The 64,940-nt window shown below is 62.6% G+C and overlaps 3 protein-coding genes across 3 annotated transcripts; all 3 read right to left on the bottom strand.

Moving 5' to 3' along the window:
• Positions 1–20,000: 20,000 nt before the first annotated feature.
• FOXA3 (forkhead box A3) lies at positions 20,001–45,287 on the bottom strand. The gene is made up of 2 exons (XM_075915556.2): positions 44,842–45,287; positions 20,001–21,573 (listed from the first exon to the last, which is right to left on the bottom strand). The coding sequence occupies exons 1-2, from the start codon at positions 44,911–44,913 to the stop codon at positions 20,392–20,394; spliced, it is 1,254 nt and encodes a 417-aa protein (XP_075771671.2). The 5' UTR covers positions 44,914–45,287; the 3' UTR covers positions 20,001–20,391.
• A 4,400-nt stretch (positions 45,288–49,687) lies between these two features.
• IRF2BP1 (interferon regulatory factor 2 binding protein 1) lies at positions 49,688–54,588 on the bottom strand. The gene has a single exon (XM_089769921.1). It carries the CDS (start codon positions 54,455–54,457, stop codon positions 52,667–52,669), a length of 1,791 nt encoding a protein of 596 aa, XP_089626047.1. The 5' UTR covers positions 54,458–54,588; the 3' UTR covers positions 49,688–52,666.
• Positions 54,589–56,790: 2,202 nt separating this feature from the next.
• Positions 56,791–62,200, bottom strand: MYPOP (Myb related transcription factor, partner of profilin). Its single transcript, XM_075915352.2, has 2 exons — positions 61,076–62,200; positions 56,791–59,551 (listed from the first exon to the last, which is right to left on the bottom strand). Exons 1-2 carry the CDS (start codon positions 61,506–61,508, stop codon positions 58,854–58,856), a joined length of 1,131 nt encoding a protein of 376 aa, XP_075771467.2. The 5' UTR covers positions 61,509–62,200; the 3' UTR covers positions 56,791–58,853.
• Between the last annotated feature and the right edge of the window lie 2,740 nt (positions 62,201–64,940).

Below are 64,940 nucleotides of genomic sequence, written 5' to 3'. Positions count from 1 at the left end.
CGGAGTTGACTGGGTTTCCCAGAACCCAAGGGCCTGCTCGTGAACCGAGAACTGAGGGGCTTGAATTGACTAACGGCCGCCCCACGAGCCAGGGCGCTGGCGGGGCGTCTCCCCCGCCCTCCAGCGCCAAAGCCCTGGGCTGTCTGACCAGGCTCTGCAAGAGGGGGGAGGTGTGGGGTTACGGAGGCTCCCCGGGGCTGTCTCCCGCCCCGGTTCGTTCCTGTGCCCGTCATCCTCGGGTCCCCGTCCCCAGCCTGCGTGGGGCGACGGCGGGGGCGCTCCGAGCTGGGGCTTGCTAGAGGCAAACAGCTGCTCCTCTCCCATCACCCTTGCAGGGCGAGGCTGCTGCAGCCCGACTCCCGTTCTGGCTGCCGGTTAACTATTAACCCCGCTGCGGTTAGCTCTGGCTGGGGGCACTGCCAGCACGGCAGGTCCCAAGCTGCTGGGAGGCGCCTACTTCCCTCCCTGCAGGGCCTCACTTCGTCTCCCCCCTCGGCCTTGGGGAGTTCCCGGCACAGCAGCTTGGGGGGAATGATGGACAATACCTCAGATGGACATAGGGGGGCAGCTTCTCCCCTCTTCGGCAGCGGGGAGGCACTGGACGCTCTCAGACAGAGCCCGGTCCCTCTCCCCAGCCCCTTCTGGTGACCACAACGTGGCCCGGCACCACCCCCCGGCGCCCGGTGCTGTACAAACCCCCAGCGGCGGCTCCCTGCCTCGAAGAGCCACGAGCCGCAGGAGGACGGGAGGCTGCGCCAGGCGGCAGGCTGAGAGCTGGCCAAGACGTCCAGCCTTCCTCCCGACTTTTTCCTGCCCCCGGGGGCTGTCCCCGAACCCTGCTTCGTGTAGCTGGGTCCCCCTTAGGGGCTCGGCCAAACCGAAGGGGCTAATTGCATTGAAAGGTGCATTGAATGGAAACACGGCCAATTTAGCTCCCCCCCGGCCCTCGGGCTTGGAAACCCACCTCCCTGGACTGAACCGCGGCCGCCTTCTCCCCGCTTCCCTCCCCCGGCCCCTGCCTGTCTCAGTGTCCCGCTGTCTCACACCTTGGAAAGAAACTGGCAGCGCTGACAGGAGCATCTTTATACTCGCTGCCGTACCCGCACCCATCCCACCTTGCCGGAGACAAAGGCCCGTGTGTTCGGAGCCGGCCTGCCCGCCTCGCCCAGCTCTGCCTGCCTGGAAAACACACAGGCCCCGTGTTGATGTAAGAATGTATGGATATATATAACACTGCGCCCTGCAGCCGGGCCGGGGGACGGATGTTTTCAGGGAAGCCGCCCGAGGATGTGAGGAAGGCGAGATCCGCGGCGTCCCAGTGCGTCGCCCGGCAGAAGGGCTTCACAGCGGCTTCTCCACACCCGCCCGGGGCCCCGTCAGGTGGCATGTCCAGGGGCGGCCAAGGCCTGGCCTCACGCAGGGCCCTCGGCTGATGAGCCCAGCGTGACGGCCGCTTCCTGGAAGGATGGAGCGGAGGAGACCGGAAAGATTTAGTAGTTTAGTTTTCGTAGTGGGGGTGTAATAAACGCAGCAGCTTCCCGGCAGGCGGCGAGGAGGGGCAGAGCGCCTTCGCCCATCCACACCCCTGGGTGTCAGTGCACACGGCAGCAGGGAGGGGGCTCTGAGCTCCCCATACACCAATGCCCCATTTGTGCCCATAGCAGGGACTAGGGGGCACTGTGCTCCCTACACACCCGTAGCGCCCGGCCCAATGGGGCCCTGACCTCGGTCACCGTGCGTCTGGGCAGCGCCCAGCCCCGATCTCGGTCAATTGTGTCTGGGCGGCACCTGGCCCGACGGGCCCTGATCTCGGTCGCTATGTGTCTGGGCGGCACCCGGCCCGATGGGCCCTGATCTCGGTCACTGTGTGTCTGGGCGGCGCCCGGCCCGACAGGGCCCTGATCTCGGTCACTGTGTGTCTGGGCGGCGCCCGGCCCGACGGGCCCTGATCTCGGTCGCTGTGTGTCTGGGCGGCGCCCGGCCCGACGGGCCCTGATCTCGGTCACTGTGTGTCTGGGCGGCGCCCGGCCCGACGGGCCCTGATCTCGGTCGCTGTGTGTCTGGGCGGCACCCGGCCCGACGGGCCCTGATCTCGGTCGCTGTGTGTCTGGGCGGCACCCGGCCCGACGGGCTCTGATCTCGGTCACTGTGTGTCTGGGCGGCGCCCGGCCCGACGGGCTCTGATCTCGGTCACTGTGTGTCTGGGCGGCGCCCGGCCCGACGGGGCCCTGATCTCGGTCACTGTGTGTCTGGGCGGCACCCGGCCCGACGGGCCCTGATCTCGGTCACTGTGTGTCTGGGCGGCGCCCGGCCCGACGGGCTCTGATCTCGGTCACTGTGTGTCTGGGCGGCACCCGGCCCGACGGGGCCCTGATCTCGGTCACTGTGTGTCTGGGCGGCACCCGGCCCGACGGGCCCTGATCTCGGTCACTGTGTGTCTGGGCGGCGCCCGGCCCGACGGGGCCCTGATCTCGGTCACTGTGTGTCTGGGCGGCGCCCGGCCCGACGGGCCCTGATCTCGGTCACTGTGTGTCTGGGCAGCGCCCGGCCCGACGGGCCCTGATCTCGGTCACTGTGAGTCTGGGCAGCGCCCGGCCCGACGGGCCCTGATCTCGGTCACTGTGTGTCTGGGCGCCCGGCCCGACGGGCCCTGATCTCGGTCACTGTGTGTCTGGGCGCCCGGCCCGACGGGCCCTGATCTCGGTCACTGTGTGTCTGGGCGGCGCCCGGCCCGACGGGCCCTGATCTCGGTCACTGTGTGTCTGGGCGCCCGGCCCGACGGGCCCTGATCTCGGTCGCTGTGTGTCTGGGCGGCGCCCGGCCCGACGGGCCCCGATCTCGGTCACTGTGTGTCTGGGCGGCACCCGGCCCGACGGGGCCCTGATCTCGGTCACTGTGTGTCTGGGCGGCGCCCGGCCCGACGGGCCCTGATCTCGGTCACCGTGTGTCTGGGCGGCGCCCGGCCCGACGGGCCCTGATCTCGGTCACTGTGTGTCTGGGCGGCGCCCGGCCCGACGGGCCCTGATCTCGGTCACTGTGTGTCTGGGCGGCACCCGGCCCGACGGGCCCTGATCTCGGTCACCGTGTGTCTGTGCCAGGTGCTGCACACACACATTAATCGCTTTGTGTGGGGGCCTCGGCTTGCCGGGACCTGGGGTGCTAACGGCACAGAGAGAAGGTGGCCAGTGAGGCCTAGAAGGACTCCCGCTCTGCCTAGCAGTCAAGCCCCCCTTGACCCCCATCAGGAACGGGTCCCACTCACAGAAAGGGGGCCCAGCAGGAGGGGAGAAGCATGTTCCTATGTTTCTGGATGGGGCACTGGCTCAGGCCAGTCGGAGAGGAAGTCTGGAGGCAGTGTGGAGGCTGGAGGGGGGAGGTAGAGGGGCAGGACAGAGGGTGGGGGGAGCCATTTGTGGCCTGCCCTGGAGGCCTTTGAGCCAGCTGCCTTTGGGGGAGGTGTGGGCTGGGCAGTGATGGGACTGCGGGGGGGAAAGGGCCATGACGGAGGCCCTGGGCTGGGCGCCTCAAAGGAGCCATTGTAGTGCGGGCTGCCGTGTGCGCCTGCCTGTTATTTATAACCACGGCGGGTATTCCACGTCACCGCTGCCCGCACCCGCCGGGAAACTCACCGGGCCCAAGACAGCCGCTTGGAGAGGGGGGACCCGGCGGGCTGCTGCTGTGCCACCCTCCTCCCCGCACGGCCGGCCCTGGGGGCACAATCCATCTCCCCCGGGCTGCATGACAGCTAGGCAGTGCCAGTCTGGGGACCTAGCCCTTGGCACATCATGTGTGAGCACGAGCGTGTGCCCGTGGGTGCATGTGCGTACCCGTCCGTCGGTCCGTGTTTGCACGGCAGCGTGCGTATGTCTGAGACAGCGTCTGTGTCTCATACGTGTGTGTGTCTGTGTGTTTATGTCCCCGTCTCTATACACGTGTGCACGTCTGTTATTCTGCCTGTGTGTGTATATGACTCCATGCACACGTGTGTCTGTGACCCAGCGTATGTACATCTCTCTTGCTGTATGCATGTGTGCGCCTGGGATCCTGTGTGTGATTGTATGTGACTTTGTGTGTGGGCCTTTGTGTTTCAGGGTGTCTCTGAGTGCATCTGTCTGTGTGTTTTGGACACATGTGTGCATCTGTGTGTGTTCTGGAGGTGTGTTGGTGAGCCTACATGTCATCCTGTGTGTGCCTTGCATGTACGTGTCTCTGTTGGTGCGCTTGTCTCTGGACCTATGTCTCTGAGCATGCATCTCAGTGTCTGTGCATGACTGCATGTGTCCCTGTGTACTTGTACCTGTCTCTGCATACGTGTATTTTGTACTCATCTCTGCGTGTGTCCATGTACATTTGTGTGTCTGTGTGCTTTGTATGTGTGTCCCTGTACATGTGAGTCTGTGTTTTGTGCATGTGTCTCTGTACATGTGCATGTCTGTGTGTTTTGTATGTGTGTCTGAATGTGCGTTTCTATACGTGTGTGTCTGCCCGGTTTGTACATGTGTGTCTGTGTGTCTCTGCATATTTTGTATACGCGTCTCTGAACAGGCATGTGACTGCATGGTTTGTACATATATCTGTACATGTGTGAGTCTGTGTCTCTGCATGTTTTGTATGTGCCTCTGTACATGTGAGTTTCAGTGTGTCGGTGTGGTTTGTACATGTGTGTGTTGGCGTGTCTGCATGGTCTGTATCTGAGTCTCTGTACATGTGTCTCTGGCTGTCCCTGAGCTGCAAACCCTCCAGCACCCCAGACCCGGCTGGGCGTGGAGCTGGGGGAGCTCCCTGCGCTCCGGAGCTGCAAACCGAGGGGCGAAAGGTCAGCGCCCCGCAGGGATTCCTGCCCTGCCCTGCAGTGCTGGCCTGGGTGGGTCTGTTTTCACACGGGCAGTCCCCGAGGGCCGGGCTGACGCAGGTGCGTCCGGGTAGCCGGGCGTTCCCCAGGATCCCTGCTGTTTGCACTCACGCAGGCATGGGAGGAAATCTTTGCAGCAAAGCAAACAGAGCTGATGGGAAAGCCCCGGGGCCCCGGCCCTCACGGCCCTGTGAGCCCCAGAGCAGGCAGCCGGATGTGGGGCATCCTGGTGGCTGGGTGGGGGCACGGCTGGGAAGGGGCATTTTCACAGCCGGGATTGCTCGCTGGAAGCTGGGGCCGGGGTCACGACCCCAGCCCCCCCCCCCCCCCGGCTTCCTTTTGGGGAGAGGTGGGGAGGGGGCCCAACTCAGTCGTCATTGGGTCAGCTGGTGGGGCTGGGGGCAGATTGGAGGGCACCTCTGGGGACTGCTGACACCAGAATTTGAACCTGGGGTCTAAGACACTAAATGCCTGTTCCTGGTTCCCCCCAGCCGTTCCGTTCTATCCCCTCCCTTCCCTTCCCCCTCCCTCCCCCTTTCCACCCCCATAACCGTCCTGTCCCCTCCCCCTTTCCACCCCCATAACCGTCCTGTCCCCTCCCCCTTTCTCCCCATGGCCGTCCTGTCTCCTCCCCCTTTCGACCCCCCAGCTGTTCTGTCCCCTCCCCCTTTTCACCTCCATAGCCACCCCACCCCTCCCCTTTCCTGCCCTGCTAGGCAGTCTGTTCCCGTGACCCCCAGAGGAACCAGTGAGAGCTTCTTTCTGCGGAGATAAGCTGCAGGCTGTGCGTGTGCGTGTGCATGTGCGTGTGTGTGCATGCACACACGTGTGCCCATGTGCGTGCCCATTCGCCCCACTCTCAGGGTATGTCTACACTAGCCACCCTAGTTCGAACTAGGGTGGCTAGTGTAGACATACCCTCACACGCCCATCGCTCTGGCTCGCACACGTGCATATGCCACTCACCCCTCCCAGACACAATGGCACTAGTGCACGCACAGCTTTGCACCGCGTACACCCACAGGATCATCTGCCCAGTGGGCGTGTGCGTGCACAAGTGTGCGCACACGTGGGTGTGGGCCATGGGGTGCTTAGAAGACGAACACCTCTGGGCCGAGAGGAGTATCCACTCGGGATCGCCTGGGGGGGGGTTGTGCGGGGACGTGCCAGTCCCTGTGTTTGCTTCCCTGAGGGGGAAGCCTGCACCTCCCAGCTGGGCCCAACTCGCCCCGGTACTTTTCCACTCCCGGCCGTAGCTTGTTTTCCTTTCCACCCGCTCCCCGGCCGGGTGTCCCCCCTTCCCTCTGCCCTGCCCCAGCCGGGACAGCTGCCTCTGTTTGCAGGGGGCAGCGTGGCCTAAGCCTGAAGCCGATGGGGGGTTATTTGTGGCCGGGGGCAGGGCTGTGGTGAGCCCCGGCGGGCTGGGAATAAACGCTGCTTTGCTGAGGGGGCTAATCAGACGGACGGGGAGTGTTTCTCGGTTTGGATGGAATCGGGGGGTGAAGTCAGGTCGTGGCTCCGGCAGATAAATTTAGAAGTAGTTGGCCAGGCAGGGCTGTTTTCTATGGTCTGAGAGGAAAAAAAAGGGGGGAGGGTGACCCAGAGCCGGTCCGATGGCGCAGTTCAGATTCACTTGCGTGCACCACAGAGGGGCTAAAAACTGTACTGAGCACTCTAGTGGAGCCTGCAGGCCCCAGGAGAGACCAGGGCCCCGTCGGGCCAGGCGCCGCCCAGACACACAGTGACCGAGATCAGGGCCCGTCGGGCCAGGCGCCGCCCAGACACACAGTGACCGAGATCAGGGCCCATCGGGCCGGGCGCCGCCCAGACACACAGTGACCGAGATCAGGGCCCATCGGGCCGGGCGCCGCCCAGACACACAGTGACCGAGATCAGGACCCGTCGGGCCGGGCGCCGCCCAGACACACAGTGACCGAGATCAGGGCCCCGTCGGGCCAGGCGCCGCCCAGACACACAGTGACCGAGATCAGGGCCCATCGGGCCGGGCGCCGCCCAGACACACAGTGACCGAGATCAGGGCCCGTCGGGCCGGGCGCCGCCCAGACACACAGTGACCGAGATCAGGGCCCGTCGGGCCGGGCGCCGCCCAGACACACAGTGACCGAGATCAGGCCCCGTCGGGCCGGGCGCCCAGACACACAGTGACCGAGATCAGGGCCCCGTCGGGCCGGGCGCCGCCCAGACACACAGTGACCGAGATCAGGGCCCTGTGGGGCCGGGCGCCCAGACACACAGTGACCGAGATCAGGGCCCCGTCGGGCCGGGTGCCGCCCAGACACACAGTGACCGAGATCAGGGCCCTGTGGGGCCGGGCGCCCAGACACACAGTGACCGAGATCAGGGCCCTGTGGGGCCGGGCGCCCAGACACACAGTGACCGAGATCAGGGCCCCGTCGGGCCGGGTGCCGCCCAGACACACAGTGACCGAGATCAGGGCCCCGTCGGGCCGGGCGCCGCCCAGACACACAGTGACCGAGATCAGGGCCCGTCGGGCCGGGCGCCGCCCAGACACACAGTGACCGAGATCGGGGCCCGTTCGGCTGGGCGCCACCCAAACACACAGTGACCGAGATCAGGGCCCGTCGGGCCGGGCGCCCAGACACACAGTGACCGAGATCAGGGCCCGTCGGGCCGGGCGCCGCCCAGACACACAGTGACCGAGATCAGGGCCCGTCGGGCCGGGCGCCGCCCAGACACACAGTGACCGAGATCAGGGCCCCGTCGGGCCGGGCGCCGCCCAGACACACAGTGACCGAGATCAGGGCCCGTCGGGCCGGGCGCCCAGACACACAGTGACCGAGATCAGGGCCCCGTCGGGCCGGGCGCCGCCCAGACACACAGCGACCGAGATCAGGGCCCCGTCGGGCCGGGCGCTGCCCAGACACACAGTGACCGAGATCGGGGCCCCGTCAGGCCGGGCGCCGCCCAGACACACAGTGACCGAGATCAGGGCCCGTCGGGCCGGGCGCCGCCCAGACACACAGTGACCGAGATCAGGGCCCCGTCGGGCCGGGCGCCGCCCAGACACACAGCGACCGAGATCAGGGCCCCGTCGGGCCGGGCGCCGCCCAGACACACAGTGACCGAGATCAGGGCCCGTCGGGCCGGGCGCCGCCCAGACACACAGTGACCGAGATCAGGGCCCGTCGGGCCGGGCGCCGCCCAGACACACAGTGACCGAGATCAGGGCCCCGTCGGGCCAGGCGCTGCACAGAGTGAGAGATGGTCTCTTCCCCAAAGAGCTTCCAGTCTAACTCGCCAAAGGGCAGGAAGAGAAACCGAGGCACAAAGGGCTGGGGTTCATGCAGCTGGTCAGTGGCCTAGAACAGAAGCCAGGTGTCCTGAAACCTTGTCCAATGTTCTCCCCACAAGACTGCGCTGTCCCGGCTTGGTATAGAGTCGGGATAACGCACCCCTCTCTCTGCGAAAGCGCCCATGGGCGCGTGCACATTGGCGTACTCAGGGCCGACTTATCCATGAGGCACAGTGCCTAGGGCCCACGACACTTTTAGGGGCCCACGCAAATGTTTTCATTTCTTTTAAAGTCAGAAGACAAAAAATGAACTTTTAGGGTCGAAGAAAATGTTTTAATTTTTTTCTCACATCAGAAAAAAAGGAAACTTTTAGGGCCCACAAAAATCTATGACATTTTGCCTCAAACAGAGAAAAAAAATAAAATGTTGAACTATTTTTTTTTTAAATGGAGGAAGGGGCCCACGAACGCAAAAGTGCCTAGGGCCCACGAAGGTCATAATGCGGCCCTGGGTGTACTAGGGTGGGGGCAGAGCATCTCTGGGCAAGGAGTCGCCAGCATGCACTGTGCTCCCACAATCCCTAATTGGCCCTCATCCCCGTCCCTGTCCCCGAACCCAGGCCCCCAGCCACAGCCCTGATGACCTATGCGCCACCCCACTGCCCCAACTCTGGCCCCTGCATCCCCAGCCCTGCCCAGAGCCTGCACCCCCAGCCGGAGCCCTGCCCCCCCCCTCCCCCCACACCACCTTTCTGTCCCAGCCTTGCCCCACTCCCGCCATCCATCACCCATCAACCATGTCGGCACCTAAAAACCCTCATTCCGCGCCCGGATGTGAAACCCGAGAGGGAACGTTGCCCAGGGGGGCCCGGTGGGTACAGGCCTGGCACGGGGCCTGGGGCCCAGGCAGCGCGAGGAGCAACTGGCCGGGTGACCCACAACCCTGGGGGCCAGGGAGCCATTTTGCCCTGCGTGGCCAGGCCACAGAGAACCGGGCCCCCCTGTTTAGCCCCACGCGTTGGAGAAAGGACGGAGCCAGACCCAGCCATGCCCTGCCCCCTCTGCCAACGCCCCCCAGGCCCGAGGATTCCCCAGGGCCATGCCCCGGCTGTGGGGCCCCCAGCTGGCATCGAGCGGCTTTAGGGGAGCAGAGTCACTGCAGGACAGGAGGGGGCGCTGGGCTGGGGCCCCCTCTCCCGGCCCCAGCCCCCTCTCCCGGCCCCAACCCCCTCTCCTGCTTCATGGCAGGTGCCTGCTGCTCTCTGGCCATAAAGCGGGCGGGGTCCTTTCGCTTCCAGGATGCCACTTCCTGCTTGGGGATTTACTGCAGAGCCATCGGCTTCCCCCGGTCTCGCCTACCCCCCAGGGCTGGGGCGCCTGAGACACGCCCTGCTCCCTCCCTGCGGGCGCCAGGCGCACGCCGTCTGCTCTTAGGCGTATTACGGTGGCAGCCGAGCCCGTGAGGGAGATCAGGGCCCCGGCGTGCCCGGCGCTGTGCGGACCAGAGCCCTGACGAACTCAGTCTCGAGGGACAGAGCTTCCGCAGGGAAACTGAGGCCCAGGGAGGGGATGTGACTGGGTCAAGGTTCACTCGGGGGGTCTGCCACAGAGCCAGGAACTGAGCCTGGGTCTCCTGGAGCTAAGGCCGGTGCCGTAACCCCCTCGCCTCCATGCCACATCGTCAGGGAGCCAGCGCTGGGTTTGGGGGCTCTGGGAGATCGCCCAGCGGGAGGGCCCGGAGCGGAGCCCTGCGGGCGGGTCTCCATGCAGGAAGTGCCACTGCAGTGACAGCTGGCAGCCCGGCCGAGGGCTCTCTTGTTGGGCACGCAGCTAAACACAGCTCTGGGGAGGGAGAGACGGAGCCACCTCCCATCCCCGTCCCTCCCAGAACCCGTGGGAAGCCCCGGCCCGCCGGACTGGGGGTGCAGGGCTGGACCGGGCTCAAGGTGCCGGAGAGTGGAGGGTCCGTCTCTCCAGAAACCTCCTTCCATCTGCCGAGCCAGGCAACGGGGAGAGAGAACAGAGCACCAGAAATCTCCTCCCGCCTGACAGGGCCTCTCTGTCTGTCTGCCGATGCCCCCTCAGCACGTCTGCCTGTCTGTCTGTCTGCAGACGCCCCGTCAGTGAGTCTGTCTGCCTGCAAACACCCCGTCAGTGCATCTGCCCATCTGTCTTTCTCCAGACACCCTGGCTACGTCTAGACTGGCATGATTTTCCGCAAATGCTTTTAACGGAAAAACTTTTCCGTTAAAAGCATTTTCGGAAAAGCGCATCTAAATTGGCACAAACGCTTTTCCGCAAAAGCACTTTCTGCGGAAAAGCGTCCGTGCCAATCTAGACGCGCTTTTGCGCAAAAGCCCCGATCGCCATTTTTGCCATCGGGGCTTTTTTTGCGGAAAACAGATCTCAGCTGTCTACACTGGCCCTTTTGCCCGAACGGGAGCAGCATCGTATTTCCGCAAGAAGCACTGATTTCTTACAGTAGGAAGTCAGTGCTTTTGCGGAAATTCAAGCGGCCAGTGTAGACAGCTGGCAAGTTTTTCTGGAAAAGCGGCTGATTTTCCGGAAAAACTGGCCAGTCTAGACACAGCCCCTGTCAGTGCGTCTGCCCGTCTGTCTGCCTGTCTCCAGACACCCCATCAGTGCATCTGCCCATCTGTCTGCCCGTCTGCAGACTTCCTGCCAGTGCGTCTGTCCGTCTGCCCGCAGACACCCGGTCAGTCTGTCCGTCTGCCCATCTGTCTCCAGACACCCGGTCAGTGTGCCTGCCCATCTCCAAACACCCCATTTGGGTGTCTGTCTGTCTGTATCCCTCCATACACCCTATCAGTGTGTCCATCTGTCTGTCTCCATACACCCCATTTATCTGTCACGTAGCTGAGCCGCTCTCTGACTCACCATCTGCCTCCTCTCTTTCAGCCGGGGGAATGTCTTCCTTGTGGCCAGTGTCACTGAAGGCAGCTCCATCCCGAGGACAAAGGAACAGGCTGGTGCACCCAAGAACAGAACTTTGCCCCTCACTGATCAGCTGAGGCGGCTCAGATCCAGGCCAGAGCAGTAAGAAGAGGCTCAAAGCCAGATCCCAGCTGGGGTCAATGGGCCGTAACATCATGCCAGTCAATGGAACAGATCCCAGCCGAGGTCAATGGGCCCAGCCAGACCACAGCTGGGGTCAATGGGCTGTAGCTCCACTGAAGTCAATTGGCTGAATCCTAGTTGGGGTGAATGGGCTGTAGCTCCACTGGAGTCAATGGGACAGATCCCAGCTGGGGTCAATGGGCTGTAGCTCCACTGAAGTCAATTGGCTGGATCCTAGTTGGGGAGAATGGGCTGTAGCTGTATTGGAATCAATGGGACAGATCCCAGCTGGTGTGAATGGGCTGTAGCTCTATTGGAGTCAATGGGACAGATCCCAGCTGGTGTGAATGGGCTGTAGCTCTATTGGAGTCAATGGGACAGATCCCAGCTGGTGTGAATGGGCTGTAGCTCTATTGGAGTCAATGGGACAGATCCCAAGTGGTATCAATGGGCTGTAGCTCCATTGCAGTCAATGGGCCAGATCCCAAGTGGTATCAATGGGCAGTAGCTCTATTGGAGTCAATGGGCCAGATCCCAAGTGGTATCAATGGGCAGTAGCTCTATTGGAGTCAATGGGCCAGATCCCAGCTGGCGTCAGGGGTTATAATTCTGTCAGAGTCAATGGACCAGTGTTTCCCAACCCAGCTCATGGGAGCACTCCCTGGAGACCTCCACAGAACCCCCCACTGCCCTGCCTCAGAGGTGCCCTTTCTGTACCCACCCAACCCTCCCGCCGGGCATGGAGCCAGGGACCAACCCCCTCCAGAACTAAACACCACCCCAGACCTTCCCCCTTCCACTCCCAGAGCTGGGAGCGCTGCTGGCCAGCCTGCTCTGTCAGGGACACAGGACAGCCCAGACACCAAAAGCCAACCCTACCAAAACAAACCGCCCCCCAGCACGCACGGGAGAGAGAATGGGCAAAGGACAGATGCCACTTAGTGCAGGCCTGAGACCGGCTCAGGTCCTGTGCCAGGATGATGGTGAACTAGGAGAATCGGTCAGAAAACCTTATGTCTGTTCTGCAGAGACTTGATTTCCAATCCAAAGCTGACATTTTAAACCCTTGAATCCTTTTGACGGTGGGGCACTATTGCTTGTCTTTGTTCTAGTTAGGTGCTTTGCTTTGTTTTGAGAATGTCGACCAATGTTTCCTCCAATGTTTTTCACCCCCTGTGCGGAATAAAATTCTCTGCACCAAGGCATGTGCAGGTGTGCACCACCCCTACACACACATGCTGCCAGCTCAGGTCACTCTGCGAATCAGCTGGGTAGCACCTGAATCTCTCCTGGGCAGTGGCCCAAGAGCTCAGCTTACCAGGAACACCAACTAAAAGACCACTGAGTCCAGTCGGTACTGTGCCATTAAATACCAGTGAGCAGGCTATTCCGACTTCTCTGTTCATGGCATGCAGAAGACGAAGGGGGAGGAAGCGGACGGATCGCATGACTGAACATTTTTACCGGCCTGAGAAAGGGCAAACGATCCAATTCGACTTTTGGCTGTTGGGAGATTTTGTGGGAAAGGAGGCAGGCCCGTCACATGCTCTGATTCCAGCGAAACAGCCGTTTCCGACAATAAACGGCTCTAAAGAGATCACACTACCCAGAGACATTTCATTCGAATTTTGGGCTTCGTCTGCTGTCTGCGCCTGCCTGGGGTCTTCTCCGTCAGCTCTCCCGGGCCAGGGCTGTCTCCTCGTGTTGTGTCTGTGCACGTGGGAACCCCCTCTGAGGCACCTCTGAGGCAGGGGGGGTTCTGTGGAGGTCTCCAGGGAGTGCTCCCATGAGCCAGGACCAATGTTCCATGGAAGCGGTGCGTGTGTGTGGTCACTAGAGATTCAATGCCACCCAGCTGATTAGCAGAGTGCCCCCAGCTCGGTTTGTGTGTCTCCTGGTGGTGCACATTCACACATGCCTCGGTGCACATAGACAAAAAATTATTCCACACGTGGATGGAAAAAAATCCACATGTGGATGGGGACAATTAGAGGGAACATTGCTCAGAGCCCCCGAAGGAGTATGGCAATAGAACACAATTAAATCTTCACCCAAGATGGAGATCTGCCCTTCCAAACGCCATCACAATATTTTATTCCAGTTGCTGTTGCTAGTACCCAGCTCGGTCTGATAACACTCGGGCGTGACATTTCTCTATCGCCAAAGCAACATGTGTCTTAGGATCTGTCCGTGGTGACGGGGCTCATGCAAGGAGGCTAGAAAGTTAGCGAGTCCCTCCCCAAACTAAGGTTCCCAGAGCAGGCCGTGTGTGTAGGGATCGCTCCCCCGCTTACTGGCATGCAGCCACCTCTGGGGAGGGGTGGGGTAGCTGCGCAGCAGTGCAGCTGCTTGGGACAGGAGGTGAATGGAAGCAAGTTAGGGAGGCCAAACCAAGTGTGTGAGTCGGAGCATAGGCAGTGTAAATCCCTGATCCCTCTCCCCTCGCTCCAAGCCGGCAGATCCCTGATCCCAGGACTCCCAGATCCGCAGCCCTGCAGATCCCAGGCCCGCTGGCCGGCAATGAATGACCCTTTCAAGCGAGGCAGCCCCAGGAAATCCACTCTCCCGGCGGAATGTTTAGACTCTTGGCCGGAGCGAGGCGCTGAGAGCCGGGAGGAAAGCGCGTGAATGAAGGGGCCCGGCTGGGTTCACACGCTTGGAACATCAGAAACCGCAGCTTTCCGGCTCCTACTCCAGCGCCAGAGGAGCCAGGGCTGAGCCGCGAGCTGGCCCGCTGCCCGGCACAGGCTGCCCTGGATGGCAGCGAGGCTGGGACACAGAACCCAGCTGTTCAGGCGATGGCCCAAAAGCGCCTGGCTCATTCTAGCAGACAGGCTTCTCCGACGCCTATCTGGGCAGGAGAATTCCCTTCCTCTGCCCATCCTGTCTGGACAGCGCTCGGCCCGCGGGCACCGGCACAGCCTGGAGAGAGAGGCCAGCTCTGAGAAATCCGTCAGTCACTGGGGGAAACTGAGGCATGCCAGGACAGTGGGAGCTGCTGCAAGGTCATACGGCAACACCGTGTGGCCAGCTGGGGCGCGAACCCTGGAATCTGTCCCCTCCCTCCCCGGTCCCATGTTCTAACCACTAGACCCCACTCCCTGCCCCAGTGTCAGGGGGTGGAACCCACGATCCTTCTCTCTGACCACAAGGCCCTGCTGTCTGCCTAAGGGAAGTTCTTCCACGTCCCGGATTCACAGCACCTGGCGGGCTCAGCAGCAACGCCCCAAAGGCCAGGAGGCCCCATTCCAGCACAGGGGGTCTTTGAGCGTGACGTGCTTCCCTCTGCTCCGTGCTCGCAGCACGGCCGGGTCTAAGTGCTCCTCCTTCCTAGGCTGTGGGGCCTGCCCGTGGGGTGGGGGCTGCCCGGGGCACCTCCGGGCTGCTGCAATAAAGGCTTCATCCCATGGGCCCTGGGGGGCAGGAATAGCCTCAGTGCAGTGTGTGCTGCCCCACACTCCCGATCTGCCCCCATGGGCCCTGGGGGGCAGGAATAGCCTCAGTGCAGTGTTCCCCGGCCACACCCCCTATCTGCCCCCTATGGGCCTTGGGGGGCAGGAATAGCCTCAGTGCAGTGTGTGCTGCCCCACACTGCCGATCTGCCCCCATGGGCCCTGGAGGGCAGGAATAGCCTCAGTGCAGTGTTCCCCGGCCACACCCCCTATCTGCCCCCTATGGGCCCTGGGGGGCAGGAATAGCCTCAGTGCAGTGTGTGCTGCCCCACACCCCCTATCTGCCCCCTATGGGCCCGGGGGGCAGGGAACAGCCACAGTGCAGTGTTCCCTGGCCACACCCCCTATCTGCCCCCTATGGGCCCAGGGGGCAGGGAACAGCCACAGTGCAGTGTTCCCTGGCCACACCCCCTATCTGCCCCCTATGGGCCCAGGGGGCAGGGAACAGCCACAGTGCAGTGTTCCCCGGCCACACCCCCTATCTGCCCCCTATGGGCCCGGGGGGCAGGGAATAGCCTCAGTGCAGTGTTCCCTGGCCCGCACCCCCTATCTGCCCCCTATGGGCCCGGGGGGGCAGAGAATAGCCTCAGTGTAGTGTGTGCTGCCCCACACTCCCGATCTGCCCCCTATGGGCCCTGGGGGGAACAGCCACAGTGCAGTGTTCCCCAGCCACACCCCCTATCTGCCCCCTATGGGCCCTGGGGGGCAGAGAATAGCCTCAGTGCAGTGTGTGCTGCCCCACACTCCCGATCTGCCCCCTATGGGCCCTGGGGGGCAGGGAACAGCCACAGTGCAGTGTTCCCCAGCCACACCCCCTATCTGCCCCCTATGGGCCCTGGGGGGCAGGGAACAGCCACAGTGCAGTGTTCCCCAGCCACACCCCCTATCTGCCCCCTATGGGCCCTGGGGGGCAGAGAATAGCCTCAGTGCAGTGTGACCTGCCCACCCCCTGATCTGCCCCCTACGTTCGGGGCGTGAGCAGGACCTTTATACCGTCTGGGCACTGACGGGGGAATGGCGTCGGTTTCCACCCCGTCCAGGCCTCTCGCGGTGCCAGCCGACGGGGGGGAGGGATGGGGTGCCGATGGGGAGGGAGCCCGAGGTGCCTGGGGGCTCCCGTCTCAGCGGGGCGGGGCGAGGAGGGGCGGGCAGCCGCACACAGGAGCTTTCTGCTGCCATGTTGTTTTTTCCAGCACCGCGTGGACTTGCAGAACGGCCCGGCACCCGCTCACACAGGCTCCATTCAGCCGCCCCGGCTGCAGCAGCCACCGCTGGCAGCCCCCAGCCTGGCTGTCCCCATGGCACGGGGCAGCCAGCACGGATCGGCTGGGGGGAGTGACTCAGAGACCAAGCACTTGGGCGGGGGGAGGTGTGTGGGGAGAGATTCATTCATAGCTTCCAGGGCCAGAAGGGGCCACAGTGATCAGCCAGGCCAGGCAGCTGCCCTGAATTAGTCCCTCTGTGCACTGCGGCAGACAGACAGATGGGGAGAGAGGGTGTGTATGTGGGTCTGTGTGGGATAAATAGACAGACAGACAGATCGGGGTGTGTATGGGGATAGATAGAAAGATAAGATAGATGAGGATGTGTATGGTATTGAGCGAGAGAGAGAAAGAGCGTATGGGGATATCTGGACCAGTCAGCGTATGGGGACTGCTGCACCGGACAGCATATGGGGATAGATGGACCGGTCAGTGTATGGGGACTGCTGGACCGGTCAACGTATGGGGATAGATGGACCGGTCAGCGTATGGGAATATCTGGACTGGTCAGCGTATGGGGATAGATGGACCGGTCAGTGTACGGGGATAGATGGACCGGTCAGCGTATGAGGATATCTGGACCGGTCAGCGTATGGGGATATCTGGACTGGTCAGCGTATGGGGATAGATGGACCGGTCAGCGTTTGGGGATAGATGGACTGGTCAGTGTATGGGGATAGATGGACCGGTCAGCATATGGGGATAGATGGACCGGTCAGTGTATGGGGATATCTGGACTGGTCAGCGTATGGGGATAGATGGACCGGTCAGTGTATGGGGATAGATGGACTGGTCAGCGTATGGGGACTGCTGGACTGGTCAGTGTATGGGGATAGATGGACCGGTCAGCGTATGGGGATAGATGGACCGGTCAGTGTATGGGGATAGCTGGACCAGTCAGCATATGGGGATATCTGGACCGGTCAGTGTATGGGGATAGATGGACTGGTTAGTGTATGGGGATATCTGGACTGGTCAGCGTATGGGGATAGATGGACTGGTCAGCGTATGGGGATATCTGGACCGGTCAGTGTATGGGGATAGATGGACAGGTCAGCGTATGGGGATATCTGGACCGGTCAGTGTATGGGGATAGATGGACTGGTCAGCGTATGGGGATATCTGGACTGGTCAGCGTATGGGGATAGATGGACTGGTCAGTGTATGGGGATAGATGGACTGGTCAGCGTATGGGGATATCTGGACTGGTCAGTGTATGGGGATAGATGGACTGGTCAGTGTATGGGGATATCTGGACTGGTCAGTGTATGGGGATAGATGGATTGGTCAGCGTATGGGGATATCTGGACCGGTCAGTGTATGGGGATAGATGGACTGGTCAGCGTATGGGGATATCTGGACCGGTCAGCGTATGGGGATATCTGGACCGGTCAGCGTATGGGGATAGATGGACTGGTCAGCGTATGGGGATAGATGGACTGGTCAGCGTATGGGGATAGATGGACTGGTCAGCGTATGGGGATATCTGGACCGGTCAGCGTATGGGGATAGATGGACTGGTCAGTGTATGGGGATAGATGGACTGGTCAGCGTATGGGGATATCTGGACTGGTCAGCGTATGGGGATAGATGGACTGGTCAGCGTATGGGGATAGATGGACTGGTCAGCGTATGGGGATATCTGGACCGGTCAGCGTATGGGGATAGATGGACTGGTCAGCGTATGGGGATATCTGGACTGGTCAGCGTATGGGGATATCTGGACCGGTCAGTGTATGGGGACTGCTGGACCGGTCAGTAGCTCTCATTACTCTGGGCTGGGGGGTCAGTCACAGCAGATTGAGGCTCTGGTGAGATGTCCAAACAGCAAGGGCAGGGGCTCCGTCTCTCCCACCCCATGCCCACAGGTGACCCCCATTGGAGGCCCTGGGGGTCCAGCTCAGCCAATCCCCACCCCCTCCCTGTCTCCTCTCCTCCCTGCTCGGCTGGGCCGTGTCCCCACCGCCGGGATGTCCCGGTGGGAGTGGGGGGGGGGGGCGATTAGTGATTAATCCGTGCAGGGCGGGCGGGTCCCCCAGGGGCTGCCTGTCGGCCGGGGCTGCGTGGGCGCCGTGTTTGCCAAGCAAACTGTCCCTGCGGTCGTGACCCGGGCCCGGAGGGAGCTGGGGACAAAGGTCCCGCGGCGGCGAGAGGCGACGTGGAGGGCTCGGGATGGAGGGGGCTGTTCCCCCCGTCTGGAGGGGAGATGCCCAGGGCTTTGGGGGCAGTGGGGAGAGCCCGGCTCCCCCCCACCCCTGCCTGGGGCTGCAAGACAATCACAGGCAAAGGACTTGGAGGCTGGCAGCGGCAGGGGCGGGCCGGGGGCCTGGAGCCCCTGGTGGGGCTGGGAAGGGGGGGCTGCTAGGGCTCCGGCCCTGTCGAGGTGCTGGGAGTGGGGGGGTTGGGAGCAGGGCCCACGGCGGGCCGGGGCGGGGTGGGGAACTGGGCTGGGGGAGGGGGCTTGTCCTTCCAGCTCCAGCTGTTCTCCACCCCGGAACTGGGCCCAGGGAGTGCCAGGGGACAGGCGGGGTCTGCAATAATCCAGTTTGAGCTGTAGAGGGTACCCCCCTTGGGGGGTCAGGTCACACCCCCTTTCCCCCAATGGGTGGGGGGAGACATTACTGACCCCCCCATTGGGGTGTTGGGTCACCCCCATCTCCCCCGCTGGGCAGGGGGACCCCAGTAACCCCCCACCGGGTCACCCCCATCTCCCCCGCTGGACAGGGGGACACCAGTAACCCCCCACTGGGGACCTGGGTCACATCCGTCTCCCCCGCTGAAGGCAGAACGTTCCCCGGGGCGGGGGATCAGGCCCTGCCTCGTCGGTCACTGTGTGTCTGGGCGGCGCCCGGCCCGACGGGCCCCTGATCTCGGTCACTGTGTGTCTGGGCGGCGCCCGGCCCGACGGGCCCTGATCTCGGTCACTGTGTGTCTGGGCGGCGCCCGGCCCGACGGGGCCCTGATCTCGGTCACTGTGTGTCTGGGCAGCGCCCGGCCCGACGGGCCCTGATCTCGGTCACTGTGTGTCTGGGCGGCGCCCGGCCCGACGGGCCCTGATCTCGGTCACTGTGTGTCTGGGCGGCGCCCGGCCCGACGGGCCCTGATCTCGGTCACTGTGTGTCTGGGCGGCGCCCGGCCCGACGGGCCCTGATCTCGGTCACTGTGTGTCTGGGCGGCGCCCGGCCCAACGGGGCCCTGATCTCGGTCACTGTGTGTCTGGGCATTTCTCTCTTTTTTTTTTAGAAAAATCAAATGCCAGACTATTGGGCTACGTCTAGACTGGCATGATTTTCCGGAAATGCTTTTAACGGAAAAGTTTTCCGTTAAAAGCATTTTCGGAAAAGTGCGTCTAGATTGGCAGGACGCTTTTCCGCAAAAGCACTTTTTGCAGAAAAGCGTCCGTGGCCAATCTAGACGCGGTTTTCCACAAAAAAGCCCCGATTGCCATTTTCGCGATCGGGGCTTTTTTGCGGAAAACAAATCTGAGCTGTCTACACTGGCCCTTTTGCGTAAAAGTTTTGCGCAAAAGGACTTTTGCCTGAACGGGAGCAGCATCGTATTTCCGCAAGAAGCACTGATTTCTTACAGTAGGAAGTCAGTGCTTTTGCGGAAATTCAAGCGGCCAGTATAGACAGCTGGCAAGTTTTTCCGGAAAAGCAGCTGGTTTTCCAGAAAAACTGGCCAGTCTAGACACAGCCTTGGAGTTTCCTGCAGGACAGAAACTCCAATTTTCGCTCTACTCTTCCAGAGTGTTGTTTTTAATCATCGCGCACACCCCTCCCGAAAAAGGAAAGACACTCTTAAAACCAGCCATCCACAAACACATCTCTCTCTAAAGTACGATATATTAAAACCGACTCTATCAATCCCTTTTCCAAAGCAAATATTTAAATATAAAGCCATTTACAAACAACGAAAACATCGTAGAACAAATTCCCCACCCACAGCTTCACACTCGGGGGGCCCGTTTTGACCCCGTCCCAACGAAACCCCTTGACTGTAACAGTGGAATCCTGCCGTGTGTGGCTCTCCAAGCTCCGGGGGTCCCCGAAAAGCCCTGGGGGTCCCCAAAAAGCTGTGGGGGACTGTAACATTTCGGCAGAGACTTTCCACGCGCCCTAGGCTGCTCCCAGATTCGGAGTTTGAGCCGGGGCTGGACGTACCCCCAGGAAGTGGCCAGGACGAGGGGGGCTGTAGAATGTGTGTACCTCCCCCCCCCCAGCTGTTGCTTTGGGGAGAAACTTTGCCCTGCTACCTTGGAAGTTTTGGTGAGGGGGCGGTGCGGAGGGGAGATGGGTGAGGGCCTTTTCCACACCGACACAAGGAACTCCTGGCCCTCCCGTTTCTTCCCTCCCGTTTCTTCCCTCCCGTGGCACACGGCGGATGACAGAAGGGAACATCTTATCATCAGGGAGGGGGGAGTAGGTGGGGAAACGGCATCCGCCTCTCGTCCCTGGTCTCCCCAGGTGGCCGTTACGAGGCGTTGAGCAGAGAGCGGCTGTACAGGCTCTGGTAGTAGGAGCCGGTTTCGCTGAGCGAAGTGGCCGTCTCGTAGGCGTGTTTGCCGTCCGGCGCAGGCGGGGAGCCGTAGCCGCTGTAGGCCACGGCCTGCTCGTAGGCCTTCAGGTCAATCTTGTGGCTCTGCTCTGAGGACATCAGGTTGGTGATGGAGAAGGGGTGATTGAAATTGTACTGAGGGTCCATTTTGAGGTCGTTCGGGAGGTCCAGGCTGGCGATGGAGGGGGGGAAGTAGTGGCTATTCATGGGCTGGGCGAGGGGGGAGGCCTTGGGGGCCGGGGAGGAGCCTTGCACGCCAGAGCAGTCCAACTGGACAAGGCCCCTGTGCTCCTCAGAGCCGTGGGAGGCGTCGGAGTGGCCCGACTCGGCCCCTTCCGAAGCTGGGTTGGGGCTCTGGCCTTCCTGGAGCCGCTCAGGGTGTTTGGGAGCCGGCTCCTGGGCGCCGGACGGCTTGGCGTTGGGCTTCTTGGCCTTGTCTTCCAGCTTGAAGCGCTTCTGGCGCCGCAGGTAGCAGCCGTTCTCGAACATGTTGCCGGAGTTGGGGTGCAGGGCCCAGTAGGAGCCCTTGCCCGGCTTGTCCGGGGAGCGGGCCACCTTGACGAAGCAGTCGTTGAAGGAGAGCGAGTGGCGGATGCTGTTCTGCCAACGTTGCTGGTTCTCCCGGTAATACGGGAAGAGGTCCATGATCCACTGGTAGATCTCGTTGAGGGTCAGCATCTTGCTGGGGGCCTGCTGGATGGCCATGGTGATGAGGGAGATGTAGGAGTAGGGGGGCTTGGCGTGGGTCAGCGTGCGCCGGTACGATTTGTTGACCTCCTTGGGCCGGCTGATGCCTGAGGCGGGGTACCCCAGGGGGGCCAAGGACTGGCTCATGTTCGGGTAGGGCGCCAGGGAGCTGAGGGTGGGCGCCTGAGCCCCCAGCGGCGTCAGCACCGGGCTGACAGGCGACGTCACGGTGGGCAGGCCCATGGAGCTGGTGGGGCTGCTCAGCCCGGGGAGGGAAGGGCTGTTGAGGCCTCCGCTGGGGTAGCTCATGTTGATGGAGCTGGGGGAACTGAGCGAGTTGAGCGTCATGTAGGAGTTGATGGTGTTCATCGGCCCCAGGGTGGAGGTCATGGTGCTCACGGACGGATAGACCTAGGGGGAGCCAAGGGACAGGGTTAGCCACGCACAGGGGGGTCTTGCTTCAGCCTAGCCCCGGAGTGACCTACTCCCGGGGGTTGGTTATGTGAGGCGATAACTCACACCCCAAGGGCTGGCTTCTGCTCTCAGCCACACGAGGGGCAGTGTGGACACAAAGGAGTCACTCCTAATTTGCACCAGTGTAATCAAGGGCTGGATTTGCCCCCAAAGGGAGGCGTTGTACCAGGGAGGGTGTGCAGATAGAGGGCTGTTTTCTGATCTTCTCTAAACTGGAGCGAATCTGGATTCAGTCCAGTTACACCAGGCCAAAATCTGGTTCTAATACTACGGACGTCAGTGGAGTCATTCCAGAGTTACGCCCGTGGAAGCTGCAATCAGAACCCGGGCCTTCTTCCCTTGACGTCAGGAGTGACTCCAGATTTACACCAGGGTCCCCGCCGGCCCAAGAAGCTGAATCCAGCCCCTCCGCTCCCAAGACTGCCAGTTCTCATGTGAAAAAGCGCCTTCTTTTACATCCTGAGCCAACCGGCTCCTTCTCCTTCTCCACGGCCGGAGGAACAGGAAGGCCACATGCCCAGTGTTTTGTCCCCTTCTCGGGTCACCTTTAAAGCCGAGCGTATTAAACAAACAGCTTAAGACCAGACCAACTAGAATCAGGTGTAAGAAGGACGCCTGCTATTTACTCTAGATAGGGTGTAATGGAAAGGCCTGCTGAGCCTCCTTTACGAGCGCTGCCCGGCTGCCACGCAATGCGGTTGGTGCCACCTCGCTCGCTCACGCCGCGTGTTTGCTGCCTGGGTTGTTGAGCGTTGCTAAGTTCTGCTCTCCCGGGGCCTGGCTGCAAGCCTGGAAAAGCTGCCATCGATCCCGATAGGGGTTCGATTAGGCTCCCAACCCAGGAAGAAAGCTCAGCCTGCCACAGCCAGCCCTGTGATCTCCCAGTCGCTCCTGAACTGAGCCCGACCACGTATGTTTGCCTGAAATGTCTTCCAGGAAAGCCTGCAGGCTGCTCTCCGAGACACCAAGCCCGGAAAACCCACCTCTTCCCAGTCAGTGTGTCCCCACAGTCGGTCACCAATACAAGGACCCGATTTCCAGTTGGTTCTGCCTTTCTTACAGGGTTTCAGGGCCTGGTGTTTTCTCTCCAGGATGATACTTAGACACTGATCAAGTCACAGAACCATAGACTCCTAGGTCTGTTGAGAAAAGGTCAAGTCCAGCCTCCCAGGTCACCTCCCCAGCCCGGACTCTTCCCATCTGTCGCCTTTTCCCCAGCCCCTGCTTTGTTTTGTGGCTTTTCTTGCGCCCTCACCAATTTGCCAGCCTCCCTTTGAAAACGCACCCCCCAGAGCTGGACGCAGGCACTGGGTCAGTCTCGCGAGTGCTGGATACGGAGGAGAAATCCCTCTCTGCCGCTCTGAGACCCTCTGCTGGAAAGCTCGGGGTAGCCAAGGCATTGTCTGGGGGTGAACAGCTCAGGGGCATGTGGAAAGCCAGCTGCTGACTTGGCGGGGGCAGGAATCAGCCTCGAAGGTTTTGGAGAAAGCAAATGCAGCCAGGAAATAGCCCGGGAGGGGCTCTCTGCTCTGTAAAGGTTGTGGGGCCCTGTCACCTGACAGCAGCCTTATAGCAATGAGAGAGACACGGGAGGGGGGATATGGGGACAGACAGACAGATAGATAGATGAGAGTGTGTATGGGGATAGACAGACAGACAGTTTGGCTGTGTCTAGACCGGCAAGTTTTTCCGGAAAATCATCTGCTTTTCCGGAAAAACTTGCCAGCTGTCTGCACTGGCCGCTTGAATTTCCGGAAAAGCACTGACCATCTTATGTAAGATTGTCAGTGCTTTTCTGGAAATACTATGCTGCTCCCGTTTGGGCAAAAGTCTTTTTCCGAAAGACTTTTGCGCAAAAGGGCCAGTGTAGACAGCATAGTACTGTTTTCCGCAAAAAAGCCCTGATCGCGAAAAAGGCGATCGGGGCTTTTTTGCGGAAAACCGCGTCTAGATTGGCCACGAACGCTTTTCTACAAAAAGTGCTTTTGCGGAAAAGCATCCTACCAATCTAGACGCACTTTTCCAAAAATGCTTTTAACGGAAAACTTTAAAAGGATGTGTATGGGGATAGATAGACAGACAGACAGATAGATGAGTGTGTGTATGGGGATAAACAGACAGACAGATAGATAGATAGAGAGATAGATAAGACTATGGATGGGGATAGATCGATGGATAGACAGACAGATAGATGTGTGTACGGGGAAAGATAGACAGACAGATAGATGAGGGTGTGTATGGGGATAAACAGACAGACAGATAGATAGAGAGATAGATAAGACTATGGATGGGGATAGATCGATGGATAGACAGACAGATAGATGTGTGTACGGGGAAAGATAGACAGACAGAGAGATGTGTGTACGGGGAAAGATAGACAGACAGAGAGATGTGTGTACGGGGAAAGATAGACAGACAGATAGATGAGGGTGTGTATGGGGATAGATAGATAGACAGACAGATAGATGAGGGTGTGTATGGGGATAGATAGACAGACAGACAGATAGATGTGGGTGTGTATGGGGATAGATAGACAGACAGATAGATAGAGAGGATAGAGAGATAGATAAGACTATGGATGGGGATAGATCGATGGATAGACAGACAGATAGATGTGTGTACGGGGAAAGATAGACAGACAGATAGATGTGTGTACGGGGAAAGATAGACAGAAAGATAGATGTGGGTGTGTATGGGGATAGATAGACAGACAGACAGATAGATGTGTGTACGGGGAAAGATAGACAGACAGATAGATGAGGGTGTGTATGGGGATAGATAGACAGACAGACAGATAGATGTGTGTACGGGGAAAGATAGACAGACAGATAGATGTGGGTGTGTATGGGGATAGATAGACAGACAGATAGATGTGGGTGTGTATGGGGAAAGATAGACAGACAGACAGATGAGGGTGTGTATGGGGATAGATAGACAGACAGACAGATAGATAGAGAGATAGATAAGACTATGGATGGGGATAGATCGATGGATAGACAGACAGATAGATGTGTGTACGGGGAAAGATAGACAGACAGACAGATAGATGAGGGTGTGTACGGGGAAAGATAGACAGACAGACAGATAGATGTGGGTGTGTACGGGGAAAGATAGACAGACAGACAGATAGATGTGGGTGTGTATGGGGAAAGATAGACAGACAGACAGATGAGCTGAGAGGAAGAAGCCCTTGTTCAAACAGAGCTATTTGACATTGACACGTCACCAGGAATCCAGAGCAGGGCTCCGGGAACGTGGAGGTCTGAAGGGACTGAGGTGAGGCAGCTGCAGCTGCCTGCGTGGCCGAAGGGGTGGCCGGGCCCTGTGTGTGAGCCCTTGGGATGGCGCCGGTTTAGACACAGAGCAGTGAAAGCAGCACAGCCCCTCGTGTGGCCGCGGCCCCTTCGCCTTCCTGGCAGTGTTGCTTTTCCCTGGGAGCCTCGTTCTAGCAGAATCCAACGTGCCTTTCCGCCCGACACAAGCCAGAGCCCTGAAACTTCCCAAATCGACGCCCCACCCCTGTGCCCCCAAACGCTCTCACACCTTTGAAACTGTCATCCAAAATTCCCAGGGCTCTTCCAGCCCTCCTGTGCTATCTAATTAGCCCTCCTTGTGAAGCGGGAGTCACTAGTCCCATTTCCAGGGTAGGGAAACTGAGGCACGGAGTGGGCTGGTGGGAAATATTCACGGAAGCATCCAAGGAAGCAGGTGGGTCACAACAGACCCCCGTCTTATGCTTTAACCAGGAGGGCTTGCTCCAGGGCACCCTGTTCTCTCACTGGCCTGGGTGCAAAGTGGCGTGAAAAGCTACCAGATTGGAGCAGCCCATGTTTGGAACCCGCTTGGCCCTGGTAAAAGACGTCGTGTCAGTGGGATGGAGCTAAGAGCAAAACTGGGTTGCTTCTCCATCACAAAGAGATGGCCCTGGAGCAAAGAGTAAATCTAGGAGGCAACTGGGACAAGTTAGAGGGGGATATTCTACAGGAAACAGCTGCTCAACCTGTGCTCACTTTAAGGGCGGGTGGAGTCAAGCAGAACAGTTTTTTCAGCTGCAAACTTGATTTGGAAATGTGACTTGTGAGCCACATGGGAGTTGTAGTTCAGATGCTTTATGCTCCCCATTCTCCTCTATAGGCAAGACTCTCTAGTCAGACTACATCTCCCATGATGCACTATGGCCACCCATCAGGATGAGGGACCATGTCTGCATCATGGGACTTACTGGCTGTGTTGCACCATGGGAGGTGTAGTCCAGCTGAGGTGATTTCCCCTAAATGGAGATTAGGACTGGAAGAAACTAACTACAGCTCCCAGGAAGCAAGAATCGGAGCTGGGTTACAACAGGTTGGGGGCATGTTGGTTTTGCGATGACAAGTTGAACCTTTCGGCTCCTTGTCACACCAAACATCCATTAGCACAGTGGTTCCCAAACTTTTCAGCATCACGCCCCCATTTTGATTTTTGGGAAACCCTCATGCCTCCCCCCCCCAAAAAATAGCAGCAATACTTGTTGGGGGGGAAAAAAAGGAACTGACCAGGGACGAGAAACAAAAATAGCAGCAAAACTTGGGGGAGGAGGGGAGATTAATGGGGCGGCTGGGTCGCCTCGCGCCCCCCCTGGAATTTCTTCACGCCCCTCCAGGGGGGCATGCCCCCCAGTTTGGGAACTCATGCATTAGCGTACCCCCCCTTTTTCTATCCAAATTCAACATCTTCCACGCCGCAGGCTCCGTCACCACAGATCCCCGTGCCAAGGTCTCCTGCGGCCACCTCTGGGGTGCAACGTGGCAGCCATGAATGCTCCCTCACTAAGTTCCACGAGTGGGAGAACACAGCATTCAAAACTCATCTGGACGGTCACCCCCCAAAATCACTCTCCCGCTGGACCAGACGGAATCCAGATATTTACGTTGTTGAACCAAAGCTGAAAGCCTCGCTCAATACCCCTGACTCTGGGGGCTGGGATTTTTAGAAAACCAGAGACCGTTGCGAGACTCGGAGTAAAACGGTCTGCGTGCGCATTGCTGGGAATAACGTCTCCTTCTGATCTCCATTTGGATTTCCAGACACATGCTAGCATGTGACCTCAGAGGAGAGGCTGAAAGAATTGGGCTTGTTTAGTTTGGAAAAGAGAAAACGGAGAGGGGACAGGATAGACATTTCCAAGCATCTAAAAGGGTGTCACAAGGAGGAGGGAGAAAAATGGTTCTCTTTGGATAGGACAAGAAGCAATGGGCTTAAACTGCAGCAAGGGAGGCTGAGGTTGGACATTAGGAAAAACTTCCTACCTGTCAGGGTGGTGAAACACTGGACTAAATTTTCTAGGGGGGGTTGTGGAATCTCCATTCACCGGAGATACCTAAGAGCAGGTTGGACAGACACCTGTCAGGGATGAACTACATCATGGGTTCCCAAACTGGGGGGCGTGCCCCACTGGGGGCTGTGAAGAAATTCCGGGGGGGGGCATGAAGCAAGCTAGCCTCCCCCCATCAAGATTTGCTGCTTTTTTTTTGACGAGGGGGGCGTGAGAGTTTGTTCAAAAATCAAGAAGGGGGGCGTGATGCCGAAAAGCTTGGGAACCCCTGATCTAGACAGTGCTTGGTCCTGCCGTGAGGGCAGGGGACTGGATTCGATGACCTCTCGCGGTCTCTGCCAGTTGTAGGATTCTAGGACGGTAGGAATGGAAGTCGGTAGGCAGGCTGTGTCGTTGTTGCAGGGGAGCGTGAACGTACTGAGCTGCGTACATGGCTTTGTTAGGGTGGCTTTGGGCATTAGCCAAGTCCTGGAACTGATTTTCAGAGGTGTTTTGCCCTTTAAAAGACTCACCAATTCGGACTTTAAAGCCAGAAGGGACCCCTGCATGTCGCAGACTGCCAAATCTCCCACACCCGTTCCTGCACTAGACCCCTACCCATCCTCCAGTCATAGTTTAAAGAGTTCAAGTTACAGCACATCCACCATTTGCTCTAGTTTAAGCCTACAAGGGACCCCACGCCCCATGCTGCAAAACAAGGTGTCACCCCGCCCCCATCTCCAATGTTCCTTGTAAGCTTGTGCAGCTGCTCAGGAGAGATTCCAATGCTGCCCAGCTGATGAGCAGCGCACCCACAGCTCGGTTTGTTTCTACTGGTGGTGCACATCCACACAGGCCTTGGTGCACAGAACAAAATTTATTCCGCACGCGGATGGAAAAAAAATCGGCATGTGGATGGAAAAAGGTTAGAGGGAGCGTTGCCCGCTGCCCCGGGACTCTGCCAATCTGACCTGGGGAAAATCTCCATCCTGACCCCCAATCTGTTAAACCAGCAACTTGTGAGTGTGACCCACCTGCCAGACCCCTGGGAAATAACTCAGCGCCCCACCACCAGCCGATGGGGATATCTGCTGTACCAAATCGCAGATCGGCCACGTGGCGTCCCGCCCTCCCCCACCCTGCAGCTAATCCCGCTGATGTGTTTACAGAGAAGAATCAGACATCTCACCAGCAAGACAAGTAGCTTCTCCATTCGGTGGATCATTGGTGGCGGGTGAAGACACAGCCAGGGAAGGCAAGTCCCAGCCCCGCCCCTTCCATCTGAGGCCCGCCCCTGGTGCCAAGCCCCGCCCATCCCCGGAGCCAGGCTCCACCCACCCCCAGCCCAATCCTTCCTGGCCACCTGCTTGTGGCCGGGGAAGCCGGGCAGCTGCGCTAAGGTCCCAGCACTCCCCAACGTGTAGGCACTTTTGGGAAGGCTCTGCCTTCCCTTGCCTGCATTACCGGCCTCCCATGCATTTGACCTTCTTAAACGTGGGACACGTAGGTGGCTCACAGGATTCCAGACGAGTGGAGCCCTGCAAATCCGCAGGTCTCTGCATCCACGCACGGCAGTGAGGGTATCTGCGGCTCAAATTTTGTATCCACGCTGGGGCACTGGTTCAGATTTTGATGGGGGGGTATGACCTGTGCATGCTGTGATGGGGCACAGGGAGGGGAGTGAGGACAGTGGCTTCAGCAGTGTTACTGAGCATGCTCAGTGCAAGCCAAGCACCAAATGTGGGGGGCAACCAGTTCCTTCCGCCCCCCCTCCCCTCCCCCACATCATCTCCATCCCAGGGCTACTAAGGCATTGGAAACGCTGCTTTTTTGGCAGACAACTTAGCAGCCAGCAGGAGCACTGTATTTAATTCCTATATCAAAGAAAGCAAATGAAATAAATACCCACTCAGCTCTAACACTGACGTATTCTGACATCACGTGGCAAGTTACTCAAGGGACACTGGTTGGCCTTAAAATGTTAATGTCTATTCTTAGTTTGTTACTAACTCTGGGGAGAGAGAGAGACCCAGCCAGGACTCCAGGGCGCTTTCAGCTCGGGAAGGGAAGGGGAGCTAGTGGGTTACAGCAGGGGAAAGATACAGTTCAGCCGGATATAAGAAAATCAGAATGGCCAGACCGGGTCAGACCAAAGGTCCTTCTACCTCAGTATCCTGTCGACCGACAGTGGCCAGTGCCTGGTGCATCAGGAGGACGAAATAGAAGACAAAGACACACGGTGACCGAGATCAGGGCCCCGTTGGGCCGGGTGCTGCCCAGACACACAGTGACCGAGATCAGGGCCCGTCGGGCCGGGCGCGGCCCAGACACACAGTGACCGAGATCAGGGCCCCGTCGGGCCGGGCGCCGCCCAGACACACAGTGACCGAGATCAGGGCCCCGTCGGGCCGGGCGCCGCCCAGACACACAGTGACCGAGATCAGGGCCCCGTCGGGCCGGGCGCCGCCCAGACACACAGTGACCGAGATCAGGGCCCGTCGGGCCGGGCGCCGCCCAGACACACAGTGACCGAGATCAGGGCCCGTCGGGCCGGGCGCCGCCCAGACTCACAGTGACCGAGATCAGGGCCCCGTCGGGCCGGGCGCCGCCCAGACACACAGTGACCGAGATCAGGGCCCCGTCGGGCCGGGCGCCGCCCAGACACACAGTGACCGAGATCAGGGCCCGTCGGGCCGGGCGCCGCCCAGACACACAGTGACCGAGATCAGGGCCCGTCGGGCTGGGCGCCGCCCAGACACACAGTGACCGAGATCAGGGCCCGTCGGGCCGGGCGCCGCCCAGACACACAGTGACCGAGATCAGGGCCCCGTTGGGCCGGGTGCCACCCAGACACACAGTGACCGAGATCAGGGCCCCGTTGGGCCGGGTGCCACCCAGACACACAGTGACCGAGATCAGGGCCCCGTTGGGCTGGGCGCTGCCCAGACACACAGTGACCGAGATCAGGGCCCCGTCGGGCCGGGCGCCGCCCAGACACACAGCGACTGAGATCAGGGCCCGTCGGGCCGGGCGCCGCCCAGACACACAGTGACCGAGATCAGGGCCCGTGGGGCCGGGCGCTGCCCAGACACACAGTGACCGAGATCAGGGCCCGTCGGGCCGGGCGCCCAGACACACAGTGACCGAGATCAGGGCCCCGTCGGGCCGGGCGCTGCCCAGACACACAGTGACTGAGATCAGGGCCCGTCGGGCCGGGCGCCGCCCAGACACACAGTGACCGAGATCAGGGCCCCGTCGGGCCGGGCGCCGCCCAGACACACAGTGACCGAGATCAGGGCCCCGTCGGGCTGGGCGCTGCCCACACACACAATACGGGCTGTCCTGCTCATTGACAGACATGGAGATGGTCTCTCCCCAAAGACCCCAGTGTCTGAGCAGACGAAAGCAGGATCCTTGTCTGAATGGAGGGAGGGAGCCAAGGCCCAGGCAGTTTCAGGGCCTGGCCCAAGGTCGCACAAGGCGATAGCAACAGGGCTGGGAAGCCAGCGGGGTCTTGCGTGTGAGGTTTGTGCGTGAAGCCAGACTGAGAGCTCTGCAAATATTAACCGAGTCACCCTTCCGATGCCCTCTGGCTAACGTAATTAGCTCCCTTCTACAGAAGGGAAACTGAGGCACGTTGTGAGTGGCAGGGCTGCGAGGAGACTTAAAGAGCCTATGGAGCCAGATGGCATTTTATTTGCTGCCAGGATCTTCAATGTAAATACTGACCCCTCCCCCTCCCCCCCGGTTTCCTTTCTGCTGATTGCTATTCAGCGCTTATCTCTCCGGCCTTGCGTCAGCCCCGAATCATTCAGCCGGGCCCGTGTCATTCCCAGGGGGCAGACGAGTGGACCGGAGCAGGGAGCCCTGGTGGTCTTTGTATGCCTGGGAAAAGTCGGCGCAGAGGCGTTTTCAGCTAGGTTCTCCAGTCTATGCTACTAGAACCCTTCTGCCAGCTGCAGCCAGCAGCCACCTGGGCCGGGTTCAGTATCCAGGGGTCCCTCTCCCTCCGGCCAGCACAGAACCGGCTCGAGCCCCCGCCCAGTAACGGGGAAATTCACCCACCACCCCTTGCGCTGCCGCTCAGGCACTCGCTCGCCGCCCCTCTCTGCTGGCATTTCACACAACGAGGAGGCTTCGCGTGAGGCTATTTTCTGAACGCAGAGGGTAGAGGGTGGGGTGGCGGAGAAACATGTAGCTCACTCTAGGGAGGACCTCTGGGAAGGGTTTGCTGCCTCCCGGTTGAGATACCTGCCCGCACCAGTGTTCCCTGTAAGCTGGGTGCTTGTGCGGGTGTCCAGGAGAGATTCCAGTGCCGCCCAGCTGATCAGCAGGGTGCCCACAGTGCCCAGAGCCAGTGCCGTGTGTTTCTACTGGTGACGCACACACCTTGGTGCACGTGACAAAATTTATTCCGCACATGGATGGAAAAGCGTAGAGGGAACATTGGCCCCCACTTCTCTTCCCTTCACAGGGCTCCCCCCTCCGAGCCTCTGGATGAATGAGGTTCTTTAAACGGAGGCAGCCCCCGTTTGGGACAGATTAAGCACCAGTTCTGCTTCTCTGTATTCCCATCATGATTACACCACGTTTCCCTACCCCTGCAGTCAGCGCTACTGTAATTCGGACCTCGCAGCAGCCAAAGGTGGTCACTCTGACACCACTGCGTCTGCGGGGTGTGTAAGCAAAGCAGGAGCAAACTGTGTCTGTAAACACAGTCTCTTCCAGCTAGCTGTCAGGGGAGCGCTCATTCAGACCTGGCAGACAGACAGACAGCTAGAAAGGGGGTGTGTGGATGGATGGGCAGATGGACGGACAGATGAAAGGTGTATTTGGGAATGGAAGGAGGGTTAGACAGAGAGACAGGTTAAGGGAATGAATGGGGATGGATGGACAGACGGGCAGATGAAAGGTGTGTATAAGATGGATGGATGGATGGATGGATGGACAGACAGATGAAAGGTGAGTATGGGGATGGATGGATGGACGGACAGACAGGTGAGAGGTGGGTATGGGGATGGATGGACGGACAGACAGACAAAAGGTGGGTGTGGGGATGGATGGACGGACAGACAGACAAAAGGTGGGTGTGGGGATGGATGGACGGACAGATGACAGGTGGGTGTGGGGATAGATGGACGGACAGAAAGATGAAAGGTGGGTGTGGGAACGGACGGACGGACAGACATGAAAGGTGGGTGTGGGGACGGACGGACGGACAGAAAGATGAAAGGTGGGGACGGATGGACGGACAGAAAGATGAAAGGTGGGTGTGGGGACGGACGGACGGACAGATGACAGGTGGGTGTGGGGATGGATGGACGGACAGAAAGATGACAGGTGGGTGTGGGGATGGATGGACGGACAGACATGAAAGCTGGGTGTGGGGATGGATGGACGGACAGAAAGATGACAGGTGGGTGTGGGGATGGACGGACAGAAAGATGAAAGGTGGGTGTGGGGACGGACGGACGGACAGAAAGATGAAAGGTGGGTGTGGGGACGGACGGACGGACAGAAAGATGAAAGGTGGGTGTGGGGATGGAAGGACGGACAGAAAGATGAAAGGTGGGTGTGGGGATGGAAGGACGGACAGACATGAAAGGTGGGTGTGGGGATGGATGGACGGACAGATGACAGGTGGGTGTGGGGATGGATGGATGGACAGAAAGATGAAAGGTGGGTGTGGGGATGGACGGACGGACAGAAAGATGAAAGGTGGGTGTGGGGATGGACGGACGGACAGAAAGATGAAAGGTGGGTGTGGGGATGGACGGACGGACAGAAAGATGAAAGGTGGGTGTGGGGACGGACGGACATACAGGCAGATCATCTCTAATCTTCTGCTACGTTATTATTGTTCTGTTCCCAGGCACCCTGCTCCCTGCTCAGCAGCAAACCTCCGGCTGTGGGTGTCCCGTGGGCGGTGCGTGTCACTCGCCCGGGCCTGCCCACGTGGCGCCACGCACACACAACACGCGTGTCGGCGGCTGGGCGGCCGGGCAGAGCCGTGTGGCTGGACCTGCAGCCCCTGCAGCTGCAGAGGAATTTGGTGCCTCTCGCAGCCCGGGCGGCCCCAAATCCTTTCCAAACAGGGCGATTGCGCAAGGCAAACACCGGAGCCATTCTCACCCCGCAGCCTTGGACATTGGCATCGGCTCTATCGCAAGCGGGGAGAGGGGGAGGGGGCAGCCAGGGCACCGGGGTTCTCCCCCGGCCCTCCCCTAAATTGCAGAAGAATCTTTACCCTCCCCCACAAGCCACGCTCACAAGGCAGAGACGGGAACCCATGCCCCGAGAAGAGCGCCCCCGGCTGGCCACTGGGCTCATTCCAATTCCCCAGGCACAGACCTCATGCCCGGCGGAGCCCTGTGACAACGGAAGAGGCTTCGTTTAGGGGCCGCAGTTGGCCCAAGGCCTAAAACTCCCAGGGCTGGCTTAAAAATCATGAGATTTTCTTCCAAACTTCACCGCTTAGGGAGGGGCTGCATGTCAGGCATCTGGCTTTGGGGCCCCCAGGAAGCCCCTCACCCCCTCCGGCACACCCACGTGGGCCAGATGTGGATTTTAAAACCAGAAGGGAGAGTCCCCCATATTCACGGGACTCCAGATGCAGGAGCTTTAACGAACAGGCCAACAATTCCCATGGTTCTGGAGAGCTGTCAGCACTGGCCTGCACCCAGGCCCTCAGCTCCACACCTTTGGAGGGGGTCTCCTATTTTTTCTCCCACCCCCCCACTGCCTAATTAACATGCAGGGGACCCGTGGCGACCGGGTTGTCCCCATTGGACTGACAGCCAGGGGGGCCAATCCTGGGGGCGTGCTCACTGGGTCAATCCCCATCTCTGTTCTAAGGGACCGATGGAGGAGGAGGGAGGATGGTGCGGCGGGGAGGAAGCGGAGCCTGGCAGCTCGGCCATCAGTTCTCAGCCCAGCGACCGATTCCCGGTGTGACCTTGGAGGTTCACCATGTGCGAGTGTAGCAGCTTTAGGGAAGAGTTATGTCTGGGCGGCGCCCGGCCCGACGGGCCCTGATCTCGGTCACTGTGTGTCTGGGCAGCACCCGGCCCGACGGGGCCCTGATCTCGGTCACTGTGTGTCTGGGCGCCCGGCCCGACGGGTCCTGATCTCGGTCACTGTGTGTCTGGGCGGCGCCCGGCCCGACGGGCCCTGATCTCGGTCACTGTGTGTCTGGGCGGCGCCCGGCCCGACGGGCCCTGATCTCGGTCACTGTGTGTCTGGGCAGCACCCGGCCCGACGGGGCCCTGATCTCGGTCACTGTGTGTCTGGGCGGCACCCGGCCCGACAGGCCCTGATCTCGGTCGCTGTGTGTCTGGGCGGCGCCCGGCCCGACGGGGCCCTGATCTTGGTCACTGTTTGTCTGGGCGGCGCCCGGCCCGATGGGGCCCTGATCTCGGTCACTGTGTGTCTGGGCGCCCAGCCCGACGGGGCCCTGATCTCGGTCGCTGTGTGTCTGGGCGCCCGGCCCGACGGGGCCCTGATCTCGGTCACTGTGTGTCTGGGCGCCCGGCCCGACGGGCCCTGATCTCGGTCACTGTGTGTCTGGGCGGCGCCCGGCCCGACGGGGCCCTGATCTCGGTCACTGTGTGTCTGGGAGGCGCCCGGCCCGACGGGCCCTGATCTCGGTCACTGTGTGTCTGGGCGCCCGGCCCGACGGGCCCCGATCTCGGTCACTGTGTGTCTGGGCGGCGCCCGGCCCGACGGGGCCCTGATCTCGGTCACTGTGTGTCTGGGCAGCGCCCGGCCCGACAGGCCCTGATCTCGGTCACTGTGTGTCTGGGCGCCCGGCCCGACGGGGCCCTGATCTCGGTCACTGTGTGTCTGGGGGGCGCCCGGCCCGACGGGCCCTGATCTCGGTCACTGTGTGTCTGGGCGGCACCCGGCCCGACGGGCCCTGATCTCGGTCACTGTGTGTCTGGGGGGCGCCCGGCCCGACGGGCCCTGATCTCGGTCACTGTGTGTCTGGGCGGCGCCCGGCCCGACAGGCCCTGATCTCGGTCACTGTGTGTCTGGGCGGCGCCCGGCCCGACAGGCCCTGATCTCAGTCACTGTGTGTCTGGGCGGCACCCGGCCCGACGGGCCCTGATCTCTGTCACTGTGTGTCTGGGCGGCACCCGGCCCGACGGGGCCCTGATCTCGGTCACTGTGTGTCTGGGCGGCGCCCGGCCCGACGGGGCCCTGATCTCGGTCACTGTGTGTCTGGGCGGCACCCGGCCCGACGGGGCCCTGATCTCGGTCACTGTGTGTCTGGGCGGCGCCCGGCCCGACGGGGCCCTGATCTCGGTCACTGTGTGTCTGGGCGGCGCCCGGCCCGACGGGCCCTGATCTCGGTCACTGTGTGTCTGGGCGGCGCCCGGCCCGACGGGCCCTGATCTCGGTCACTGTGTGTCTGGGCGCCCGGCCCGACGGGCCCTGATCTCGGTCACTGTGTGTCTGGGCGGCGCCCGGCCCGACAGGCCCCGATCTCACCGCTCCACACACTTAACATTAAACACCCTTTCAATAGGACAAACTCCTGGGCTCTTAGAAGGGCCACTGGGGATTTTGCCTGTGTGGGATTTAGCTTCAGTGCCTAGAGGCCCCTGAGCTGGGAGGAACCTCAGGGCCCTTCCCCCGTCAGTTCCCTGAGCGCTGGCCCCAGGACCCGTTCCTCTTTCTGCAGGAAATTGCCTGCCCCCAGCAAGCCCCAGACTCCTAGAAGGAAACATCCCGGAACAGGCTCCTTTGGCGTGTGGCTCCCGGAGCTCTTAGGGAATCAGACCAGTCAACCGGCCCCAGGCTCCATCCCAAGGCTCCCTGCTTTGTCTTCCGTGACCATGCCCAACGCCCAGAGCCGGGGAGAGCCCTGGCCATGAAGCAATTAGGCCACTGTGCCAGGCCTGGAGCCAGGGGGCTGGGGCGGGGGACTGCAGGCTGGGAAGGGACTGGCTGAGTGATATCCTGCAGTAGGAGACTTCCTGAGCTAGGAGAAAGACACTGGGGGATCAGGACGAGTCGCTTCACACCCCGCTCCAGGCCTCCGATCCTTCATGGCAGCAGGAAGCCAGCTGGGGAAACTGAGGCACGAAGTGGCCAGTCCAGAGTCACAGCACTGATCAGTGACAAATCGAGGCATAGGACCCTGGTGTGCCCCTCTCTGTGCTGACCACTAGACCCCACTCCTCTCCCACAGCTGGGGACAAAACCCAGGTGTTCCCTACGCTAACCACTAGACCCCACTCCCCTTCCATAGTCACAAATAGAACCCCGGCGTTCGTGGGCCAGAATTCCATTGCGCGGCCAGTCGGGAGGCAGGCCTCCGCTCCTCACGAGGTGTTCCACACGCACAACGCCCGTCGGCATCTTTCCTTGGCCTGCCGGTTCCTAAGCATTGCGGCTGACCCTGGGTGCAGGTGCCGAGTTTTTCTCGGCCGCCCCAGGGGGAGAAATGCCCCGTGTTGCAAAAGGAAGGCCAGCTGCCTTTCCCGCGGGTTTCCGGGATTCCCTAATGCATTTGGGACTCCTGTCCCAGAGCCCTCAGACCCTGCTGGCGCGCAGCAGCGCCAGATCTCCTGATCTTGAGACAACTGGGGTGTTCCTGAAAGCCCCTGCTCCCGGAGTCCTGGGAACGAGCGGGACTCTCCACCTCCCTTTAGGTTTTCAGTTGGTTGCTAAGACATGCTTGAAAAGGTGATGCCCAGAGGCTCCGAAGCCAAGTGGGAAATGAAAGGAGCCCTGGGAGCAACGCTCCCTCTAATCGCTTCCATCCATGTGCGGGACAAATTTTATTATACGCACTGAGCCACCCGTAGAATGGGCACCACCCGCAGAAACACGACCCTAGCGGGGGGCGCTCTTCTAATGAACTGGGCAGCACTGGACTCTCTCCTGAGTGCCCAGTTTCCAGGGAACACTGCCTGGACGCGATCGGCTTTGAAATCTCACCCTTTCTAAGCCTGTCTTGTGATTCTGATGCCCCGTCCCAGAGCCCCCCCCCCCCTCCCCGAGCTGCCCTTCGCACCCCAATTTGGCTCTTTCTACGAACAAATGCAGCCCTGCTGGAAAGGAAATTCCTTTCCCTGCACATCCAGTGCAGATCCGCTGGTGTAAATCAGGATTGCTCCTTTGTTGTCAGGGAGCTTGTTTACCCCACTGGAGGGTCTGGCCCATTGACTCAACTGGAGAGACCTTGATTTACATCCCTTAGGGAATTAGCCCTGTAGACGCCAGTGGAGCTACGGCCCTTTGACATCAGCTTGGGTCTGGCCCATTGACCCCAGCTGGGATCTGGCCCATTGACTCCAATGGAGCTACAGCCCATTGACCCCAGCTGGGATCTGGCCCATTGACTCCAATGGAGCTACAGCCCATTGACCCCAGCTGGGATCTGCCCCCCTTGACTCCAGTGGAGCTACGGCCCATTGACCCAACTGAGATCTGGCCTCATTGACTCCAATGGAGCTATGGCCCATTGACACCAACTGGGATCTGGCCCCATTGACTCCAATGGAGCTATGGCCCATTGACACCAACTGGGATCTGGCCCCATTGACTCTAATGGAGCTACGGCCCATTGACACCAACTGGGATCTGGCCCCCTTGACTTCAATGGAGCTTCGGCCCATTGACCCCAGCTGGGATCTGGCCCCCTTGACTTCAATGGAGCTACGGCCCATTGACCCAACTGAGATCTGGCCTCATTGACTCCAATGGAGCTATGGCCCATTGACACCAACTGGGATCTGGCCCCATTGACTCCAATGGAGCTATGGCCCATTGACCCAACTGAGATCTGGCCTCATTGACTCCAATGGAGCTATGTTCCATTGATCCAATTGGGATCCGGTCCCATTGACTCTAATGGAGCTACGGCCCATTGACACCAACTGGGATCTGGCCCAGTGACTCCAATGGAGCTACGGCCCATTGACCCAACTGAGATCTGGGCCTATTGACTCCAGTGGAGCTACGGCCCATTGACACCAACTGGGATCTGGCCCATTGACTCCAATGGAGCTACGGCCCATTGACCCAACTGAGATCTGGGCCTATTGACTCCAATGGAGCTATGGCCCATTGACCCAACTGGGATCTGGCCCATTGATGCCGGTGGAGATATGCAGATATGCCCCAGCTATGAGTCCCAGGTGTTTCAGCTGCCAGTTTCCATTCTTGAAGCAGAAAGCATTTACCAATAAATACAGAATAAACCAGCCTCACCCGGCCTGAGTCGTCGGGCTTGGACGCTGGATACCCAGCACCTGTGTTCTGGCGGGGACACTGTGCGGAAGGCAATAGCTCGCACAGGCAGCACTGAGTGAAAGCAAGAAGGAAGAAGGGAGAGAGGGAGACAGGCCACGGCACGCTCCCCACCTAGGTGACGTGGTTTGTTTGAGCAGCTTTTCCCATCGTGTAGCGGGCTGGGCCCGTGCGCCGCACCATTGGCTGGAACACTGTTCTGGGCACTGGCGCAGACAGGCCCAAAGCAAATCCAGCGGCCCCTGCCCTGCAGGATCTCAAAGCACCAGCGCACGCTGTCGCCTCCCAGCTGTCCAGCTTACAGAGACAGCGAGCCACCACGCTCCCCCGGTCATGCTGCTAGGCAGCGCCAGGGACAGATCCTCCCTTGTCCCTGCTGTAACCACTCCATGGCGCTCCCTCTGTTCTGGCCAGCGATGGAACCCAGCTGGCCTGCCCCCTGCTGTTCCCCCCACCCTCCCCGACCGCTCACAGCACCCTAGAGCAGGGATCACAATCCAGGCATCCTGCCCTCTCCCCCTCTAACCACGGTAACTTCTCTAGACCAGACCACAAACATCTCCAAAAGCCACCCCTCCCCAGGGCCAATACTGGTCAGTCGCAAGCTGCTACCTGGGAAATTGTTCAGTGTAACCCCCCCCCAAAAAAAACCTTCTCTGGACACCGCTTTTAGGGCATGGAAACAGGCTTGGGTGAAATCAGTCTAGCCCAAGAGGAGCCTCGGCCCCTCCAAATCTATCCCCAAACCAAAAACCATCGGTGCTTCTCCCAAGGGCAGGAAAGGGACGTGCCCGAGTCGGGGTAACGCAGTGAGTCCAGGGTGTCTCATCAGCCCCGGGGACGTCCAGCTGTTCGAATGGGCTCTGTGCGAGGGGCCTGGGGTGATCACGCCGCAGCCCGAGTCACTAGACGGTGCCGCTAACCCCGGCCACGCACGCTCTTTCTCGGCCTTTGCCAAGGCAGCCTTGTTACGCTTTTTACGGGGGTTCGTTCCGGGGAGGCACTTGCAAACAGCGAGGCTCTATCGCAAGAAGGCCAAGTGGAGGCAATTCTGCATGGCTGGTTCCCTGATGCCGGTGCAGAAAGGGGGCTGGTGCGCTGTTTGTGACCACCTCTGTTCCAGGACTGGGGTGCAGAGAGGAGAAAACCAGACTGCACTGCAGAGAGACCCTGATTTCAGGCCCTCTAACGCCAGGGGACTAGCAGTTGCTTGCTTAATAATCATGACTCAATAATTTGGGCCGTTTCATTTCATGGCACACCTGGGATTTATTCCAGTACTGAGCTTGAAGCGTGCGTTAGCCCAGAGGTGCTACTCCGGAGACGGGTGACCTGCGTCCCATTGGGGTTCTGCCCATGGCCCACTAGATGTTTTGTTTGCTGTTCCCCACGCGCAGGGTCGCCAGATTCGGCTGGTTTTCGGCCACGTCGTTTGTTTTCTCCGGGCGTTACCAACGTGACACACGGAAAGCCAGGGCGGGTGGAGGGCGGTGTGCGCTGAGCACACACAACTGGCTGGGAGAGCCGTACGCACCCTCTGCAGCCAATCACAGCGCGGCTACGGATGCGTCACCACACCTGCACAGTCTAGGTACACCCGCTTCACTCCCCTGCCCTGGGAGACCGCCTGGGTGACGACAATCGTGCGACCCACGGAGATGAAAGAGGCCGCTCCTGTGGCCCACTCCCGAGCCCGGACGGCCCCTCACTGTGCGACTCACTCGAGCTGGGACTCACAGCCACTATCGACGGCCCCTCCTCAGCTGATCACTCACCCGGGCGCCTTTTGGCTGCCCAGGAAAGCGGCACCGTGGCGAACGCCTGGGGGTGACACTTGGAAAGCTCTCAGCAGGCCACAGGGGAGCTGAGGGGTCTGATTCAGGGAACCCATCACGTCCCACAGAACTTCTGGTCCCCCTCCCATCTAGCCAACTGTGACGGCACTTCAGGGAGCCCCCCGACCCTGCACCCCCATCCGCAGCAAGATGTGAATCCGCCAGCCAGTAGAATGGGGAAGGTTTATTGCTTCTCAGCAATACAGCACAGCTTAGGCGCGATGTGGACATAGGCGTCAGGGCGGGCAGCCTTAGACCCCTTGGGGTAGGGCACACAGGCCCCTGAACCCCCAGCTCTCGGCTTAGATTCCTTCCTCCATGGTTCCCCACACCCGGGCTACCCCTTCTCCAAGCCACACCCTGCCTTTGTTCCAACCCCTTCCTGGTCAGGGGAGAACCTGTCCGGCCATTGTCTGCCTGACATGAGGGCCCTCAGAGCGCCCCCTGCTGGGCCGTGCTTACAGACGCAGGCCAGTAGGGGTCACCCACAGCCCAAGCATAGCGACCAGTGAATGTCCCACCAGAGGGGACAGCCCCCCACTACATCACACCGACCAAGGGCTAACAATATGCTACGGCTCATGGCTGTAGCTACGCAAATTCCGACTGGGAGTAAGGTGGAAAATACATTTTCACAGTGCGGGGAATTACTCTCAGAGCTATTTACCGAGGGCCGTGGGGCCCCGATCTCAGTCACTGTGTGTCTGGGCGGCACCTGGCCCAATGGGCCCTGATCTCGGTCACTGTGTGTCTGGGCGGCACCCGGCCCGACGGGGCCCCGATCTCAGTCACTGTGTGTCTGGGAGGCGCCCGGCCCGACGGGCCCTGATCTCGGTCACTGTGTGTCTGGGCGGCGCCCGGCCCGACGGGCCCTGATCTCGGTCACTGTGTGTCTGGGCGGCGCCCGGCCCGACGGGGCCCTGATCTCGGTCACTGTGTGTCTGGGCGGCACCCGGCCCGACGGGCCCTGATCTCGGTCACTGTGTGTCTGGGCGGCACCCGGCCCGACGGGCCCTGATCTCGGTCACTGTGTGTCTGGGCGGCGCCCGGCCCGATGGGGCCCTGATCTCGGTCACTGTGTGTCTGGGCGGCGCCCGGCCCGACGGGGCCCTGATCTCGGTCACTGTGTGTCTGGGCGGCGCCCGGCCCGATGGGGCCCTGATCTCGGTCACTGTGTGTCTGGGCGGCGCCCGGCCCGACGGGCCCTGATCTCGGTCACTGTGTGTCTGGGCGGCGCCCGGCCCGACGGGGCCCTGATCTCGGTCACTGTGTGTCTGGGCGGCGCCCGGCCCGACGGGCCCTGATCTCGGTCACTGTGTGTCTGGGCGGCGCCCGGCCCGACGGGGCCCTGATCTCGGTCACTGTGTGTCTGGGCGGCGCCCGGCCCGACGGGCCCTGATCTCGGTCACTGTGTGTCTGGGCGGCGCCCGGCCCGACGGGGCCCTGATCTCGGTCACTGTGTGTCTGGGCGGCGCCCGGCCCGACGGGGCCCTGATCTTGGTCACTGTGTGTCTGGGCGGCGCCCGGCCCGACGGGGCCCTGATCTCGGTCACTGTGTGTCTGGGCGGCACCTGGCCCAATGGGCCCTGATCTCAGTCACTGTGTGTCTGGGCAGCGCCCGGCCCGATGGGGCCCTGATCTTGGTCACTGTGTGTCTGGGCAGCGCCCGGCCCGATGGGGCCCTGATCTTGGTCACTGTGTGTCTGGGCGGCGCCCGGCCTGATGGGGCCCCGATCCCACCAGAGCCGGTGATTCTAGGATCACTGCGACAGGATTTGCCTGCAATTTTGTGCCTGTTTCTTACTATGCCATGTGGCAAAATCTGGACAAATAAACCCCGTTTCGTTGTCTGAGCGACACAGGCTAGGACAGCAAAATGCAACAGGGGTTAGCTGAAGGACCAAAGAGCAGAACCCCATTGGGCCGGGCGCCGCCCAGACACACAGTGACCGAGATCAGGGCCCCGTCGGGCCGGGCGCTGCCCAGACACACAGTGACCGAGATCAGGGCCCGTCGGGCCGGGCGCCCAGACACACAGTGACCGAGATCAGGGCCCGTCGGGCCGGGCGCCGCCCAGACACACAGTGACCGAGATCAGGGCCCGTCGGGCCGGGCGCCGCCCAGACACACAGTGACCGAGATCAGGGCCCGTCGGGCCGGGCGCCGCCCAGACACACAGTGACCGAGATCAGGGCCCCGTCGGGCCGGGCGCCGCCCAGACACACAGTGACCGAGATCAGGGCCCCGTCGGGCCGGGTGCCGCCCAGACACACAGTGACCGAGATCAGGGCCCGTCGGGCCGGGCGCCGCCCAGACACACAGTGACCGAGATCAGGGCCCCGTCGGGCCGGGTGCCGCCCAGACACACAGTGACCGAGATCAGGGCCCGTCGGGCCGGGCGCCGCCCAGACACACAGTGACCGAGATCAGGGCCCCGTCGGGCCGGGTGCCGCCCAGACACACAGTGACCGAGATCAGGGCCCGTCGGGCCAGGCGCCGCCCAGACACACAGTGACCGAGATCAGGGCCCGTCGGGCCGGGCGCCGCCCAGACACACAGTGACCGAGATCAGGGCCCCATTGGGCTGTGTGCAAAATCCTCATCTGGGACCAGCCCGGTCCCCAGAGTGCCGGACCAGGGAGGTCCAACCTGCATTATCTTCTGTGGACTCACTCCTGCTTTGGGGTCTGGCCCCACAGATTCTCGGGACTGACCCCAGCTGGAGCGATGCTGCTTTGCACCAGACAGAGATGTGGCCCTTGATCTGCGTGGCAGGTGGCGGGCTGGGTTCCCTGTCGCTCCAGCCTCGGCATGGCTGTTGGGTGGCACTTCCCCTCCGTCACCTGCTCCGTGTTTGTTCTCGCTGCTGCGCGGAGCCCTCCCCCCCGGCCTGTTTGCCAAGGGAGCACCTGGCTGCGATCCCCGGGGACAGCACCTCCCGCCAGGCGTCACTGCAGCAGGGAGCCGGCCCCAGCCCTGCCCGGACGGGAGTGGCCCCCGGCACTGCCCCAGACCGAGCCGGCTGGGGCAGGTTCTGCGTATGGGAGGGGGCAGGGAACCAGCCCGAGGGTGAGCCCCCGAGAGCTTGGATGCGTCGCCCCTCCATGCCAGCTGGGAACCCCAGAGGCAGCCGTCACAACCAGCCCCCTCCATCCAGCCCCCTGGGATAGGGGCTAGGAGAGACCCCCCCCAACAGGACAGCCCCCGCCTGACACAGCGATGCCCCCTCCCCGGCGTGCAGCATGTGATCCCATTTCCCCGCTCGCCCAGGGGCAAGGCCTGGCTGCGGGTGATTTATAGTAACCTGCTCGCTGCTCATGAGCGAGATGAATTGATTAATAGATTCATTGCTGCCTGCTGCCATTTACATGCCCACTGCGGCAAACCTCCCACGGGCCCTTCCTGTCTCTTTCCCCACGCAGCCTGCCTGTCCATCCGTCCGTGCTCCCATCCGCCTCTCTGTGTCCATCCGTCCATCCCCACGCCCCCCCATCCAGCTACCTATCTGCTCACAAGTCCTCCTTTGTGTATTACGCCGCCGCTGTCGTACAGCCCGGGGGCTATTTCTCGCTCTCTCGCGTGCAATCTCCCCCCCTCCCCGGAGGTCCCCCTGTGTGGGGGGATTGTTCTGCCTGTTTACAGTCCCTGGTTCTGAGAGCCGCCCGGGCGGGGTCAATCCGACCTGCCTGCCCAACACTGGCCCCATGCATGGTCCGGCCTCCCTCCCACCGAGCGGGCAGGTACCCCGGTGCAAGGGAGCAGCGTTCCGGGTCGCCCCCCTCCGGCTCGCCCCCCGGCCGGATCAGGAAGTGTGCAAAGTCAAACGTGCTCGAGAGGTGGGCTGGCCCGTGGGCTGCCGTGGGCTTTGCATCGGGTGCAGGGACGACCCCGGTGATCCGGGCCCAATCCTGCACTGGGCTGCCGGGCCCGATTCTGTCTCCTGCCCTGGAGGTCAGCCCCGCTATGCCCGGCACTGCTCGGGGCTCCCAGCAAGGAGCAGACTCAGGCCCTTTGGAGCTATGGGGCTGGGGAAAGGCGTCACCATATCTGGGTGCTTTGCAGACAGGCCAAGGCTAGACAAGGAAAGTCAACGCACAGCCCAGTGGATGAAGACCGGGGACCGTGGGGTCCTCGAATCCAGAGCGTGCAGCTGCCGAGAAAAAGGGGCCCAGAAATCTTGGGGTTTCTCAGCAGGTCTGGGGGTCACAGCCCAGGGCGGGAGCTGGGCCAAGTGGATGCCAAGAGATGAGATGGAAGAAGCGTCCTGCTCCATCTGCCTCCCCCCCCCCCCACTTTGTCCTCTCCCCGCTATTCCTCAAGAGGATTTCCTGGGAAAGCAAACCGCACCTCTCTGCTTGGGCAGAGGGACTGCAGGACGGGGGTGTCACGCCTGGAAACCCCGCAGGCACACACATCCCCCCCCTCCCGATCCCTGTATTCCCCTCTGAACCGAGCCAGCCTCCCCCTGCCGTCTCCCCCAGGGTATCCCCTGCGCCCTTCCAACAGGTCCCCACACCTTTGCTGAGGGCCAACACCCGCAACGTGGCACCAGAAAGGACCCTGGAATATCCCGAGTGGCCGAACCCGCCTGGGGCGTTCTTGGCTGCGCCACACGCACCCCAGAGCCAGCCGCATGGCGGCAGCTCCAGGCACAAGCTGGCCTCCTTGCCCTGTCCCTAGATTTTTTTTTCTCCTGCGCGCCTCCCCAGTGGGTCTCGTCCATTTCCCCCTTCCCCAAAAGATGTCGCGAGGCCCCGTCCAGCTACGAGAAGCGCGCGGGGGGGGGGGGGGGGGGACAGGTGCCCCGCCGGGACGTACCTCTGTGGGCTCGCTGTAATAGGCGTTCCACTCGGAGAGGTCGTGCGATTCCATTTTGACGGATCCCAGCATTCCAAGCCCCGGGCCAGAGGAACCGAGGCGCCGGCAGCCTCCGGGAAAGCCAATCCAACACGCCCGGGCGCGCGGCGCCCAGCCCTGCTCTCCACGCTCTCTCGCCGCCTCCGAGCGGAGGGCGCGGGCGCCGTCGGAAGGGCCGCAGCTGGGAGGGCAGGCTCAGCAGCTGCCCATGCTCACGGGATGGTCAATTTCACACCCGGTTCGGGGCACCACGGACAGGGGGATCTCTCCCGGCTGCAGCCCCCTCCCCGTGTGGCACCGTCCCCCGTGGCAGTGTGGCTCCCGGACACCAGCGTGTGCTCCCCTCGCCCTAGGCTTCCAGCTCGGTCCCTGGTCGCTGCACAAGGACTTTATAGGGCAAGTCCTGATCCCACCTCCCACCCTCTGGCTCCCAATTTAAATAGTTTGCTGCTGGCCAGAGCCGGGCCAGGCTGGGGCAGCCAGGCCGGTCCTGCCCCCTGGTGGCAGCCGAGGGACACGGCGCTGCCACAGCCCACGGGCCAGGGCTAGACACGGCAAGTCAAAGGGCACGAGACCAGCGAGGACCAGGCTGAGCCTGGGGGTGGGGAACCGGAGAGCGGCGCTGGGTCCGACCGGGAGGCCTCAAGCCGGGGCCTGGTGACGCAAGAGGAACAGGGTAGACAGACGCCTGCGGGGACGGAGTCGATTCAACTGGGGCTTGGGGGAGGGGGGTGCAACCAATTTTCATTGGGGGATTCCTGGAAGATTTCACAAACCCCTTGGGAGCACCGGCTGAACACCCCGATTAGAGAGATGGGGGTGGATGGTGCCTCTGTGCATCCCACTACACACCCATGCGATCTCATCTGTCTGTCTGTCTGTCCCCATAGACCACTGCACTCTGCACCCCCCACACCCATCTGTCTGTCTGTCTGTCCCCATAGACCACTGCACTCTGCACCCCCCACACCCATCTGTCTGTCTGTCTGTCCCCATAGACCACTGCACTCTGCACCCCCACACCCATCTGTCTGCCTGTCTGTCCCCATAGACCACTGCACTCTGCACCCCCCCACCCATCTGTCTGTCTGTTCCCATAGACCACTGCACTCTGCAACCCCCACACCCATCTGTCTGTCTGTCTGTCCCCATAGACCACTGCACTCTGCACCCCCCACACCCATCTGTCTGTCTGTCTGTCCCCATAGACCACTGCACTCTGCACCCCCCACACCCATCTGTCTGTCTGTCTGTCCCCATAGACCACTGCACTCTGCACCCCCCACACCCATCTGTCTGCCTGTCTGTCCCCATAGACCACTGCACTCTGCACCCCCCACACCCATCTGTCTGTCTGTCTGTCCCCATAGACCACTGCACTCTGCACCCCCCACACCCATCTGTCTGCCTGTCTGTCCCCATAGACCACTGCACTCTGCACCCCCCCCACCCATCTGTCTGCCTGTCTGTCCCCATAGACCACTGCACTCTGCACCCCCCACACCCATCTGTCTGCCTGTCTGTCCCCATAGACCACTGCACTCTGCACCCCCCACACCCATCTGTCTGTCTGTCTGTCCCCATAGACCACTGCACTCTGCACCCCCCACACCCATCTGTCTGCCTGTCTGTCCCCATACACCATCAGATGTCTATCTAATCCAGGGGTGAGCAAAAGGGCCTCCATGGGCCGGATGCGGCCCCGCTAGGTGGGTGGATCCGGCCCTGCTGCTCCCCCGCCCCCGAGCCAATTAGGGGCTTCTGCAATCAGGGCCTGGGGGCTGCGGGAAGCTTCCTTTGCCTGGCCCCGCCCCGGCCCTACAAGGAGCCCGCGGCACTTCAAAGCACCACGTGCTCCTGGCAGGGCGGGAGGAGGTTTCCCGCGCTCCCCCGCCCCTAGGCCCTGATTGGCCAGGGGGTGGGGGAGCGTGCGAAGCCTCTTCCAGGGCACGGGTGCCTCGCGGGAAGGGGGGCAAAAGGGCTCCCCCCACCCCCAGACCAATCATGGTCTGAGAGTGGGGTAGTCCCGCCCCTTCCTGCTTAGGCCCCGCCCCTTCTGAAGTGGCCCCCCCCCCCCCGGGGAAAAAAATATTGCCCATCCCTGATCTAATCTGTCTGTCTGTCCCCAATACACCACTGCTCTCTGCAACCCCCACGCCCATCAGCTGTCTCATCTGTCTGTCTGTCTGTCCCCATACACCACTGCTCTCTGCAACCCCCACGCCCATCAGCTGTCTCATCTGTCTGTCTGTCTGTCCCCATACCCCATGGGCTATCTATCTAATCTGTCTGTCTGTCCCCATACACCACTGCTCTCTGCAACCCCCACGCCCATCAGCTGTCTCAGCTGTCTGTCCCCATACCCCATCTATCTAATCTCTCTCTCTCTCTCCCTGTACACACCCTTATCTGTCTGTCTGTCTGTCTGGAGGCAGTGGTCAGGCATCTCGCGTGGCGAGTGGCTAAACTGAAGCCAGGCAAGGGGACCCGCCAGCACTCGGCCGCCACCCCCGCAGCACAACCCGAACTCTGCCCCCTGCGCTGGCGCTGGACCCTGGCCGTGGGTCCCGGAGGGCGGGGGCAGGGCTAGCTAGCGGCTCCGGGAGGGGAGGCGTCTCTGTCGCTTGGGGCCTGCTGGACGAGATGCTGGGGTCACACGCAAGCGGCTGGGCTGCACAGGATGGGCTCCGAGAACCTGCCATCTCCGTGGCGGGGGGCGGGCCCACTTGGCGAGTGTGGGGTTACCCCTGAGCGTCGCCAGAGCAGAGACAGGGCAGATGGCTGCTCCAGGTGGCCTCTGGGCCTGGGCCTGGCCCTGGCTGGGCAGAGGATGGAGGACAGAGCAGGGCCAAGTCTGGGGGACGTTGTTTGAAGGGGGGCGGACACACTTGGGGGGCTGAGTGGGGTGCAGGTTCGGGGCACTGCCTCCATGTTCCCCACCACATAGTCCTGAGACCCTCCCTCAATCCCACCCCACACCCTCCTGCACTGGTACCCCCCCTACAGTCCTGGGACCCCCCATTCCGCTCTCCAGCTCAGAGCCACCCCAAGACTGCCATGCCCCCCCCCCCAGTCAGAGAGCTGTGGGGGGGGGGCGGTCTCATACACACTCCTGGGCCTGCTGCCCGTGTGGGGCAGGGCGCTGCTGGCATGTGCCCCAGCTGCAAAGGGGGCAGGGGTTTCAGCCAGACCTGGGTGAGGGCACGGTGGAGGATGGAGACAGGGTGACGCAGGGTTCCAACCCTCCTGCCGTGCATCTGTCTGGTCCCCCTCTGGCTCAGCATGGGGGGAGGCACTGAGGGCCTCCCCCCCCACAGCTGCCTCCGAGGAAACCAGGCCTGGCCAGAGGAGAGGAGCCGGGGCAGTCCCCACCTCTCTGGGAGCCCCAAGGAGAGATCCCTGCGGAGCACGGTGCCCTCCAGGCATTAGCGTGGCTGCAGAGCAGTGTCCGGAGCAGGGGGTGGGGGGGTGTCTCAGCCCCATGGCAGGATCCTGTCTGGACCCCAGCACGGGCACAGGGGCATGCAGGCTGGGTGGAGGAACCTCGCCAGGACCGTGCCAAGCTGCCAGGGAAGAGAAGGGGCCCTGGGGGCAGAGCGGGTGTGAGCTCGGGGGGGGGTGCACTCAGCTCTGCCCATTCACTCACTTCCCCAGCCAGGCTGGGTGGGAGCTGGGCGTGGCACAGCTGGGCAGGCAGGCCCACCTTAATTGCCACCTCACATGGCACCTGCCAGGCCTTGCTCCGGGGCACATCCCCTCCCCTCTGTGATACAGCTGGCACCGCACGTGGGGCGGAGAGTCTGCCCCTCCCTATGCAAGGGGTGAGACTAGGGGCAGACACAGCCCCACTCCACACAGCCCGGCCCTTCCAGCTCCTACAGCGGCAGCTCTGGGCCATGTGGCTCAGGAGGGTGGCTCCCCCCACACAGGCACCACCCTGGCCCTCCTTGGCCGAGCAGACCCCCGGGCCCGAGCCCTCCTTTTGCCCAGGGGGCAGCAGGCCCGTCCCGTAGCAGTGGAACCAACTCCTGGCATCTCACCCTGCCAGCTTTCCAAGCCTTGGATCCAAGAGTGATGGGGGGAGGGGGTGGTCCCCATGCACCATCCCAGGACAGGGAGGGGCCACACCCCCCCGAGATTCTTGGATCACCCAGCTCAGAACCACCCCCGGGGCACATGGGCCTGTGAGATCTGCCCAGCTCCGAGGGGAGCAGCAGAGGTGGGACTAGAACCTGGGAGTCCTGACGCCCTGCCTTGGGCACTAACCATGGAGTGCACCCCCTTCCCTGCAGCACAGCGCCCCCTAGTGCTGCACAGGGGCGGGAATGGACTGCCTGGCGAGAGTCCCCACCCTGCTCCCTGCAGCACAGCGCCCCCTAGCCCTGCAGTGGGGCAAGGGACCAGCACTGACTGCCAGGGGAAGAGTCCCCACCCTCCTCCCTGCAGCACAGCGCCCCCTAGCCCTGCAGTGGGGCAAGGGACCAGCACAGACTGCCAGGGGAAGAGTCCCCACCCTCCTCCCTGCAGCACAGCGCCCCCTAGCCCTGCAGTGGGGCAAGGGACCAGCACTGACTGCCAGGGGAGAGCGCCCCCTGCTGAGTCCCCACCTGCTAGCACCTAGAATTTTCCCTCTCCGGGGACTCCCATGCAAAAGCTGCCCAGCCCCCCCCCAGCTCCTAAAAACTAGGCACATCACAGACTCAAGGTAGGGGTGTGTTCCCAGCTGATACTGCCCCCCCAATCCAGTTACCTACCTGGCAACTCCCCCAGCTCTGCTCCCCCCCCCTCCCGAGAACCAGCCAACCTGTTCTTTAAACAAAACCAAACAGAAGAATCAGTTTATTGACCAAAACCAAAGAGAATCACAAACTGGTTTGATCCCCCCCCCCCGGAGGTGCCCAAAACTGGGGGTGCCCTGCCCCCTCCAATCCCCACCCCCCTGCTTCCTCACTGCACTGGGCCTCCCAGTCCTAGCCTGCTGGGGCCAGCTGGCAGGGACCCCAACCAATGAATAACCACACAGACCTGTCCCCCCGGGGAAGGGTCAGACCCAGAGGCATGACGGGGGGGGGGGGATTTCTATCCCCCTCCCCCCGCCCGCATCCTTTCCATTCCCCTCACAAGGCGCCCCCAGCACACGGCCCCCCGGACGCAGCCCATTTTGCTCCCTGTGGCCCACCATGGGCGCTCTCTGGCTGCGATGGACATCCAATGTCGGGGGGGGGGGAGATAAGCAGCACCCCCAGGACAGCTCCTCTCCCTTTCCCCTGCTGCGTGCGAGTTTTGTCCTTGGGAAGACAGGCTGCGGGTTTGTTATCGTAGGGTTGCACCAGGATCTTTGCTGTCACAGGGGACCCGGGGAGGCCCGGTCGTTAGAGCGGGGCTGGGGGGGCGCTGTGCACGAAGAGCGCTGACGAAAGATCAGCGCCCCACCCCTCGGGCTGTCGAAGCAGCCACAGGGCCAGTCTCCCCCCTTTATAGCGGGAAACTGAGGCACAGAGTGGGCGCACGACCAACTCGTAACAAGGCCTGGGAAGGAACCCAGAAGCCCTGAGTCCCAGCGCCCTCTGCTCTAACCACAAGGCCCCATGCCCCTCCCGGCACTGGGGACAGAGCACAGGAGTCATGACTCCCAGCCCCCCCTCCCCGCTCTAACCATTAGACCCTTCTCCCCACCAGAGGAGGGCAGAACCCAGGAGTCCTGGCCCCAGAACAGCCTGCGTCCTACAATCTCTGCTCAAACCTCTTTCTCCGGCCAAGCTGGGGTTCAAAGAGCAGGAACCCCCCACTGCTCCGGGGCAGCGGCTTCCCAGCATCGGCCCGACAGGGGCCCCAATTTACCCAGGGGCCCAGACTCTCAGCCCTCGCAATCCTGCATTAACACCTACTTAGAGCGTGTGTGACATTAGCGTTGTGGGTCATGTTCGCCCCCCAGCCCGCCCCAATCCACAGCCAAGCAACCGCTGCCTCCCAGGCTCCATGGACACCCGCAACTCTGGGGACAGGCAAGGGCTGCTGGTTGGGGTGAGGGCCCTGGCAGAGTTGGGGGAGCTCAGAGCTGGGCTAGCAGGGGGCTGCGGGTCGGGAGTGAGGGGCACCGGCAGACCTGGATGCAGGGGGGGGGAGGGAAGAGCTGGCCTGGGCTAGCAGGGGGCTGCGGGTTGGGAGTGAGGGGCACAGTCTGACCTGGATAGGGGGGGCTGGCCTGGGCTAGCAGGGGGCTGCGGGTTGGGAGTGAGGGGCACCGGCAGAGCTGGGGGGATCCCAGGGCTGGGTAAGCAGAGGGCTGTGGGTCAGGAGTGAGGGGCACAGTCAGACCTGGATGGGGGGGGGGGGCTGGCTTGGGCTAGCAGGGGGCTGCGGGTCGAGAGCGAGGGGCCTGAGCAGAAGTAGCGGGGTGGCAAATAGAGACAGCCCATCACCCTCCAAGTCCTTTTGTCCTTCCTCTCTGGGTATGTCTACACTGCCATCCTACTTCGAACTAGGGAGGCTAATGTAGTCACTGGAAGTTGCAAATGAAGCCCGGGATTTAAATATCCCAGGCTTCATTTGCATCTTGCCGGGCGCCGCCATTTTTAAATCCCCGATAGTGCGGACTCCGTGCCCACGGCTACACGGGGCGCACAGCAGGTAGTTCCAATTAGGCTCTCTAATTCGAACTACGGGTACACCGCGTTCCACGAGGAGTAACGGTAGCGCGAATTAGAGAGCCTAATTCGAACTACCTAGTCCGTGCCGCGTGTAGCCGCGGGCAGCCGCAGGCACAGAGTCCCCACTAAGGGGGATTTAAAAATGGCGGCGCCCAGCAAGATGCAAATGAAGCCTGGGATATTTAAATCCCGGGCTTCATTTGCAACTTCCAATGCCTACATTAGCCTCCCTAGTTCGAACTAGGATGGCAGTGTAGACATACCCTGGCTTTCTAACAGGGCCCCTGGGCTGGTCCCACTGGGGGAGGGGGCGACCTTATGGGCCCTGTTGGGGAAGCCCCCAGGGGATCGGGGTGGGGGTGTGCTCCCCAAACCTTGGCACCCCAAATGCCAGGACCTGAGCTGCTAAGCAAGATGCCCAGCGCCTGGCCTGAGCCCCCCAAACCCAGCTGGCCAAGCGAGAGGCAGGATGGGGGGGGGGCTCCCATGTAGGGGGCAGCAGCTCCCCTCCCCACAGCCCTGCAAAGCGGTGGAGATCTGCAGGGCTGGGCAGCTCATTTTGGCAAATGGAGATGCGGCTGCAGACACGACGTTTGTATCCACACAGGCCCAATCAATCCAGACTCGGGTCAGCGACAGCCACAGCTCCCCGCCGGCGAGTTTGCCGGGTCTCAGCCCCCCTTCTCCACTGGCAGTAGCCTCAGCCCCAGAGGGGCAGGGAGACGGACACCCAAGCCCGACACACATTAGCAGACAGGCAGAGTCCTGACCCAGTTTGCGTCCCCTCTGGGGTGGGGCAGAGACTCCCCATCCAGGGTGACCCGAAAAGAGAGTCTGGGCCTCCTCCGTCCCCTCCCACTCCCGCCCCCCCCCCATGCTGCTATGCAGCAAACCCTCCCGTCTCCCCGCCCCCCATCCCCCCAGTCGGTTATGTAGATATGACCTCATATATAAGATTGCTATGGAAATATTAAAAAATAGATTATATACAAGGCCCCAGACTGGGAAAAGTTAAAAGGGCAATAAGTTAATTGTAGCGCCAGTTACTCCGGAGGCCTCTTGCTGGGGGGGATCCCCCCAAATCACAGGCAGGGGGTCCCCAAATCACGGGGGGAACCCCCATCCTGGCTCTCGGTTCACGGATCCCGCTCCTTTTTGACTCGGACGTCTCCGGCCAGGATGGTGGCAATCTCTCCCTGCATGAAGGCCCAGGGCACGTTGGAGCCAGCCAGGGGGCACTTCTCCCCACTGGGGCAATATACCTCGCCGGCCGCCCCCTGGGCTTTGATGAAATCACGGGAGCAAGGGAAGCAGAACTTGTGGCCGGGCACCGAGGGGCACTGCACAAAGTGGGTGTCTTCCAGGCGCTCGTGGCAAATGGTGCAGCAGAGCGGGGCGCTGTTGGACCCCCCCGAAGAGTCGGGCGTGCTCTGGGCGCCCGTGGGGTCGGCGCTGCCGGACGAGTGGGCCCCGGAGGAAGAAGAGGAGGAGGACGATGCTGGCCCCGGCTCGCCGTTGCGTGGTACCAGCCGGTGCGGGGCAGAGGCGGCGGGCGAGGCAGGGCTGGCGCTGTTTTGCCGGGCCGTGGTGGAATGGACGGGGTTGGCATCCTTCGGCGACTGCCCGGCCCCCAGCGTGTCGGCCACGTTCTTCAGCGCGGTGATGGGCGAGGGGTCGTTGCGCGGGGCGCCCTCGGGCACCGGGGCCTGGCCGGCGGGCGCGGCAAGATGGGCCATGCCCGGCGAGTAGATCCCAGCCGAGCTTTGGGGAAGCCAGTTCTGCCTCTGCTGCTGCTCCTCGCCCGTCAGCTTCCCCGCCGCGGTCCCCTCGCCCTCCGGCTCCGGGGAGGCCTTGCGGCGCCGCATGACGGCCCGGGGCGGCATGGCCCGCACCAGGGCACTCGGCAGCATGGCGCAGCTGCTGTCTAGGAACTGCTGGGGCAGGGCCTCGGGGGCGGGGGGCTCGCGGAAGAACCGGACGCCCTCGGTGAAGAGCTCCCCCAGCAGGCGCCAGTCCCCGGTGCCGTGCCGCTTCTCGTACTCCAGGTACTTGTAGCCGGAGGAGATCACCTTGCCCGGGTCCTTCACGCAGTCGTGGAACATCTGCTTGGCCAAGGCCAGCACGCCGGCGTAGACGCTGCCCGAGCCGCACGGGTACTCGACGAAGAGCTTCAGCTCGAACTCGTAGCCGGGCCGGGCGGCGGCGTCGAAGGCGAAGATGCGCCCCACCAGGGCGTGGTCCTTCTTGAAGCGCACGTTGAAGGGGGCGCAGGCCGACAGGGCCAGCAGCTGCTCCCGCACCGCCTTGGGCTTGCCCGGCCACTCCTCCGCCCGGCCCCGCAGGGCCTCGCTCAGCTCCGCCAGGCACTCGGCGTTCCGCTGCTTCTCCTTCTCGTAGTCGCCGCCGTAGGCTGCCCGCGCCTTGCCCAGCTCCCCCAGCAGGGGCGAGGCGGCCGCCAAGCCCAGGGCGGGCCCCCGGGCCCCCAGCCCCGAGACGGCCGCCAGCAAGCCCTGCGGCGCCCCCATCAGCCCCAGGCTGGGGGGCACGGCGCCGATCAGCGCCCGCCGGGCGGTGGGGCTCTGCCGGCTGCCCTCGGGCCCCCCGTCCTCCACGCGGGCCAGGCCGTTGGGCAGCCGGGGGCTCAGGGTGTAGTCGCCGGGCCCCCGGGCCCGCTCGTAGCGCTCCAGGGCCCCGCCGTCCTTGGCATGCTTGACGGCCTGGGGCCCCGGCGAGCGGGCGTCCTGCATGGCGTGGCTGCGCTTCAGCTGCCGCGCCGTCTCGATGAGGAACTCGATGCGGTCGGCCCCCTCGAAGTTGACGCAGCCCCGGCACACGGCCTCGCTGAAATCCCAGATCATGGCCCACGGCATCTTGGGCAGGTCGCACAAGTAGCACCATTGCCGGCGGGAGGCCTGCACCGAGGCCATGGCTGCTGCGCTGCGCTGCGCGCCCGGCTGCTGCGCGCCCCCTCCGCGCAGCGCCCCGCGCAACCTAGAACCCGCGCTCCCCCGCCGCTCCGCCGCCCGCAGCGGCCGCCCTGCTCATGGAGAAACTTACATAACTCCGCCGCGGCGCCTGCTGGGACATGTAGTCCCGCCCTGCCGGGCCGTCTTAAAGGGCCGGGACACCTGCCCCCCCCACCCCGCCCGGCCTTGGCCTTGGGTCAGAACCCAGCCGCGGCCGCCACCCGGCGCGCTACAGACGGGCCGGGCTCCGTACGGATGCGGCTCATGAATGTTTGGAGGGGCAGTTTCCTTTCCCCAGCTTGTTAGACTGAGAGGGAAACTGAGGCTGGGAGCAGCCAAGGGACTTGTCCGGGGTCACCCAACAAGCCAGTGGCAGAGCCGGGGATTCACACCAGACGTCCCAGCCCCCAGACCCCTCTCTCTAAGCCCTGGATCTCATTCCCCTCCCCCAAAGTCAGCAATGGAACCTGCTCCCCGTCCCGGCTCTAACCACTAGACCCCACTCCTTACCCCGAGCCAGAACCCAGGCGTCCTTGCTCTCAATCCCCTCCCGCATCGCACGGATGCGGACACCCAGCGATAGCCCCCAAGAAATGTCCGACCCCCGGTCTCCTCGCTCCAGTCCCAGCTGGGTACACCGTCCCCCCCCCCCCCCCCCCCCGGGCCGGGAGTCTGGATGGGAGCGCCCCCTACTGAGCCGCCCCTGCCCAGCATGGGTCGGGGAGGGGGCCATGCAGTAAATGGGAGGGGGCGCCGGAGCAGGAGGGGATGGGGGGGGGGGTAGAGGCAGAATTGCAGCCACCTCTGGGGTGGGACCCAGCGAACCGCGTGGCGCCCACAAGACACAGAGACTCGGCGGGGGCGGGGGGTGTCACGTCTGCGCCAGGCACCCAGATTCTGCCGCTTGTCCGCTCCCACCTCATTTCTCCTCTCCCCCCCCGCCTTCCAGGGCAGGCTCGGCCCCAGCGCGGGAAGGGTTAACAGCCGCTGCGGGAGTGAGAACTACAATTCCCAGCATGCCCCGCTGAACCCCGCGCACCAGGCCCAGCCCGGGGGGGCGGGGGAAAGATCCTGTCGTGTGCCCCCCTCCCCCCCACTAGGCCCCGGCCCCCAAAGCGGGATTAGCCCGCCCGCTGCAAGCGCAGCTCCCATCCCTGATACCCCGGTGAGGGGCGTGCTGAGGATGGGCACGTGGGGGGGGGGGCATCGGAGAGGGGGTACATAGAGCGGGGGGGGGGTTGTCTACATAAAGGGGTGGACAGAGGATTGCAGGGACGGAGGGGTGGGGGATGGATGGATAGAGGGGGGTGCGCAGGAGGGAGGGGTGGATAGAAGGGGAGGGGGGGATGGATAGAGGGGGGTGCGCAGGAGGGAGGGGTGGATAGAAGGGTGGGGGGGTGGATGGATAGAGGGGGGGTGCGCAGGAGGGAGGGGTGGATAGAAGGGTGGGGGTGGATGAATAGAGGGGTGTCTGCAGGAGGGAGGGGTGGATAGAAGGGCGGGGGGTGGATGGATAGAGGGGTGTCTGCAGGAGGGAGGGGTGGATAGAAGGGCGGGGGGGGTGGATGAATAGAGGGGTGTCTGCAGGAGGGAGGGGTGGATAGAAGGGTGGGGGGGTGGATGGATAGAGGGGTGTCTGCAGGAGGGAGGGGTGGATAGAAGGGCGGGGGGGTGGATGAATAGAGGAGTGTCTGCAGAAGGGAGGGGTGGATAGAAGGGTGGGGGGGTGGATGGATAGAGGGGTGTCTGCAGAAGGGAGGGGTGGATAGAAGGGTGGGGGGGTGGATGAATAGAGGGGTATTTGCAGGAGGGAGGGGTGGATAGAAGGGTGGGGGGGTGGATGGATAGAGGGGTGTCTGCAGGAGGGAGGGGGTGGATAGAAGGGTGGGGGGTGGATGGATAGAGGGGGGTGCGCAGGAGGGAGGGGTGGATAGAAGGGTGGGGGGTGGATGGATAGAGGGGGTGCGCAGGAGGGAGGGGTGGATAGAAGGGTGGGGGTGGATGAATAGAGGGGGGTCTGCAGGAGGGAGGGGTGGATAGAAGGGCGGGGGGGTGGATGGATAGAGGGGTGTGCAGGAGGGAGGGGCGGATAGAAGGGCGGGGGGATGGAGGGAGGGGTGTCTGTAGGGGGGAGAGGTGGCTAGCGGGGGGTGTAGCAGGGGGGATAGATGGAGGGGTGGGCTACCGTGGGGGGCTGGATGCCGAGATCAGTGGTTATCTGCAGGAATAAACCAATAGCCCCCCCTCGCTGCAGCTCCCCCCTCCAGTAGAAGACACCCCACAGCTCGCAGGGGTTCATATGAAAATAGTTTATTGCGTGTCCCGAGGGTCGGCATTTGCAGCCTGGGGGGGGGGGGTGGATCAAGGGGTGCGAAGGGCCCCCCCCAACAGCGGACAGCGCCTTCCCTGGCAGGGGGGCCTGGGATGTCTGCCATCCCCCCCCCCACCGTCGGGGTGACCTTAAGGGGATGTGACGCAGGAAGGAGGGGCTAGATTTGGCGCCTCTCCCCCTCCGGTCATGTGGGCTGAAGTCACCCCTCCTTTTGGAGGGCCGTTAACCCTTTGCTCCCCAGCGCCTCCCTAGCTGGGCTCCCCCGCCCCTGCTGAATGGGGTGTCAGCTTGTCCGCAGCTGCGCACATCCCATCCCTGCGGAAGCCACCCCCTTGGGCTGGCGGGAGCGGTGGCAACCCTGGCGGAAAAGGGGGGGCAGTGGGTCCTGAAAGTGGAGCCCAGAACGTGGGGCTGGGCCCTCGGCCTGAATCCAGGGATTGTGGATCCTGCCCCTTGGGGCATGGGGGGGGAGACAAACTCAGAAATGGGGGGGACCCTGGAGGGAGGCCACAATGGCTCCTCCCTCCCCTGGGGGGGCCACAGTTCTCCCCCTCCTCCTGGCCAGTGTGGATCCATCTTACAAACCAGCCGGCGGACACAATTTAGGAACATTTACCAGTTCCGGGAGCAGCAGGGACTGCGGGTCGGTCGGGAGTGAGGGGCGCCAGGGAGCCCAGGGCTGGGCTAGTGGGGAGGGGGTGCAGGTCAGGAGTGAGGGGCGCCAGGGAGCCCAGGGCTGGGCTAGTGGGGAGGGGGTGCAGGTCAGGAGTGAGGGATTGGGGGGGAGCCCAGGGCTGGGCTAGTGGGGAGGGGGTGCAGGTCAGGAGTGAGGGGTTGGGGGGGAGCCCAGGGCTGGGCTAGTGGGGAGGGGGTGCAGGTCAGGAGTGAGGGGTTGGGGGGGAGCCCAGGGCTGGGCTAGTGGGGAAGGGGTGCAGGTCAGGAGTGAGGGGCGACAGGGAGCCCAGGGCTGGGCTAGTGGGGAAGGGGTGCAGGTCAGGAGTGAGGGGCGACAGGGAGCCCAGGGCTGGGCTAGTGGGGAGGGGGTGCAGGTCAGGAGTGAGGGATTGCGGGGGGAGCCCAGGGCTGGGCTAGTGGGGAGGGGGTGCAGGTCAGGAGTGAGGGATTGCCGGGGGAGCCCAGGGCTGGGCTAGTGGGGAAGGGGTGCAGGTCAGGAGTGAGGGGTTGGGGGGGAGCCCAGGGCTGGGCTAGTGGGGAAGGGGTGCAGGTCAGGAGTGAGGGGTTGGGGGGGAGCCCAGCGCTGGGCTAGTGGGGAAGGGGTGCAGGTCAGGAGTGAGGGGTTGGGGGGGAGCCCAGGGCTGGGCTAGTGGGGAGGGGGTGCAGGTCAGGAGTGAGGGATTGTGGGGGGAGCCCAGGGCTGGGCTAGTGGGGAAGGGGTGCAGGTCAGGAGTGAGGGGCGCCAGGGAGCCCAGCGCTGGGCTAGTGGGGAAGGGGTGCAGGTCAGGAGTGAGGGGTTGGGGGGGAGCCCAGGGCTGGGCTAGTGGGGAAGGGGTGCAGGTCAGGAGTGAGGGATTGCGGGGGGAGCCCAGGGCTGGGCTAGTGGGGAGGGGGTGCAGGTCAGGAGTGAGGGATTGCGGGGGGAGCCCAGGGCTCGGCTGGCAGGGGCTGTGGGTTGGGAGTGAGGGGCAGCAGCAGGGTTGCGGGGAGCCCAGGGCTGGGCCTACAGGGGCTGCGGGTGAGAGTGAGGGGCACCGGCAGATCTGGGGGAGGGCGGAGAGGGGAGGGGCCAGGGGATGTTGCGCTGTCTCCAACTTCCGACACGTTCAGCCCTTGTGTCAGCGTTTGGTCCTCCGGGCCCCTGGTCCAGAGCAAAGTCCAGGGGCAGAGCAGGAACCGTAACACAGACGGCGCTGCCTGCACCCGGGCTTGGGTGGGACGATTGGCTCGGGGGCTGACGGAAAACTGCCCTGCAAGGGGCTAAGCTCGCGCTGTCCCGTGGCTGGTGCCCTGCACCTGCCTAGGACTGGGGGCAGAATCTGCCCCGGGGGGGCCCCAGGCTCTGGGGCTTCACACATTCTTCCAGCGCCCCCTCCGCTTGCGAATGGGGATCCCCTTTCTTCTCTTGGGTGGCGGGGAGCTGGGGCAGGGGGGCCCCCCCGGCACCTCTGGGGGTCCCCCTTCCTCTTCCAGAGGGAAACCCCCTTGAGCTTGGTCCCTGTTCTCCACCTGGTCGGGAGATGCTTCCACCTTGGGGGTGAAGGTCTCAGCCGGGAGCGGGCTCTTGGCAGGGGCCGCTGGCCGTGGCGAGGCGACGGGGGTTTGCTGGTGGAAGAGGCCCCCCCGGACGGCATCCAAGCCCGGTCCCTGGCTCGGGAGGAGGGGCAGGAGGGCAGCTACCACCTCGGTGAGACGGTCGATGCTTTGGCGCACGGTGTAGGTCAGGTCACGGATGGCCTCGGCCGTCTCCCGCTGAGCGGCCAGGAAATCCAGAGAGGGCTCCGGGGGCGGCTCGGGGCGGGGCCGCCGGCTCTGGGGAGGCAGGGAGCCCGGGGGCTGCTCCCTGCCCAGCTCCATGGGCGAGTGGGGCCGGCGGCCCAGCCCGGCCGGTGAGGGGGCCAGCCGCACAGTCTGCAGGGAGGGCTCCGCCAAGGGGGGCGCCGGCGAGTCGCAGTCCTTGGGCGGCAGCAGGACCCTGTCCAGGGCGCAGCCCGGGGGCTGGAGCGAGGGCTCGGGGCTGGAGGAGACGGTGCCCCCGGGCAGCGTCTCTGCGGAGAGAGGAGAGAGCCAGCTCTGGAGACAGCACCACGCGGGGCAAAGGGCTGTCCCCTCCCGTCTGTTCCTGCTGGGGCACCCCCTCCAGTCTGTCTCCCCGGCTTTCACCCTCCTAAAGTCCTAGAGCCGGGCTTCCCCCGGGTACCTGCCCGGCTGCCACAGGGGACAGGGGCGCTGTTGCCAGCACAAGCAGCCACCTTGGCAGAGGGGGGTACGGCATGGTCAGTCCTAATGAACTAGCTGTGCCCCCCAAGAGATGCCTGAGTCCCACCAAACTCGACACAGCCGTGCAGAGCACATGGGGGGGGGCAGAGATGGGGGGAGGCAGCTGGCCAGCTGGTCAGTCAGCGTTTCTGTCATGCCCCGGTGTCATGCTAGGGGGTGCTGTGTGTGCACCTGCTGGGCCCCACCCCCTCTTACTGCATGGGGGCTGGTGCTGACAGAGCCCCCAGCCCCGCTGTCTGCAGCACAGCGCCCCCTAGTGTTGCAATGGGCTTAGCACTGACTACCAGCCCCCAGCTGAGCCCTGTGCCCTGCAGCACGGCGCCCCCTAGTGCCACAATGGGCTCAGTGCTGACTGCCAGGGCAGAGCGCCCCCTACAGAGCTCCCAGCCCTGCTCTCTGCGGTACAGCGCCCCCTAGTGCCACAATGGGCTCAGTGCTGACTGCCAGGGCAGAGCGCCCCCTACAGAGCTCCCAGCCCTGCTCTCTGCGGTACAGCGCCCCCTACAGAGCTCCCAGCCCTGCTCTCTGCGGTACAGCGCCCCCTACAGAGCTCCCAGCCCTGCTCTCTGCGGTACCGCGCCCCCTACAGAGCTCCCAGCCCTGCTCTCTGCGGTACAGCGCCCCCTAGTGCTGCCCTGGGACATTGGGGTCGCACTGCTGCCAGGGCAGAGCGCCCCCTACAGAGCTCCCAGCCCTGCTCTCTGCGGTACAGCGCCCCCTAGTGCTGCCCTGGGACATTGGGGTCGCACTGCTGCCAGGGGAGAGCGCCCCCTACAGAGCTCCCAGCCCTGCTCTCTGCGGTACAGCGCCCCCTACAGAGTTCCCAGCCCTGCTCTCTGCGGTACAGCGCCCCCAACAGAGCTCCCAGCCCTGCTCTCTGCGGTACAGCGCCCCCTAGTGCTGCCCTGGGACATTGGGGTCGCACTGCTGCCAGGGGAGAGCGCCCCCTACAGAGCTCCCAGCCCTGCTCTCTGCGGTACAGCGCCCCCTACAGAGCTCCCAGCCCTGCTCTCTGCGGTACAGCGCCCCCTAGTGCTGCCCTGGGACATTGGGGTCGCACTGCTGCCAGGGGAGAGCGCCCCCTACTGAACTCCCACCATGGCACCTGGACTCCTCTCTTTTCTCTCAGCTCTGACTTTACCCCATGGCGCTTAGCGTGGCAGCTCCCTCTCTCCAATCCCCCAGCCACTGTCTGGCTCACGAGGGGGTGTTGGCAAGCCCCTGGTTCTAGCGCCCCTGGCCGGGGGAGTCGGTCCTGCCCTCTAATGGCCCGTCCCGGGGTGGGCACTCACCCGAGCCATGGTGGTATCCGTGAGCGAAGGCTGCGCGGTGCCGCTCCGCGCCTCCGGGCCCCCTCACCACGCCAGGCCCCAGGATGGCGAAGATGGTCTCCTCCTCCGCCGAGAAGGCGTCTTCTCCGGCGGCCGGTCCCCCGGCGCCCTGGGTGGAGTGGGGCACCCGCGCCAGCTTCTCCTTGGTGCGCCGCTTGAAATCATTCCAGCGCTTCTGCACCTCCTGGCCTGTCCGCTTCCAGCGGGTGACGGCGTTGATCTTGGCAGCGACGCCCTCCCAGACGCACCGCCGCTCGGCCACCGTCCCCTGCCGGCTCTGGGCCCCGTACAGCTCGGCGTAGTGGGCGCGCACCTCCTGGATCAGGATCTGGTTCTCCTCGTAGGAGAAGCGGGGCTTGCGCAGGCGGGTGATCTCCCGGCCGTCCCCGGGCATGCCTGGCACCGGCCAGGCCCCACGCACAGCGGGCACCCCCAGGGGAGGGAGCGGCTGGCGGGGCCCTGGAAGGGGGTGGGTGCCCCGCGCTGCCAGGCGGGCACCACAGGGGCGCTAGCGGCAGGGGGCACGGTGCCCGGCACGACGGTGCCCCGTGGATGGCAACGGTTCGGGGACTTTACGGCCGGAAGAGACCATGGTGTTCATCTAGTCTGCTCCTTCCTGCCGTGCACGCGGCCCAGCCCCCCTCCCTGCCGGAGGACTGGGGGCGGGGTCTGTGCCCCCCACTCTGCAATGCGTGCCCCTGCCCACTCCGGCTCCTGCAGCATCCCGGCGCCAGCCTCCCCCGTCCTTCCTCCTGGCTGCGTCCCCTCCCCTTCCCCGGCACCAGGCATGCTCAATGCCAGCCCGCTCCCAGCAGGCCAAGGGCGCTCGCGGTCTCCTAGCAACCCTGGCTAGGTCCTCACCCCCCCTTCCATGGGCTGGAGGATGCAGGGCCCGGAGCCTGGCACCCGTGGGGATGAGATGCACGCACCCCCCCTCCCACCTGCTCCCCAGCCTCCACTGGGGTGTGTGTCTCCAGAGTGATGGATCCATTGAGCTATCAGTATACATCCCTCCAGCCTCCACGTACAGCCCTCCAGCCTCCACATACACCCCTCTAGCCTCCACGTACACCCCTCCAGCCTCCACATACACCCCTCTAGCCTCCATGTACACCCCTCCAGCCACCCGCATACACCCATACAGCCGCTCGCGTACACCCCTCCAGCCTCCACGTACACCCCTCCAGCCTCCACATACACCCCTCTAGCCGCTCGTGTACACCCCTACAGCCACCTGCATACACCCCTACAGCCGCTTGCGTACACCCCTACAACCAACTGCATACACCCCTCCAGCCACCCGCATACACCCATACAGCCGCTCGCGTACACCCTTCCAGGCTCCACGTACACCCCTCCAGCCACCCGCATACACCCATACAGCCGCCCACGTACACCCCTCCAGCCTCCACGTACACCCCTCCAGCCTCCACGTACACCCCTCCAGCCACCTGCATACACCCCTCCAGCCACCCGCATACACCCATACAGCCGCTCGCGTACACCCCTCCAGCCACCTGCATACACCCCTCCAGCCTCCACATACACCCCTCTAGCCGCTCGCGTACACCCGTACAGCCTCCACGTACACCCCTCCAGCCTCCATGTACACCCCTCCAGCCACCCGCGTACACCCCTCCAGCCTCCACATATACCCCTCCAGCCACCCGCATACACCCCTACAGCCGTTCGCGTACACCCCTACAGCCACCTGCATACACCCCTCCAGCTCCACATACACCCCTCCAGCCGCTCGCGTACACCCCTCCAGCCACCCGCGTATACCCCTACAGCTTCCACATACACCCCTCCAACCATCTACGTACATCCCTGCAGCCACTTGCATACACCACTCCAGTCTCCACATACACCCCTCCAGTCACCCACGTATACCCCTCCAGCCATCTGCGTACACTCCTCCAGCCTCCACATATACTGCTCCAGCCACTGCGTACATCCCTGCAGCCACCTGGGAATACCTCTCAAGCCACCCGCATACACCCCTCCAGCCCCCCTGCGTGCATCCCTCCAGCAATCCACGGACACCCCTCCTGCCAGCCAGCCCCCTAGACACCCCTCCAGCCAGTCCCTCCTGCCGTCTGCATACACCGTTCCAACCAGCCAGCCAGTGTCTGCACCCCTCTATCCACATCTCTCTCTCTGTAATCGAACTACCCGTCCGTCCCCCTTTGTCTCTGCCTGTTGGACTGTGAACATTCCCCCAGGGGAGGGGAGAAGCATCCGAGGAGGAGCAGTCCTGAGGGGAAAGGGGAGGGAAGAAGCTAAGTCCGGGGTCCCTTTTGGGATCCCCTGTTATCTCCCCACTGGCGAGGGGCTGGCTGCATGGGGGATGGGGCTGCAAGATTCCCCTTTTCTATTGCCCCCTGCCCCACGCACCAGGGGAGTCCTGGGTCTCAAAGGAGCAAAGGGGGATTTTTCCTCCCTACACTCAGGAGCAACCACAAGGACCTCGGAGAGCTGGTGGCATGGGGCAGCTGAGGGGCCCAGTGCCTCCCTCTGCAGCCCCTGGGGAAGGGGGCTAGAACCCCCATGCACTTCCTGTCCTGCTGGGGCGGGGTTGTCTTGGCCCCTGGGACGTGGGACTGGGAGCCAGCTCCCCATTGGGGTGCCCGGGGTAGCTCCCCCCCATAGCGCGGGGCCCAGGCTGTGTTCTTGTGGCTGCAGGGGCTGTGTCCCTCAGCCTGGGTCTCCTGCGCCTGTGTCCCCCTCCCCCAGTTGTTGCGCCTTTGTTCAGCCAGGAGCGAAGGGGACATGGGGGTCCCCTGTATTTGTGGATCTTTGTCCCTCTCCAGTGGCCGCAAGGTATAAGGGGAGGAGGCGTCCCTACGGCTGCTAGCTGCAGAGTTATGTGTAGACCCGGGGGCTGGGGCAAGCATTGACCCCCCGACTAGTGACCCCCAAATCCTCACTGATCTATTGGCTGGGGTCCAAAGCCTGAAACTGACAAGAACAAAAGGTGAAATTGACCCGCTGGCGTGTGGCTCTTTGGGGTGCCTCTGTACAGCCCTGGTGCCATGCAGGGCCGGACTAAGGGGTGGGTGAGCTGGGCAGCTGCTCGGGGCCCCAACCAATGGGGGGTGCCTGATGGCAGCTGTAAGAGTCACGCGGTGCCCCTTATAGCTACCATCAGGTGCCACATGCCCGGCGGGCTGCAGTGGCTGCCTGGAGCGGGGGCTGCATTAACTCCCTTCCCCCTGTGGCCGCGGGGCCCTGCATTGCCAGGTGTGGGTGGCCCCGGGCTGCACGCGGACAGAATGGCTTGGGCCGGCCCTGGTTCCATGGACAGCCTGGGACAAGAAGCTACTGTAATACAACTAATAGCAACACAAATGTACAGCGCCTGGCACAATGGAGGCTTGGCCCAGGCCTGGGATGTCTAACTGTTACCATAATGCATCTAATAGCATCACCCATGTACAGTGCCTGGCACAGTGGGGGTTTGGTTCATGACTGGGTACCTCGGCACTACCGTAGTACACCTAATAGCAATACAATGTGTAGTAGAGTCAACCACTCGCATTCCCACCCCCTATATCTGAGACATAAAGGGGAAGGGGAGGGGGGGAAGAAGCAGGAGCTGGTGCTGGGGGGGGGGCGGTTAGCCAGCTTAAAAGCTGTTTCCCCCAGCACTGTCTCTGTGGTGCCGCCTGCTCCCTGTGCACCACATAAAGGGGGAGGGTGAGACATACAGGGGGAGGGGGGAGGGGAGGCTGCACTAGCAGCAGCCCCTGTCCGCGGGGGTCCCAACTCCCTGCTGGCCCCCCCCCCCCGGTGGACAGGGGCTGCTGGACCCGAGTCCCCTGCC

Source organism: Pelodiscus sinensis, chromosome 18, assembly GCF_052426305.1.
Source record: "Pelodiscus sinensis isolate ZL-2025 chromosome 18, ASM5242630v1, whole genome shotgun sequence".
Lineage (NCBI taxonomy): Eukaryota > Metazoa > Chordata > Testudines > Trionychidae > Pelodiscus > Pelodiscus sinensis.
Note: the sequence above shows the minus strand (reverse complement) of the source record. Positions and strands in the feature narration are given on the sequence as shown.

Bases quoted from the DNA above. Each gene is read 5' to 3' on its own strand.
- FOXA3 (XM_075915556.2), bottom strand. From the start codon at position 44,913: ATGCTGGGATCCGTCAAAATGGAATCGCACGACCTCTCCGAGTGGAAC. The intron at 21,574-44,841 runs GTACGTCCCGGC...GGCTCCCCCTAG, and splicing joins ATTACAGCGAGCCCACAGAG to GTCTATCCGTCCGTGAGCAC.
- IRF2BP1 (XM_089769921.1), bottom strand. From the start codon at position 54,457: ATGGCCTCGGTGCAGGCCTCCCGCCGGCAATGGTGCTACTTGTGCGAC.
- MYPOP (XM_075915352.2), bottom strand. From the start codon at position 61,508: ATGCCCGGGGACGGCCGGGAGATCACCCGCCTGCGCAAGCCCCGCTTC. The intron at 59,552-61,075 runs GTGAGTGCCCAC...CTCTCTCCGCAG, and splicing joins CGGATACCACCATGGCTCGG to AGACGCTGCCCGGGGGCACC.